The 61530-nt window shown below is 41.6% G+C and overlaps 4 protein-coding genes and 1 long non-coding RNA gene across 5 annotated transcripts; 2 read left to right on the top strand and 3 right to left on the bottom strand.

Moving 5' to 3' along the window:
- Window positions 1-15171: 15171 nt before the first annotated feature.
- Window positions 15172-23116, top strand: LOC144524751 (integral membrane protein 2A-like). The gene is made up of 6 exons (XM_078261213.1): window positions 15172-15517; window positions 15935-16072; window positions 18149-18334; window positions 19782-19892; window positions 20515-20659; window positions 21732-23116. The coding sequence occupies exons 1-6, from the start codon at window positions 15446-15448 to the stop codon at window positions 21824-21826; spliced, it is 747 nt and encodes a 248-aa protein (XP_078117339.1). The 5' UTR covers window positions 15172-15445; the 3' UTR covers window positions 21827-23116.
- A 201-nt stretch (window positions 23117-23317) lies between these two features.
- On the bottom strand, window positions 23318-32517 carry gpr174 (G protein-coupled receptor 174). Its single transcript, XM_078261212.1, has 3 exons — window positions 32433-32517; window positions 25304-25726; window positions 23318-24328 (listed from the first exon to the last, which is right to left on the bottom strand). The coding sequence occupies exons 2-3, from the start codon at window positions 25505-25507 to the stop codon at window positions 23522-23524; spliced, it is 1011 nt and encodes a 336-aa protein (XP_078117338.1). The 5' UTR covers window positions 25508-25726; window positions 32433-32517; the 3' UTR covers window positions 23318-23521.
- An 833-nt stretch (window positions 32518-33350) lies between these two features.
- Window positions 33351-39864, bottom strand: p2ry10 (P2Y receptor family member 10). Its single transcript, XM_078261211.1, has 4 exons — window positions 39775-39864; window positions 35200-35473; window positions 34848-35028; window positions 33351-34636 (listed from the first exon to the last, which is right to left on the bottom strand). The coding sequence occupies exons 2-4, from the start codon at window positions 35382-35384 to the stop codon at window positions 33689-33691; spliced, it is 1314 nt and encodes a 437-aa protein (XP_078117337.1). The 5' UTR covers window positions 35385-35473; window positions 39775-39864; the 3' UTR covers window positions 33351-33688.
- Window positions 39865-39915: 51 nt separating this feature from the next.
- On the top strand, window positions 39916-44775 carry LOC144524752 (uncharacterized). Its single transcript, XR_013502639.1, has 2 exons — window positions 39916-40001; window positions 44379-44775. It is a non-coding gene; the product is annotated as an uncharacterized LOC144524752 (long non-coding RNA).
- Window positions 44776-45524: 749 nt separating this feature from the next.
- On the bottom strand, window positions 45525-52872 carry lpar4 (lysophosphatidic acid receptor 4). Its single transcript, XM_078259946.1, has 3 exons — window positions 52577-52872; window positions 46992-47777; window positions 45525-46469 (listed from the first exon to the last, which is right to left on the bottom strand). The coding sequence occupies exons 2-3, from the start codon at window positions 47565-47567 to the stop codon at window positions 45981-45983; spliced, it is 1065 nt and encodes a 354-aa protein (XP_078116072.1). The 5' UTR covers window positions 47568-47777; window positions 52577-52872; the 3' UTR covers window positions 45525-45980.
- Window positions 52873-61530: the final 8658 nt, after the last annotated feature.

Genomic DNA, 61530 nt, shown 5'->3' with positions numbered 1-61530 from the left:
GGGTCTGTGGAGTCCCTGCAGGGATCCTCTCTCTCTGTGCAGAAGCAAAGTCTCCTCATGACTTCTGCTTGTGCAACAGCTTTAATGGGAGAGTCAGCGAGACGCTGATCACAACCTTCTCCAATAGCAGTTAATTGACTGTGTCTGCCTACACAGTTGCATCTTTCCCCTTGATTTGCTGTTGAAAAGCATCCAAATTCTCTCCTCCAATCAGCTACTACTGAGATAAATTTGATTTGGCTGCTGATGACGAGAGACGAGAGTTTAGGATGGTTGCTGCAGCATTCTTATGATATAATCAGTTTCACTTAAATATTTCTTGCCGCCTTTCACAGCTTCTGCAAATCTGCTTTATCCACACCCTCCTCTATCAAGTAATCAATCAAACTACTTGTATAGCAGCTTTAATGCAGGTTAGTACAGTTGCATATGAGACAGTAAAATAAGAACATGATAGAGACTAATGTGCATTAACAAGAATGTAAAGATCTAAGATTAAAATGTGAATCAAAACAAGTGACACATTCCTCTAATGGGCATTGCAGTTTATCTTCATGCAATCCCACATACACCTACTGCTGCCATAGATATTAGAGTAACAAACCTGAGGCTGAAAAACATACCCAACCAAAACACAATTTACTCTTTTATAGCCCTAACCCTAACCCTAACATTTGCTAAAAAAAAAAAAAACTAGCAGCCCTGCTGTGATTAATGTGATTGGGACTGCAGAATCTCTTTAAAGATATCAACACTCAGCTGCTCTCGGATTCTCCTATATTGGGTGTCATTTCGAAATTAATTGCAGCCATCGTAGTCAAGCCTGAAAGAGGTAAAATGTTGTTAGTTTTTCTAGTGTTGCTACCCGGCACCTCTCCTTTCCCATCTGTGCAGCGCCTCTGCACTCTGCTCTCTGGGTCTCTGGGCTGGCAGTGTTTGAGGAGCCTGGGCACGAGGCCTGGTACTATCGTCCCCCCCACCCTGCCCACAGTGTAGGAAGATTTAATGGCTCATGTGCCACGGCATCCAGCCTTTACTGGCTCCTTCTGCCTCAGCCTGGCCCGGGTGGGTAACGAGGGATGAGGGCAGGAGGAAAACAGGAGAAGAGAGTAACATCTCTGCCAAGACACAGCCTCCTCCTCTCACCACAAGTGTGTTGTGAATTATCTTCGCTCCCCTCCCTCTTTCTTTCTCTCTATCCCTTCCTAAGCCTTTAGTTATCCCTTGCTACTCACCCTCTTCCTATTAAACACATATAGATCTTCATCTGTCCGCAGCGCTTTCATGAGGCCCGCTGTGAATCCGCCTCTATGGCACATTCATCTCACTTGTTTGGATAGCTAATTCTTTTTGATGAAAATTGCCTTTTTCTCTCTCTCTCTCTCTCTCTCTCTGCCTCTCTCTTCCTCTCTCTCTCTCTCTCCCTGACTGCCAGTAACTGTGTGGTTAATGGCTGCGGTAAAAAGAAACAAAAACAGCCGTAATTGATAATGAGAATCAGACTCTGCATGTGAGGCTCTCAGTCCAGCGCCTATTCTCTCCTCCCCGTCTTGTCAGCTCCTGGGAGTGATGGCCCAGACGGGCAGCTCTGCCAAGCAGGACCCTTCCCAGACAGATGTCAAGGGGTGGAAAACTAATCTTCAGGGTGTTAGAGTGTAATTTCCTAATACCATAATGTGTAACTAGCACATTATGTTGGACTGTTGGGATAAAATAAGCATAAAGGTGAACAATGCCAGCACTCAAGCACAACACACACTTTCAGACTGTTAGCTGACTTAAGCGAGAGTTTGAAATGTGTTGAGGGCTTCTTTTGGTGTTGTTAACATGCATGGTGAGGGCATGTAGTAATTATTAGGGGGAAACCATCGTTTTGAGGAACCCCACAGTCGCACACGTCTTTATCGGTTTCTGTCCAAGTGAGCGCAATCATTCTGAACACAAATATTTTTTTTTATCAAAGCCTCGCCGCAGTGGAGGGGAATTATTTTTAGATTGCCCTGATAAATGAGGGGTTTCATATATCTAGATGTGGTCGTGGGGGGAGAGAAGAGTGAAAATTTTGGAGAAAAGAGAGAAAGGGCTGGAAAAAAAAACTGGCAGAGCAACAAAAGCTTTTAAAACAACGTGAAAAATCTGCAGTTCTTTAACAGTTAGCTTGTCATTTTTATTTGCCTCTTCAGATGGTGGCAGCGGTTGTCTTTCAGGCTGTGCCAGCTGGGATTGGCTGCTGGCTGGAAGGCGCAGGCCTGGCCCCGGGTAGCACTCTTATTATCATCACCACACACTGTAATTCACATGTCAATCACAGCTCAGAGCAGCGCAGGGCCGATGGGAGAGGGGCTGGTTAGAAGGGGCCGCCGACTGGGGTGATGGTCCGGGGCGGGGGCTGCACACTGAATACTTCCAGCAGGCCCTAATCGGACCTTTCATTCCCTCATCTCTGCAGAATGGGCTTGGATAGGTGTATGATTGGTTATACAAGGCTGGCTGAAGCAAGAGGCTGTGCTGGACTGGCTGCTGTAAGAATCCATGTGACCTCTGAGGAAGGCTAAACTGTCACAGTTTGGCCCGTCTGGCCTGGCCCGAGCTAGACTCTAGCTGGGGAAGACAGGATGAACCGAGCAAATAAGAACAGAGGAAAATGTGTTAATCTAGCAAGAATTCCATGTTTTTAAGCCAACAGTCACAAAGATGTAAAAATGTCTGTTTACGCTGAAGAGTAGTTGGTCAGACTGTAGTTATGGGACAAAGAGTTATAGGAAAAAAGCTGTGTATCTACTTGAAATTATTTGGTAAGAATGAGAACTGTTGATTTTGCATTAGATGTCTCTTAATTCCAGTGTTTTGTCTCCTGCGACCTACTTCAGGTGGTTGCACCAGCTCTTCGTTAATTCAAATTTAGCCTATAGTTATAATAAGTGAAGTTTATGCGTTATTTAATCAAAACAGGTTGCACCACAAACTTATTATGAAGAGATTGGTTGTTACCTACTAACGGTAGCTAACTTTCGTAGCTAACTGAAGTAATGCTGGCTAACTGACAGGGCTAACGCTATAGACCCTTTGCAAACACATCACCACGACCACGTGACGACGCCATGGCGGACGGCGGAAGCACAGGCTCAACAGTAGTAGACGAGCGGAAAGTTTCATAGTTTCAATCAGTTTGAAATACATAACACTAAATGAACTGTATTTATGGCTTTATATGGCTTCTTCTATTGAACAACAAGTTGCCGTGCCGTTATCGGTCGAGGTAGGGCATCTGGTAGGTGCTCACAAAGAGCAGTATTTGGAGAAGTTGGAGATAGCAGGATTGGATACCGACCCTTAATTCTTTCTCCCTCCATTTTCACGGACCTCATTAAATCACCGAATCTGCCCGACTTCAGTCCACACGATCTGTACCACTATGTGGTAAACGGGGTACACCGATATACTGGTGCTGATCTGTACCACTATGTGGTAAACGGGGTATACCCATATACTGGTGCTGATCTGTACCACTATGTGGTAAACGGGGTATACCCATATACTGGTGCTGATCTGTACCACTATGTGGTAAACGGGGTATACCCATATACTGGTGCTGATCTGTACCACTATGTGGTAAACGGGGTACCCCCATATACTGGTGCTGATCTGTACCACTATGTGGTAAACGGGGTACCCCCATATACTGGTGCTGATCTGTACCACTATGTGGTAAACGGGGTACCCCCATATACTGGTGCTGATCTGTACCACTATGTGGTAAACGGGGTACCCCCATATACTGGTGCTGATCTGTACCACTATGTGGTAAAGCAGGGGTACCCCCATATACTGGTGCTGATCTGTACCACTATGTGGTAAAGCAGGGGTACCCCCATATACTGGTGCTGATCTGTACCACTATGTGGTAAACGGGGTATACCCCATATACTGGTGCTGATCTGTACCACTATGTGGTAAACGGGGTACCCCCATATACTGGTGCTGATCTGTACCACTATGTGGTAAACAGGGGTACCCCCATATACTGGTGCTGATCTGTACCACTATGTGGTAAACGGGGTACACCCCATATACTGGTGCTGATCTGTACCACTATGTGGTAAAGCAGGGGTACACCCATATACTGGTGCTGATCTGTACCACTATGTGGTAAAGCGGGGTACACCCATATACTGGTGCTGATCTGTACCACTATGTGGTAAACGGGGTACACCCGATATACTGGTGCTGATCTGTACCACTATGTGGTAAAGCGGGAGTACACCCATATACTGGTGCTGATGTGTACCACTATGTGGTAAACGGGGTACTCCCCATATACTGGTGCTGATCTGTACCACTATGTGGTAAAGCGGGGTATCCCCATATACTGGTGCTGATCTGTACCACTATGTGGTAAAGCAGGGTACCCCCATATACTGGTGCTGATGTGTACCACTATGTGGTAAACGGGGTACACCGATATACTGGTGCTGATCTGTACCACTATGTGGTAAACGGGGTACCCCCATATACTGGTGCTGATCTGTACCACTATGTGGTAAACGGGGTACCCCCATATACTGGTGCTGATCTGTACCACTGTGTGGTGAACGGGGTACCCCCATATACTGGTGCTGATCTGTACCACTATGTGGTAAACGGGGTACCCCCATATACTGGTGCTGATCTGTACCACTGTGTGGTAAACGGGGTATCCCCATATACTGGTGCTGGTCTGTACCACTATGTGGTGAACGGGGTACCCCCATATACTGGTGCTGGTCTGTACCACTATGTGGTAAACGGGGTACCCCCATATACTGGTGCTGATCTGTACCACTATGTGGTAAACGGGGTATCCCCATATACTGGTGCTGATCTGTACCACTATGTGGTAAACGGGGTATCCCCATATACTGGCGCTGATCTGTACCACTATGTGGTAAATGGGGTACCCCCATATACTGGTGCTGCTCTCAAAGCTTTTAAAAGTCTGGATGCTTCCCAGTTCTTTGTAGCTGGCTGGGTTACAGGTACGCGATGCTACGCTAACGGCGGGGGGAGGTACCTCATATTGCTAAAGATAAGACATCAATCTAGGGTTTATTTTGTTTTAACATCTATTCTTTACTTAAGTAAAGATTTATATAACACGTAGCCCATGGTTTTAGAGGACATGGTCGGTCGTGGCTACCCACTTACCGTTGTTCGCTGGGTGTGCCAATGCAACTTCCTAGCTAATGGATGCCTGAACGCATCCCAACTCTGTGAAGTGCAGTCATTAATTATCTATCACACCAATGGTTAATCCATGCAGTAAATCACGGAGTGTATATGATATATAGTAGTAGCCACATATAATTGTAACATCTAGCCATCTTCTTATCTGTGATTATATTCGCTGTGTAGCCTATGTTAAGATTTGACCGGTGGATATTACGATGCGATGGGCAGCAGCTAGCTAGCAGTCCAAAGCTAGCTGCAGCTAGCTCGTCAGCTAGCCGGGGTAGGAGCTCCGCAGACGCGCATTTAACTCGTTTTTTTTGGCCTTTTTGAAGCTAGTTTCCGTGCCATGTCATCTTTAATTTAACCGATATTTTTTGTATGTGTTAAGTTAAATGATCAAGGGAACGGCTTTCTTTTTTGGATATGTAGCTAGGTCAGTGAATAACCGATGTTAGCTAGTTATGTGGGTCATCATCCGGTTGGTCCTGTTAGCAGGAACAGCTGGTTAGCACGGCAGCTAGCTGGTTGAGGATCATTTAAAACAGAAAGGCAATACATACACATGCTTGTGTTGGTGAGGATTACTCTGCAGATTGTGAATGTGAGAACACAAACACGAACGAAAACGTACGCGTTTAGCTTGCCGTCCGTCTACAGCACACGTGTCAAACTCAAGGCCCGCGGGCCAAATCCGGCCCCTCACAGATTTTGATCGGCCCGTATATCAATTTTGGTTTACAATACATTTTGGCCCACCTAGTTTTTTTTTTCGCTTTTTCTTCGTTTTTGTTGCTTTTTTCAAAGTTTTTGGGCGCTTTCTTCTATGATGGCTAAGAACATTTTTGCTGACTTTTTTAGGACTTTATGTGGACCAAACTGTGAGTGAAAAGACTATACGATAATGCAATAATACAGTCAAAGATATTTAACTTTTTGGATTGAATAAAAGCATGTCAATAAACCCGTACATGTCTGGCCCTTAATGTGATTCTCATTTTCCAGTGTGGCCATTAGTGAAATTGAGTTTGACACCCCTGGTCTACACAGCATAGCTCTTCCGCCGTCCGTCATGGCGTTCATAATTTGCGCGAGTGGAGCGTGACGTCACGTGCAAAGGGTCTATAGGCTAATGTTAGCTTGCGTCATTACAATTATTTTAGTAATGGGTAAGACTTTACAATAAGGTACACAAAAAATAGGTAGTGAATGATTAGTTACTGTTTTTGAAAGAATAACGAATGATTAGTTACTGTTTTTGAAAGAGTAACGAATGATTAGTTACTGTTTTTGAAAGAGTAACGAATGATTAGTTACTGTTTTTGAAAGAGTAACGAATGATTAGTTACTGTTTTTGAAAGAGTAACGAATGATTAGTTACTGTTTTTGAAAGAGTAACGAATGATTAGTTACTGTTTTTCAGAAGGGTAGTTACTGTTTCTTGAAAAGGGTAGTTACTGTTTTTTAAAAGGGTAACAAATGATTAGTTATTGTTTTTCAGAAGGGTATTTACTGTTTTTCAGAAGGTTAGTGTTTTTCAGAAGAAAAACAATAACTAATCATTCGTTACCCTTTCAAAAAACAGTAACTACCCTTCTGAAAAACAGTAACTAATCATTAACTTAGTGTTACCTAGTAATGTTAAACTGGGAAGACTTTATGTTACATTTCACAAAAATAACACACATAACTGAAATTTCAAAACATTTTGCTACATGACTTGGCTAATAATGCCAGTTAGATTTACCCCATCTGATATTTTATATTCTGCTTGACTAGCCCACTACTAACTCTGAAACACATATTTCCAATTTTAAAACTGAAAAAAATGTTTGGAACTTGGATAGGGCTTAGATGAACGGATTTAGCGATAACAAGTCTTTACTAGCTAAAACATTCCTTACGTTTTCATGGTGCAACACAGTTTAGTAAATCCCTAGTTTGAAAACTGTAAAGTAACTTACCAAGAACTTAGGAAGGACTTTACACACAAACCCACACATCTTTCAATTCTTCTGAAAGCCATCACCAGTGATGCACTGTGACACAACACCTGTGGACATGAAAATCCACATACATGTTAATAGTTCTGACACTGATATCTGTAGAAACTAATTAATCCTGCTACTGCAGCACTGAAGTCAACCGTCAGCAGAAAAATCGGAGTCATTCAACATCTCTTTAGTCCTATCCAGATTGTCCTCATATGTATACAAAAACAATTTCACTTTTCTGACTTTATTCCCACCCCAAGAGACTTTCTGCAGACCTGCAGAGACACTATAATTTAAACGCTGCCGAAATGGGAACTCAAAGACAACATGCTATTTCAATCAAAAGCCTAGTTCTAGCCCCATGATCCTGCCTGCCAAAGCAAAGTGTAACTCTCACGCACGCACGCACGCACGCACACACACACACACACACACACACACACACACACACACACACACACACACACAGCACAGAGCTTGTCTGCCAACGTGTGGCTTGCATTCACGATGCCTTAATGCCTTGTGGTTAGTGCTCTATCGGGGCCATGAGAAATGATTTATTAGTGGCTCCTGCCTGTATTTATAGATAATGAGCCTCCGTCAGTGTTAATAAAGACATCCATTCTCAGCCGGGAAACACAGTACCTCTTTAAGGGATTACTGTCACTGCTAAACAATAGCTCGTCCTCCAAAGATAGCCTCGTAGCGTGTGTATTTAGCAGTTTGTAAAAGTGTATTCATGTATGTGGTGGGAGGGGGGGTTACGATAGTGACAGGCTGGAGCCGGAGAAACAATCCCACTGTCTTTCTTAACACAGGCTCATTCATTAAAGATACACATTGATCTTCACTCCGAACTTTCCCATTATTGTTGTCGTCAAGCTTTTCAGTTGCTCCTTCTCTTCAGGCTCTCCATTGATCCATTTTTATAGAAGCTGGTGTCGGCAATAGCCATTCCTCATTCGTTGTGGCTTAGATGTTGGAGAAGAGTGTAGCAGAATTGAATAAGAGTTTCCCTTGTAGGCCTACGTTTGCACTTTTATCTGTCTATATGTCAGTCACATGTACAAGTGTGTGTGTGTGTGTGTGTGTGTGTGTGTGTGTGTGTGTGTGTGTGTGTGTGTGTGTGTGTGTGTGTGTGTGTGTGTGTGTGTGTGTGTGTGTGTGTGTGTGTGTGGTGATGATGAGGATGAAAGGTAGACGTGGAGACACATGAGCACTCTGGCAGTGAAGTGTGTTTGTGTGACATCATTCTGTCTCCCTCTGGTTCCAATCAGCCCATCCTCCCCTGTTAATGACACCTGATAGATTAATGACTGATAAAGAGTGTGTGTGTGTGTGTGTGTGTGTGTGTGTGTGTGTGTGTGTGTGTGTGTGTGTGTGTGTGTGTGTTTTGTAGGGGCCCACAGAAAGCCCGCAATCAGACAGCTCTCAAATTAGCGCTCCATAACTACATCCTGAGCAGGGCTTAGACTTCTGAAGCGCAGGAAAGTCCTTCCAGACAATCAGACACACACACACACACACACACACACACACACACACACACACACACACACACACACACACACACACACACACACAAACACACACACACACAGTATATCACATCACATTTGTCTTCTTTCTAGCATGGTGAACTTTGACATGGTGAGAAGCAGGGGTGGTGTTGGGGATGTCATCAATTTTAGCAGCTTACTCTCATATCCTCCAACCCTCCCCCTCCGAAAAGCATGCATGCATGCATGCACGCACACACGCGCACGCACACACACACACGCACACAGCATGACTACACTAATAAGCGATGATGCTTTTAGGTATCATGGGTCATATCAAATCATCCAACCTCGTAAAGGACCACACATTCATTTTAATGACCATACACAGAGTAGCACAACTTTTAGTTTGACCCACCTCAAATGAGTTTACTTTGAAGTACTAGTAATGTTTATTTACATAGAATTCATGAAAGGCAAGTATTACAACATGCTTTAAAAAAATGGAAAAAGTAAATTATCAAACCATATGTTAAAAATACATAAACATTAAAAATTAGATCAATTAGCAAGAAGAAAAACAAAAAAATGACTATAAACAACGATCAAAAAAACAAATATATATTTATACACGTTAGAAAAGAAAGCCTTTGCAAGATATATGCATATCTTTTCCAATAAGTCATCCTAATATATAACCAATTATCTGCAATTATAGTTAAAGATCTTTTATAAGGCTTTTTTAGATTTAATAAGCCATTGAGCTTTTGGTTTGTGAAAAAAGTCCCTTTGGCCTGTGTATATTCTCCTCAACCGTGAATAAAACCAATAGTTTCTAGTAGTAGAAATTAGACGGTCTTTGGCCAATACATTTTTTTTTCCCATTTAGAATCAAGTTGAAGTGAGAAGAATGAAGATTTGCTATTGCTATTTTACAATTTTTTTACAACTGCTTTCACACAAAATCTTTTCATGTCACACAAAGAGCAAAGCTACACACCAAATCTCCAAAACCTTAAGATGATTCTCAGCCTTTCACTCAGTTTTCAATTGCATAAAACACTACACACAATTCTCTACCTAAGACACAAAACTCTAACAGGAAGGTGACTTGCTTTCCTTTTCCAAACACAACCAATCAAAATGCTACACTTATTCACCAGGTCACACTCCTCCTGAACACTAACCAATCACTGCTTTAGTATAGGCCTATACATAGGTCAAAGGTCAGATTACCTGTGAACAATGGATGCTAACAATGAACAGATAGCAAGGGGAGGAGGAGAGAGAGGCAGGGGACGACAACAAGGAGGAGGAGGAGGAAGAGGAGGAGGAGGAGGAGAAAGAAGGAGAGCCATCTCTGATGAGATCAGGGCCACACATACTACACTTACTTATCCAGTGATCCCCCCGACCTATACAAATACACACACACACACACACACACACACATTGGTGTGTGAATATGTGTGTATGTTTATCTGATGAACAGGTGCACCTTGTATGACAGCTTCGACCACAGTGCATGAATGTGTGTGAATGGTGCCTGTAATTATGTAAAAGCGCTTAGTCGTTAAAACTAGAAAAGTGCATTTACACACACACACACACACACACACACACACACACACACACACACACGTGACACACACACACACACACACGTGTTCTTTATTCTAAAATGATACCTTTGGTTTACATATATTTGTAGTTTTGTTTTCTTGTATGCTACTATATACAACACTGTGCTACTGTTACAACAGTAATGTTATGCCAAATAAATATTTTCTGTTTCAACATTGCATTGTTGTTTACACTGTACTTCTCAACCCCTCTCAGCAAATTACCTTTACTGTAGAACATTGTATGGAAATGTAGATATAAGGCTATGAAAGACCAAAGACCTTTACATTTAGAACAACAGTGTGTACATGGTATATCCAAAAATGTACTATTATGAAAAAACGTGTTTGCCTTTTGATGCAAATGCTTCATTTTGAGATGTGTTTATGGCATTTTGAATGCAGTTTTTCATTTTGAAGGCGATGTGAGACATTTTGCATTTTGTTTGTGCAGTTTTGGGAATTGTGTGTAGTAAGGAGTAAGAAGTAAACGGGAGGGTCGGTTTTTCCATATTTTCCAGGATATGAACCAACGGCCTCTTCCCTAAACTCTGCAAGCTAAAACCATATTATAGGTCTTTTTGAATCCAGGTGGGACTCTAGTATTATGGCTTTCAGCCATAAGAGTTTTGCTTTGTCAGTCCTCTGCAGTGCCCACTGTATGATGTGAGGACAATTTCTCTCTGAGTTCAATAAAGAAGCTGGAATAAAAAGCCTTGAAACAACCTCTGTGTCATAATTGAAAAAAAAATGAAGATCAGCGTATCATCCTCGATGGTGTGTGTGTGTGTGTGTGTGTGTGTGTGTGTGTGTGTGTGTGTGTGTGTATTTTCTGCTCCTCCTGTGAACCTGACAGAGGTGACGTCATTGAATCTGGAAGTGATTCGACCAGGCTATGATGCTATTGGCCACGATTCAGAAGAGGGTGTGTGTGTGTGTGTGTGTGTGTGTGTGTGTGTGTGCGTGCAAAGTCAACATGGCTGAAGCGTACATGTAGCGCTCTGGAGCAGTCTCATGATGATGAGGTAATTTCCCCAGAGTTTAACCCTCAGGAACATAACAGACATGCGTCCATTTCCATCCCTCCATTCTTCTCTGTACCCTTTCATCCCTTTTCATCCTATTTAATTCTTCCACTTTTCCCTTTCTACCCACGCCAGTTGCTTACCTGGAGTTGTCTTTCATCACATACATGTGTCAGCCACCTTTTTTTCTTTCTTCCAGTCATACCTTTTGTCGTCTCCTTCCCACCAATGCTTCAAAAATCCTTCTTCCATTGCCATCTTCTTCTTTTTGGCTTTTACCCCCTCTTTGATACTTCAACAGCCATACCTTTTGAATATAATATAATATAATATATATAAATATATATATATATATATATATATATATATATATATATATATATATATATATATATATGTGTGTGTGTAACCATTTACTAGCTAACTACTGACAAAGCTAACGTTAGCTTGTGGATATATGACCCTTTCAGAGTGAGGAGTAAAAGAGGTAAGCTAATATGAATGGTGATGAATCGGAACCAGCACTTGATAAAATGTAGTGTAATGGCAATGTAAACTGGAAATATTTTAAATTAATAAATAACTTAATAAAAAACTAAATAATAAACTTTTCACACAAAAAAACACAACATACATCAAATTACAAAAAGCCATGATAGTAACCTTTTGCTACTAACATCAGCTAACAATAAGTTGGCATAAACAGATGTTTCTGAACTGGAATACACATCTGTACTGACTGTTAAGTTTAATATAGCTATAAACTTATTTTTGGAAGGAATACTACAGCTAGTGATACTTTAGTGACTTTTTGTTTACATAAGCCTGGTTGATTGCTTTTTTCTAAAAAAAAAGAGTAGTTAGTTACAAAGAACTTAGTGCTTTACACACAAACTTACGAATAGCTGGCACAACCCAACCCTGATATATATACTTTTATCCCCCCCCCCCCCCCAACTACCCCACCAGAGCTCCTTCAGCATGAAATTATTACATTTCCCTGAGGTGAGCCAAGCTGAGAGGATGAAGACAGGGGGACAGGCAGTGCTATGGGAGAGCGAAGGTAGCTTTAGAAGCTGATACTCACAGGAAAGACTCATTTGTCACCCTTGTCTCAAAGCCATATGTGATTGCCAAAAGTGTGTGTGTGGCGGGGCAAGGATCATGAGAGTGTGATGCACGCTGACTTTTAGGGGGGAATCTGAAAGGGGCTTTGAAGCAGCATCACTGCTCTCCGCCACATGTAGGGCCTATACCCATGAGATCTGCTTTGCTGTTTCTCTCTTACATTTTCTCCATATCTGTCTGCGCTCTCTCTCTCTCTCTCTCTCTCTCTCTCTCTCTCTCTCTCTCTCTCTCTCTCTCTCTCTCTCTCTGACCACTAAATGTTCTCCCACTCAAGGCACGTGGTGATTATGGTGGGTCCACATGAATACATGTCAGTGACGTTATGAAGCACTGAGCAGTGTCTAACTTTTTGGTTCAACGCAACTCTGTGGCCAGCTGTTACCATTGCAGTTTTGGGTCTATATATGTGTGTGTGTGTGTGTGTGTGTGTGTGTGTGTGTGTGTGTGTGTGTGTGTGTGTGTGTGTGTGTGTGTATGTGTGCCTGTACTGCCTTACAGTACAGTAAGGCTTGGGAGCAGTGAAAGGGACAAAGTCATTTGTCACTTGCGGCTTCACATGTCTGGTATTGAAATTAATGACAAATCTATGAGTGTGTGTGTTCATATTTGTTGGCTTATGTGCGGGTGATGTCATGCATGAGAGCTTCTTTTTCTCACACTTTGTGAAGCCAGCTATGCCCCTGCAGACTTTCTCAATTTGCTGACATTGCAGGCAAGAAGTGTGTGCGTGTTTGTGTCTACATGTGTGTGTGTGTATTTTTATTGCTTTTATTGGACGTTTGCTGCAGACCACAGGGAAACACTGGCATTCAAACTCCATCATACACGCCTGCCATCCACCATTATGACGCTCGCTGCCTCTGTGTGCCTGTGCACAAAAACATGGGTGTCCACTTGTGTATGTTTTGCTTTTTTCAGTCTGAGAGGTACAGAAATTCTACCTAGCAGGCTTGTTAGAAAGTTTGAGATGTAAACTGGATGGACGGCGAGTTTAATCTGCCGTTAATCAGCTCCTCGGAAAACTCACTCAAGCATCAGACACTGCAGATTGCTCTGCCTCTCCTTGTAACTCCTTCTCTGTGTTTTCCCAGTCATCACTTTACTCTCCCCAAGAATCACTCCATGTCACCCCCACCTGCCTCCACACTTCTCCCCCCAATCATCCCTGGTTTCCCTATGGAACGAGAGTGCGGTCGCCTCCTGGCTCCCTCTTCCTCTGTTGTGTGTGATGCTGAGAAGCCCTCAGGATTAAATCTAAGTCTTTTGTTTATCATCTCAGCTATTACTCCTAATGCTGGCTCTCTCTCTCTCATGCTGCGTGTGTGTGAGTGTGTTTTCCACGCATGCATGTGTGGGCAAGCTCTCAGATCAAACACAGCGTAAGACGAGCCCATAAACAAGCCTTCAGGACCACTTAGGGTTTTCAGGGAGAGTCAGTTTGGGTGGGGGGGGCTGCACGGAGGGGGAGTTAGGTACAGAAATCAGCTGCTCTGTTTATGTACCTTTCAGTGGTGATTACCGGTCCAATCTGTCTGTTTAACAGAGGAAATATCATAGCCTTGCAGAGTGCGTGTGTGCTTATATGTGTGTGTTTGTGAGACTGGGAGATGCATTATGGTACAGTTGCAGTGCAGAGGGCTGGAGAGATGCCATGGAGTTGCGTGGAATTAGAGCGCTGGTGCGGCAGTAGGCTAAGTGTTTATTTACTCATACATACAACCTTAACTGAGTCAGGAGAGTGAAAGCAGAGGAAGCAGAGGACCACCACAGACCAGAGGGTTGAGGATATGTGTCAAACATACTGTACAGTATAGCCTTGGCACTGGCCTGTGTTTCCACACAGTGCAGTGAAGGCGGTGTACTGTGTGTGTCAGTGTGAGTGGGCAGACACACTGGCAGGTAGTACCCAGCCTGAAGGAGGGGATGTATTTACAGACTCAGTTTACAGAGTGGAATATTCACAGAGATGAATGGACTACTCTATACACTCAAAATATTATTTGCATTACATTACACTGCAGTCTGCGCAGAATTGAGTCATCTTTGTGTCATGTGCTGTACAGAATATAGCATGTAAAAGGAGAGAAGCTTAACTGAAAGTGTAAATAGTTCAAGTCGTGTGGGATTAGGTTCACTCTAATGCAGTTGTGTAGTGTACATGATACGCAGGTATACAAATTCTGGGCCCTTTCTATACGCACCTCCCCACATCCACAACTATTCATTCTAGCATCTTTTTGTGCCCTCCTCACATGAGGGCCCTAGTACTCAGTCCCCCCCCCCCCAGTCCGACGCCCCTGCGCAGGTATACGCAGTATATCCACTAAGAAAGCTCCAGGATTTCCATATACCCACTTAAAAATGCCCAATGACACGCATCAACATAATTTCCATTACATGTTTGATATATTTGGCATTGTCATCTGTGTTTTTCTTCTTCACATAGGCTAAATAAAGGTATTTTCACCGTAAATTGGTGCATAAAAGTCTATCAGAATACAGGAAATGAAGTCGTTGATGCTCAAAACTTCCCTGGGGGTGGACACCCAGACCCCTGACATTTTTCCTGATGGGGAACATCTAAAAACTAAAATATAGGTCATTTCCAGTTGTGACCACTAGATAGCGCCAAAGCTACACATAAGAACTCTCAGGAGAAGGATACTGCAGGCAATAAATGAGGCAATAAATGGTTTCAGTGGTCACTGTCAGACCAGCAATAACAGTCGTCTAAATTCTCCCAGACGTACACTGTTTATATATTTTATGTAGCTTGAAGTTTAAGTCGTTTTTCCTAGCTTCCGCTTCGGATGTCTTCTTTATCCCCTCCAGCCACCGGAAGCTCTACATAAAGCCGAGGTTGCAAAGTGCGTCACTGCGCAGATCTGCTGACAACGAGCCTGAAGTCCAGCACCGACACTCTCCCTTCTTCTGTTTGTACAAGAAACCCGAGCTGACGTTTCCACTCAAGCATGGTGAAGATTGCTTTTAACTCCGCTCTGGCGCAGAAGGCGCTGGGCAAAGAGGTGCCAGCCGCTGAGAAGGTGAGCTAACGGGCTGTAGTGCGTCGTCTGAGCCCGGTGTCCGTTTTTAGCCTGGTAGCAGGCCTGCACTAGCAAGAAAGCAGTCAGATGTGACCGTGGACTTCATCTGCGTGTGTTTTACATAGCAACGTTAGTTGTGTATTCTTTTGCATTTTTGCCAAATTTGATATTAAGGGTTTTGCGGTGTTTTTCGCAAAATGCACAGAGAGCCATATTGCACCTGATGCAGCACACAGCGTGAGACCGCCCATCTTCTGAACATCAACACAGCTGTTCTGCAGAGGCCGAACATTCAATGGGATTAGGATGCTGAGTCAAAGCTGTACATGCGTTGAATGTTGATATTAAATGCATGCAATATTATGACTTACAGATTTATTTGCTGACCGTATTGGGTATGTGTATGTTTGTGTTTAGGATCCTGAGCTGGCCTCTGCTACAGCGGGCAGCGAGGGCTCCACAGGTCGCTGTCTGCTCACCCTGCTGGGTATCGCCTTCATCCTCAGCGGGCTCATCGTTGGAGGAGCCTGTCTCTATCGATATTTCACCCCAAAGGTAAAAATGTATGCTTGTGGATGTTGTTAGTGGTACATTTACCAATATATATTAGTTTTACCATTGCTAATGGCGTTTTCAATGTTTTTATTCGTGTGTTATTAATTGTTAAAAGTCGCCGCAGTCTACTTGACATGTGCCACACTCCATGTGACGCAGGTTATGTGATGTGATCCATAAAATGTTACAAGTAGCCTATGTAAGATACAAACAATCAGAGAGCATCTATACAGGCTGCATCTTGGTTTTAAATTAGATATATTAACATTACAAAAATGTGTTAAAATGTTTAATCTGCATTTGAATCATCAGCAGAATACACCAAGATGGACAATCATAGGACATATGTACCCATTTTATGTAATTGATGGAATAGCAGCCAGTCAGGAAATTTGGGTTAGGATATTGTATACAGGTACTGCAATGTTCAGGGTTTGATTCCAGCTGGGGACCTCATCCTGCGTTTCCTGCCTGTATCTACACTAGTTAGTCGTTGTCTATTAAAGGCAAAATGCTAAAGCATAATCTTTAAAAAAAAGAAGAGCCCTGTCAATGTGAAGAAATACTTTAAAACTGATGTTAGTCTACCTGCACTTCTTCTGGCTGCATATATCTAAACATAGCACAATTTAAAGTATTCAGTTCCATTGACAATATTGAGAGTATTTGATAAGCTGCCTTTTATCATAATTTTTATTACTATTAAGATAGAAGAGCAAAGCATGGAATGGAAGCAAATCTTTCACAAGTCATTCTCCCAAATCTTTTATTTTCTTTCATAGCACTATCTCTTACTGTACTGTGGGGGAGTGTTATTTGAGATTGGGAAGTGTAATTAAAGCTGCTTGCACTCTTGCCTTGGTGACTTCTGTTTTCAGAGAAAATGCAGACATATCCTTTTTAAATATTGCTGTGTTGTCAGGGAGGCTCTCGCTATATACTGTATTATTTCTGTACCCCCAGGGGTTATGCAAATGAAGCATTGCCTAAAATAGCTTATTAAACTATTAATACAATGCAGAAACACTTCTTAGTTCACGTTTAAATTCAACTTTGATTAGGAGATTCATCCCACTTACAAATTCTGATGTCACACATGCACACCTGACAATGGCCTATTGCACAACTAATAAAAAAATAAAACCACATAAGACTGCAGCACGAGTCTGGGTCGCACACACACGCAGAAGTGATAGATTGGTTTGGTTGACTTGAACAAGCTAGTTTATTTCTGTCATGAAATAATATGCATAAAATACCTACAAAAAGATACACAGTAACTAAATAAAAACTACAGATATCTACAAAAATTCAATGGAATATTGAGGGTATTTTCTGCCCCCTAGTGATTGAAAAATCATTTAAAGCAACTTTAAGCTTTGTCAGCACTTCTTTTCAGACCAAATCCGGCCTCTTTGATGTAGATACACTGAACTGTTGCCACTGATGAGCAAACTGTACTGCTGCAGTATGTGATTCCTGAGGTAAGAAGACTGGCACAGTGTGTTTGCAGAGAAACCACTGGGTGTGTACAGTAGAGCCATAGCGTGAGGCAAAGACCCACCCCACCACGTGTCAACAACAACGCCGTACCATGGTGGCATGGGTTGTATTGGTTCCTCAGGTTTTTTTTCCCCCAAGGTTGAAATACAAGTAAAGTGACGAAAGTGGGAACTTTTAAAGCTTTAGTGCGTAACTTTTGATATTAATGAACCTCCGTTACATTCAAGCCATTACCAAATGAGTTGATATAAAGCTAATTAAGACTATCAGCTCCACACAACTCTCTCTGGATTTCTCAGTAGGGCTATGCTTACAAAATGAGTGCCCCCATCGCTGAGAAAGGCCAACAGCAGCGTGGGGGGGTGCACAACCACCAAAGGCTTGCGTCATGTGGACGCGTCGACAGTGTTGTTGTCAATACTAAAAATTCTTCATGGGGGCGACAGAAACTACGCATTATAGCTTTAAATTAAAGCATTTTATCACAAAATAATAATACATTTGTTAACCATAAAGTCATGATGTCAAAACACGTGCAAGTGATTAATTGAGCTTGTTGCATGTGTCTTCCAGAGGCTGTATCACGGTGCGATGCAGTTCAGTGACGTGTCGACCGGAGCTGGAGGAGAGAGCCAGCCGTACTACCTGCCACGGGTGGAGGAGGAGGTGGAGATCTCTGACAGCATGGCCGTCATCAGCGTCCCACCTCCCCGCTTCAGACCTGGGGACCCTGCCTACATCCTCCATGACTTCAACAAGGTAACACTCGCACTGAATCATTCTCAAAACGAGATTTGAAAGAATGTGATTAGCTAATTGTGGAGGCCGCTATTAATCCACTGTGCAATATTTATCTGTAATGTGTGGTTTCGGTTGAACTTTTTTTTTTTTTTTTTTTCCTCTTTTTATTATATTTACTCTTTTTTTTTTTTACATAAGATAAGTGCTGGAATAATGTTACATATCACAGATTCTTTACATCATTTTTTTTCTTTTCATTACTTTATTTAAGGTGATGGTAGACTGTGCAATATGTAGATGCTGCCACTGAGCTGAGGCATATCAGACATGTCAGTTTACAGGAAAGTACTGATATTTAGGGCCCGAGTGCCGACAGCTGCAAAGGGCCTATTGAAACTGAATGAATTATTTTCCCGGCAAATTTTTGGCTTTTTGAGGGGCTTAACATACTCAAAAACTCACCAAAATTGCCGGTCGCATCAAGTCTGGTGAAAATTTACATATTTTAAGGGTTTCGGGAATAGGCGCACAAAAATGGCTCGCTAGCGCCCCTACAAATAAAAAATAAATACAAAAATGAGCCCCTGCAGTACGTTTAACGTAGACTAACGGAACTTGGTACACATGTAGCATGTCAAGACGTACAAAAAAGCTTATTAGAGCCATACCCTAAACCCAACAGGAAGTACGCCATTTTGAATTGAAAGTTTGAAATTAGTGCGATTTTGGCCATTTCCACGTGTCGTACTTTAACAAACTCCTCCTAGAGATTTCATCTGATCAACTTCAAATTTGGGCTGTGCCATCTTAAGACCTTAAAGATGAAAAGTGATTAAAAGAGAAACTTTTCGTCATACGATGAGTCCATGCCTGAGGACATTTTAGGCCCAAATTGACTTTTGGCCATAGCGCCCCCCGCTGGCAACAGGAAATCAGCCTTATATGACAAACATCATCCGATTTTACATAAAACTTGTGATACTGAGCCGACCCTATACTTTAACCACACCCACTTACTCAGGCCACTCCCCTTTTCCATAACTGGTGACCCATTTAAGGTAGAGTCTTGGGTGCGGTATCAGAGTTCTTTTTGATTGGTGATGGTTTGACCCGCCCCCTATGCTGTAGCCACGCCCCCTTTTAATAACTTCTGGCCCGTGGTAGAGTCTTGTGTGAGGTATCGTTGAACTCAGCAGGGAGTTCGCTTTTCATTGGTGACGGTTTGCGGTGTCTGAGTGCCGCGCAAATGCACGCTCACAAGGAGCGGCGTCTGCCAATAACCCTGACTCGCGCAGAGGCGCAAGGACCCGTCCAACGCTGCTTGCTAGCTTTAATTTTTATTGCAATTATTTTTTTGTTATTATAACTTTAGCTTTTGTGATAAATGTTCTGTGTTTGACTGTTCAACACTTATTGCTCGCAATTCATATCGTGTGTGTGTGTCTTTTTCTCTGTGTGTGTGTAGAAGCTGACGGCGTATCTGGACCTGACTCTGAGGACCTGCTTTGTGATTCCTCTGAACACCTCTGTGGTGCTCCCCCCTCAGGACCTCATCGACCTCTTCTCCCAGCTGATGGTGAGTCAGGATCAGCCTGTGTCTGCCGGATCTCTGCACGCAGCTGCACTAACATGCTGATGTTTAGCAGGTATAATGTTAACCATGTTCACCATCTCACGTTTAGCATGTTAGCAGGAATGTCATTAGTTTTGCAAGTTGTTAGTCATGAACTGTAAAAGTATTTTATTAAGTCAATATGACTTTATGATGGCGCTAGATGAAAATGTTGATGCTAGCGTGGCTGGCATGATCCCATTTCATCATGCAGTTATTTCTTGGTATCAGAAAAAAGTACTTACTTAAAACGACTACTGATGTTGTTCATTTACCAGTCCAAATGATACGTGTTTTTGATGTTGAAAATGTTGTGCTGGTTCAGATTATTCCATGTACATGATCACGTTCATGTAGGACATTTTGTTTCTTGAGTTTTAGCGAGAGTTGAACATTGAGTCAGACAGTTCTCAACCATGACATGTACAGCATGTTGTCTCGTGGTGCAATTATCGAATGTGGAAGTGGTTCATAAAATGCAGAAGGTCATCGTCATTCGTCACTCAGTTTCCCACATGGCTGCAGTTCGCTGAGCTGCTTTTCTTTTTGAAATCATTTTGTTCACAATCTCTAATTCTTGTCCCAGTCCGGCTCTTACCGCAGCTACTTGGTGCACGAGGACCTGGTGGTGACGGAGCGCATTGAAGATGTCAAGCCTCTGGGCTTCTACATCCGCCGGCTGTGTGATGGAAAGGAAACCTACAGAATGCAACGCCGCTCCAGCCTGCCAGGTCTGGATGTACTGTACAGCTTTGTTAAGCTTCACTCACTCATTCAAGTACCAGCATTTGTCTTCAGTTGCTTTCTCTCTCTGTCTCTGTCTCTCTCTGTCTCTGTGTGTGTGACTATATTCGTGGGGTCCAAAAACCGGGAGTCCAGTATACTTGTGGGGTCCCGACAGCTTTGTGTGGCCAAAATTCTGGACCCCACAACTTTAAAGGGCTGTTTGAGGGTTAAGACTTGGTTGTAGGATTAGGGTTAGAATGAGGTTCTGGTTAGGGTGAGGGTAAGGGTTAAGGTTAGGCATTTAGTGGTGATGGTTAAGGTTAGGGTAAGGGGCTAGGGAATGCATTATGTCAATGACGGGTCCCCACAAAGATAGTGACACAAACCTGTGTGTGTGAAATGAGGATGAAACCATTTTTGTGGCTGTGGTGTCACAGCGTCAAGCCTCTGGGCGGGCTTTTCCCATGGCAACGATCAACTCCTATTTAAGAGCAGACATTGCAAGGTTACATCTAAATAAAACCCATTAACAACTAGTTTCATTTGTTCAGGTACCGCTTCCTCTATGTAACGCCACAAAAGTAGCTAATTTAGGTTTTAAATTTATAAGACTATTTTGTTATTGGTGCCTGCGGTGTAATGATACACGGAAGTCACTGTTTCGGTCGGGGACATTTCAGACATTTGTGTCACACTGGAAAAACACTTTCCCGAAAGGAAACGGTCACAATAGGCTATTAAACTGAAAAGCATCTTTTATGCTCGGACACTGAAAATACAAAACAGATGGAATAATAAAAAAAATAACTTTTGCATTAGGAGGAGTGTTTGTTAGTTCCTATATGCCAAATGCTTGAGTGATTGTTTTATCCTGTGATGCGGGATAAGGAGTTGGGCTCCAGTTTGCTTTTTCCCTTCCAGTTCCTTTGTCCCAGGGCCGTCGACTGTGTGTCACCATGTTGGATGTGTTTCCATAAGTTGGACTTGAAAAGGAAATGTATCGAACATGCAGTCACTTTAATATTCGGGACTAATTTGTTTGTTTGTTTGTTTGTTTGTTGTCTTTGTGGCTGTCAGGTGGAGGCATCCAGAAGCGCTCTGCGGACGAATGTTTCACCGTCCGCCACTTTGAGAACAAGTTTGTGACGGAGACCAGGATCTGCAAGGCTTGATGGGAAAGCACGTGCATAGGTCAGGAAGCGAGAGAGAGAGAGTGTGTGTGAGAGAGAGAGAGAGTGATAGGGATAGCCAGAGTGACAGAGGTAGAGAAGGAGGGAGTAGGCAAAAGAGGGAACAGCTTTCAGCAGAAAGTTACTTTTGTATTAAACTCTTAACTCCAGTTTTTGCCTCCCCTGCTTTAACCCCAGTGAAAAGTGAATTTAAGTTACAGCGTTACATAGCCTAAACCCCCCCCCCCCCGTACCTGTATAAGTCGTAGCACTCTCGCTCAGTTATTCACTAGTTAGTCTTGTACTACTATTCAGCTTTCTTACTAAGAATACACTAAGTTTCATTTGTTCTGTTGGTTTCTGTTCTGTTGCCGTAGCTTCCTACTGAATTATTATCTTATCGTTGTTACTGTATTATAACATCTACTCATGTCTAGACGAGAGTTGTTAGTCCTTCTACTGAATATCCTAGTGATACTGAGAAGTCATTCATATCAGACCTGTCTTGTGTGTCCGCCTACTGTTCCCTTTCTTAACGGGGTTTATAGATCAGCCTTGATAAGATGTACTATATGTTATAGTGTGATATAACACAAGTCACCCAGGAAATGTATGGTACAGTTACAATACGCATGTAACATGGTTGTCCGTGTCTGTTATGGATGGTGCCAGAGATGTCGGTCACCCCTTGTTGTAGATATTTCCCAGAGGCCTCTGCCGTCCTGCTGTGTGATGACTTTATGTTATTAATTAAGGGGAGCAGTCCGACACCCTATATGACTTGTGTTTGTGTAGAAATATCATTTGTGACAATAAACTTGAAGGATGGTTGATGAGCTAAAGGGGAATTTCACCAAATCAGTTTTTAAATTCTTATTTATGAATTTGTAGTCCCATAATGTGAGATCACCTTTACTGAGGTAGCTGTAATACGCAGCTAGGCGGCTCAAAGTTTTGCAGAACTCTATATATTTAAAAATCGTCACAGGAACAATAGGTTTGTAAAAAATCCTTCAAATGAATCTGCATAAAGCAATTGTCCTTTTTTATTTTGAAAAACCCTAAAGGAAACGCTATGGGGGGAAAAAAGGCCTTTTGCCAAATAACTTCAAGTCATTTTTCAGTGATTTCCTGCACAGAGAGACAATCAGACAGAAGTGTGTGTGTCAAAATGTGTTTCTGTCTCGGCTTTTTAACACTACTAGAAGATTAGATAAAAGCCAATGTTGTGTGCAGCTACTGAAATGAATTCACTTTGTTGCTGAATAAAGTTGCATTTCTTTACCTACTGAATATTTTGGCTTGTTTGCTTCTTCTTATTATTATTATTATTACTACGACAATTAAAGCAGCACCAACACATCCTGAGTCATAAAAATAAAGGATTTTGATCTGGTTTAGGGATTTTCCTGTATTCTGTATTTCCTGATTCTTATTAAAGATGACATGTTCATCCTTCATAACAGGAACAACTCACTCTTCACCAGGCTCATACAAATTTAGAAAGAACATACGCAGCTTTTATTGAAATATAAATAGAAAACAAATTCACATTTTGAAACCTCGTTTTCACGTACTAATTAGCATGTAAATTATATTCCCCTAGTTTTAAGGAATGCATAGTATATTTCAGGGTTTAGTGGATGAGATCAAACTGTTGGTCTTTTAACAAGAGTGCTCCGAGAGCCTGACAGTAGTCTAGTCCTCCTCTGTGTCCTCTCCTGCTGTTATACAGGACAGGCGCCTGCTGAAAGTCATGCTCTCTGGTATCTCTGGCTTGCTCAGGCGCCTCCTGAACTCATCAGTGGTGAAATAATACATGAGGGGGTCCAGGCTGCAGTTCAGGCTGGCCAGGCACAGTGTGATGGGGTGACATCGCAGAATCAGGTCTGTGAGGGTGCAGCTGCTCAAGGCTTTGGATTTAACCAGGAAGTCCAGGGGCATGGTGACATGGTAAGGAGCAAAGCACACTAGGAAGACCACAGCGCAGCTTAGCACCATCCTTAACGCCTTCCGCTTCTCCCCTCGGTCAGGAATTGCCTCCGCTGTGGGCTCCCGAAGGCTCCCGGCAGTCAGACAGGTGCAGGCTAACACCAGGATAAGGGGGATGATGAAGCCAAACAGCTCGGCTAGGATCAGGAGGGCCCAGGCTGCTGGAATACTGACGTCCCTCATGGGCAGCTCTGAGAAACACACCAAGGCCGGTCCGCTGGAAGTGGGGTCTGGTTCCTTGCTGACATTCCTCAGCAGAGGGAAGGGCAGGCAGCACAGGCAGACAAACAGCCAGCCGAGGGCACACACAAACGAGTCCCCTTTACGCCGGGGCGAGTTGTACCTCAGCGGGCACATGATGAGTTCACAGCGACGCACGCTGACACACACCAGAAAGTAGATGGAGGCGTACATGTTGACGTACTTCAGATAGAAGCAGAACATGCAGAGAGTATGACCGAAGGGCCAGATGTTGTTCAGGTAATAGTAGATCCGCAGAGGCAGAGAGAGCACCTGAGGAGAGCAGAGAGTGTCAGGAATATTTTGGCTTGTTTGCTTATTATTATTATTATTACTATGACAATTAAAGCAGCACCAACACATCCTGAATCATAAAAATAAAGGAAAGTTTAGCTGGTTTAGGGATTTTCCTGTATTCTGTATTTCCTGATTCTTATTAAAGATGATGACATGTTCATCCTTCAACAGGAACAACTCACTCTTCACCAGGCTCATACAAATTTAGAAAGAACAGACGCAGCTTTTATTGAAATATAATTGGAAAACAAATCCTTATTTTGAAACCAAGTTTTTTTCACGTATTAGTTAGCATGTAAATTATATTCCCCTAGTTTTAAGGAATGCATAGTATATTTCAGGGTTTAGTGGAGATCAAACTGTTGGTCTTTTAACAAGAGCGCTCCGAGAGCCTGAGGATAGTCTAGTCCTCCTCTGCGTCCTCTCCTCCTGTTATACTGGACAGGCGCAACACTGGCCAATCAGAGCACACTGGGCTTTTTCGGGAGGGGGGGCTTAAAGAGACAGGCGCTCCTACAGAGTGTCTCATACAGCAGGTGAATACAGGTGCAGCAGCCATGGGCAGTATGAGAAAAAAAGTGTTTTTTGAACATTAAAGCATGTCAGCATGTTCTAGTACAAACACAAAATACAAGCATTATCCTGAAAATGCTATACTGTATAATAGTTGCCCTTTAAAAACTTAGAGGGGTTAAAGGGAAATGTTATCGGTTAAAACTGCTGGTTGAAAGAATAATTCATACATTAGTCAGTGATGAAAATCAGTTAGTAGCAGCCCTACCATCACCCACAAAAGAGAATTCATGTGAACAGCAAATACCAATGATAACAAGTTATTTTAGTCTTATTAGATTAGATGACTTAACCAGAAACATACGTATACAATTAATTAGATGACTGAGCACCTAATAAAACAATCCAATAGGAAATACAAAAGACATGGAAGTTTACCTGCAGCAGGTCAGCCACAGCCAGGTTCATCATGAACACCACGGCCTTCTTGGTTTCTCTGACATAAACCTTGAACACCCAGATCGCCAGCACATTACCCAGCAGGCCCGGTGCTAGGATCACACTGTACACCACCGCATACAGATAGTGCTGGTACGTCTTGAGATCTTCTGTGCTTGTACAGTTGTTGTTGGAAAAGTTCATCTTAAGCCAGTGGCTGTTTACTGTTAACTGTCAAGACAAGCTGCCAACAGGAAGCTTGAATCAGGAAAGCTGCTCGTAGTCTGGTGACGGGTGTATTTGAGCGTCCGTGCTGTCCATTATGGCGAGGAGGAGTTCAGTCTTCTTTGAGTGAAGTTAAAGTGTCCAGCCGAATAAACTGTTGATGTTTCAGAGCGCATTCAACCCCAGGTACATGGCATCCTGGTACAGGAGAAGAGAAATGGTCAGCAGGATGATATTAGTGTCACTATAAATCAGCATTTATAGCAGTGTGGTTTGCATGTTTTGCACAGATACAGATAGCTACTGGATAAAACCCTTCTCCATGAGACACACATCACATTGTACCGCATTCAGTCCCACACACACACACACACACACACACACACACACGCAAATACACTCACACCTGTCAACCAGGGCTTCAGCTTGTTATACCATCTGTTTGAAGAGTGCATAACATAAAAAGGTTGTTTGTGTGTTATGCAGCTTTTGCAGTGGCATTTACAGTAAATATGCAAACCCACAGAGACAGTCTCCCACACAGTGTTCACTGTTTAGCGTCTCTACCTGCAGGGCCGCCAATAATAAGCGCGCGTGCATGTGTGTGTGTGTGTGTGTGTGTGTGTGTGTGTGTGTGTGTGTGTGTGTGTGTCTCTCACGCTCTCTCTCTCAGTGCACATAGATATAAAGAACAATGTTTGTGGTGAATTCACAGTTCCAAAATAAGTGACACTTACATATACTGCTTGCTTTTTGACATTCCCAACAGCACAAAACAAAAGCAATGTAACCCTTGTGTTGTCTTCCAGTCGACCATGTAACTTTTAGTTTGTGAACATTTTTGTCACTTTTGCCGATATTTTTGAAGCTTTTTCCTGACAGTTTTTGTCACTTTTTCAGATGTTTTTGTCGATTTTTTCTGCGCTTTTTTTTTAAAAGACTTTTTAATTTTTTTTTAATTTTTTTGACATTTTCCATCACTTTTTTTTCAATTTTCTTTCATCATTTTTTTTTTTTTTCAAATGCTATAAAATTAAATAAAACACCCAAATTCAATGAATGTACTGAACTAATGATTTCTTTTACTTGTGAAAAGCGTTGTATGGAACCATCCACATTATTTTCTTTTTGACAAACTCCTGATATAGAAACTTTTTGAAAATGGGTGAAATTTGACCCGAGGACAACAGGGAGGGTCAAGAAGATTTTAAAAACAAAACTCTGAGGTAGAAGTCAACACTGATATACTTCACATAATGATTTTAACTTCAAATGGAAACACACAGTAATGTCTGGAACTGAGCTTGCAGCTTGTAGGTGTCATCCACCCACTGCTGTAAACATCAGTAAGTGTACGCTGGTTAGGCATGGGTTTTCCTTTTTGCTTTAACCCATATAAACTGTTTATGAACTCACATGTGAGCAGTGAAGATTCATCCTTGTTTTATGTAGTTTTGTCTCTTTTTATGATCTGATTTGACTCAGACTGAACCGATCCCTAAGCTAAGTATGGGACAGGAAAAAGAGAACTAGTTTGGATTTTCATTGTTCTGGTCTTTCAGTATTTTTACAGATGAAACTTTTGTTTTGCTTTTATCATATGTTTTAAAAAAAAAAATCATGTTACTTTAACATGATAACTATTTAGAACATGATTATGTTTGATGAGCAGAAAGGGAATAATGTGACATAAATAGGTAGTACTGATGATCCACATCATCAACAGTTGCCTTAACATTTTTAGGACGTATTCTAAACAGTCAGTATGTTACTGTTTTAGTAGTGTATGGGAAATAACACTAACTACACAAAGGTGTTTTCTGAATAACACTGATTATTATTTATCATGTACTTTGTCAGACACGCTCCGTCCTCTTCACAAGCCTAGTACACAGATCTTTCAAAGTAAAAGTACCAGTACAACAATGTAAAAGTACAAGTAAAAGTCCTGCATTAAAAATCTTCCGAAGTAAAAGTACAGAACTGTTATCAGCACAATGTACTTAGAATGTCAAAGTAAAAGTAGTCGTTCTGCAGAGTGATGTAGTGTTCTATATGCATTAATATGTAAGTAGCATTTTACTATTGTGGCTGGTGATCTAACCGCCTTATATACTGTTAGGTAGTTGAGTCCAGTGGTTCCCAACCTGCGGGTCAGGCCCCTCTGAAGGGTCACAAGATAGGAAAGAAGGAAAAAACATAAATTTATGTTAACTTTTTGAACTTTTGACATGACAAGGAGCCCCAACTAGACACTTTTTTTTGTAAAAGGTCACAAAACAAATAAGTGGCAAACCACTGGTTTAATCTTTAACAAATCGTTTTGTTTTATAGCGCATCATGTGTCTTCAATGTAAAATCTTAATCTGGTAAGTAACTAATAAGTCGCTGTAACATAAATGTAGTCGCATAAAAAGTACAATAATAACTTCTGGAGTGGATCAGAAGTATAAAGTAGCATAAAATGGAATACTCCAACGTATCATCATACAACATTCATATGAAATGTTCATATGATATCTTGCCAAAAGTCATGCACAATTTTCCGCACAGTTATTCTACAAATTTCATGAGAAATCAGTGCGCATGCGAAAGGCCCTGCAGTGCAGAACCTGCTTAGGCAAAACTACTTGGTTAGGTTCAGGAAAAGATCCTGGTATGGGTTGAAATAAGAATGTTTTTTATGTAACTTATGTACATTAAGCATTCATGACACAGAAGTCATACGCCCGCTGATTGAATTCATCATTTCTATCAGTCACACACCAATCACAGCCATTTTCACATCAAGGCGGTTCATTTACAGTGTTTGCCCATTGCTTACACACTTTTTGCAGAATTTGGCTCATTAAGTCAAAACTCTCCACACAAGCCAATCAGACAGCACTTGGAGATTAACAACTCACATCTATGACAAAATGAAACACTGCAATCAAAACTTAACACTCCTTTCTAAAAATGAAATTCTTGCAACAAAATCATACACACAAGCACCATTTGAGTTACTCTGTGTGTGTGTGTGTGCGTGTGTGTGTGTGTGTGTGTGTGTGTGTGTGGTGGGGATCTGGACACAAGACCTCGTCAACATCAGAGGAGATGTCTCTTCCACGTCCGACTCCTCTCTGTCTCTTTGTCCTCCTCTTACTCTGACTCTCATTGCCTTCATGCCGCCAAGTCCTCAAAATGGTTTACCTGAGGCCTGTCTGTAGTGCTAAGACCGATTGGTCTTCTGTTTTCTGTGCAAGTGTTTTCAGGTCTGTATCTAAGTTCCTACAATTGCCAGATGACTTCTGCATTTTGTGTGAGTGTGAGTGTTTTCCCAATGACAACAGGAGATTTCGTTTTTGAACAAAGTGTCTAATGTAAGAAAACGTGTGTAGTGTTTCGCAACAAGTGTGTTAAAGAATTGCAAACAAAGTGCAAATTTGACAATGTGTTTAAGCTATGGTTACACTGTGTTTAAGGAATGCTACAAGAAGTTTAGGTATTGAGGCTTTGGTCTAAGCATTCGTTTTTAGTGTGTAAGCAATGGGCAAAAACTGTAAGAGCGGAGCACCCATGTGTGACAGACTGCCAGTAGGCTACATTCATTTAAAATTAAGCATTGCAGTTGGTGCTAAGTCACAGTCACAGCGCAGAGACACGTTCCTCCTGAACAATTAACCGCAATGGTGAGTCAACAAATCTAATTCAACATGTGGTAGCTTTGTTGGCCTACTACTACTACTAATACTACTACTACTACTACTACTGTGTGCTGCTGTATCTTCATGTAACATCAATAGCCAGGCCCAGGCCTACTAATTCATGTTTAGGCTACTAGACAGGTGGCATTAATTCTTAATTTCCCATGAAGCTGATTGCGGTTACTTGTCAGTTAAACTTTTCATCTCCAATCCTATCTGTATTTGTGAGAAGTGGCGCTGTCCTGAGTTGACAGATAGCCTACTTTATTATCGAGTTAATAGGCGTGTGTGTTCGTGTCGGCCGCTGTCCATTTCCTAAGGTTCTGAAATGCAAACATTTTTTGACTACTTTTTTTTTTAAGCGCCCATATTATGCTCATTTTCAGGTTCATAATTTTGAGGTTGTACCAGAATAGGTTTACATGGTTTCATTTTCAAAAAACACCATATTTTTGTTGTACTACACATTCCTGCAGCTCCTCTTTTCACCCTGTGTGTTGAGCTCTCTGTTTTAGCTACAGAGTGAGATCTCTCACTTCTGTTCCATCTTTGTTGGGAGTCGCACATGCTCAGTAGCTAGGTAAGGACTACTAGCTAGAAGCTAGCACTGCTAGCGGTTAGCCACCTTGTTCTCAATGGCAAAACACTGCTACAACGCTATAGAACTACTTCCATGTCCCTGTTCCACAGGTATTTCACGCAAAGTTGGAAGTGCGCCTTCGTTTAGAAGAAGTCTCCCAGCTAATCCTGCCTTGTACTGACCGAAGTTGGAGAAACAGCTAGCTGATGTGGTATTAGCTAAAGTGGTTAGCACATACCAAATGTTTCAGCCAATGACGTAGATGTTTTTTTTCCAAGTTTGTATGTGTGTGGAAGCACCAGAGACACAAAATAACACCCCAAATTCCATCTCATAATATGGGCACTTTAAAGCACCCACGGAGGAAAACATAAATCGGCGCTTATGATCAGCGCCAAGCATAACTGTGACTTGCAATAAATGGTTCAATCTGTGACGAGATTGTTCCTGACTAAAGTGGCGTTGGTTAAGTAAATGTAAGTTGCGTAACAAAAGTATGTTTGATTAAGTTGACTTTTGCTTTCACACTGGACACGAACAGCAGTCTCCTGGGTAAAAAACAACAACCTGTGTTTGTTTGACCCATCCAGCCCAACCTCCTCTCTACACACACTTTGTCTCACAGCACATCCTGGCTCATGATTATGTGGGTTATGTACAAATGAAATAGTGCATTACTTATCGTAGGTATAACTACAAACAGTCAATGAGAACAGCCAGAATACTCAAGTAAAGTACATTTACCTCATAATTGTACTTAAAGTGCTCATAATATGCTTTCCCTTTCCTTTATTGTGTTAAATATTTTTTTTGCGCATGTTATAGGTTTACAAAGTGAAAAAGCCCAAAGTCCCCCCCAAAGGGACTTACCATCTCCAACAGAAAACACTGTTCACAAACTGCTCCAAACAGCTCTATTGTAGTCCAGCCTTTACTTCAGAGACAAACGTGGTCACTTTGGAACACACGTTATAATGCTCGCCTAGCTGCTAGCATGGCACGCCCTCATACTCTGCTCCTGACTGGCTAGTAGTCCTTACCTAGGTACTGTCAGGGCACGCCCTCATACTCTGCTTCTGACTGGCTAGTAGTCCTTACCTAGGTACTGTCAGGGCACGCCCTCATACTCTGCTTCTGACTGGCTAGTAGTCCTTACCTAACTACTGAGCATGTGCGACTCCCAACAAAGATGGAACAGAAGTGAGATTCAAGATTCAAAATCCTTTATTAATCCCACAATGGGGAAATTCACACTGTTGCAGCAGCAAGGGATAAGAGGAAAGTAGAGGACACACGTTAACACACAACAATAATAAATATTAAATAGAGTAAATATTAAAATAGTAAAATGTATTTACATTAATTGCACAGTAAATAGTAAAATGTAAAAGTACAAGTAAAATGTATTTACAGTAACTGCAAAGTCACATGTTTTATTGTATGTCTTATGTTTTATCAGTCCTGGTGTGTATATTTTGTCCATGTGGTCTACTGAGAGCAGTGCTGATTGTAGAGCCTCACTCTGTAGCAAAAACAGAGAGCTCAACACACAGGGGGAAAAGAGGAGCTGCAGCAATGTGCAGTACAACAAAAATATGGTGCTTTTTGAAAATTAAACCATGTAAACCTATTCTGATATAACCTCTAAATACAATTATGAACCTGAAAATGAGCATAATATGAGCACTTTAAGAACAGTACTTCCCAGGGGGAGGTTAATGAGCAGAGGGACTTTGTATAAGTAAAGAGGGGATTTTATAGAGATATCCACAGCGCTCTGGCCTCTGCTCGCCGACTGCCTTTTGTCCTACTTCAAGATCTCCCAGTGGACCCTCAGTCCCCAGTCTTCCTTTTAGCCTCACTAACCTTTGACCTATGTGCAACTGTTTCAGTGTGATTCTTCTCTCATTACTCTCACTGAGGCACGTACGGTATGCTTCCCTCAGAGGCTTATAGATAGCATATAGTCTTATATGATCTCAAAGGACTTTTGAGTGATGACCAATTACTGTTCTTTCGTTTCCTCCTTGCGGCTTATGGCAGCAGTGTTATGTGCACAATGATGACCTATCAATGCCAACCTTGTCAGTATGAAATGGCCGGTAACAACACAACATCTTATCAAGACAGGGACATCATTGTATGGATTGGATCTTGTTGATATTAAAGTTATATGAAATATCTGTGTTTCGAAAAAGAGGTGCACCCCTACCTTAGGATTGAGCACTTTTAGTTATCATATCTTGCCAATGGAAACACATTATTTAATCCACTGTGATTCATCCCTCTCTGGGTTTTTGGCGCCTATTAGCTTTTCCGCTCAGACACGACATCTTGCCTCATGTATCAGCACCCAAAATGTTAGGGGCCAGCACTCAGCTCCCTCCACATGTGCTGTTCCAACACACAAAACATGTCAAGATCCCCATCCCCAGATACACAGACAGAGACAAGAAACACCCTGACACTGGCCTGCAGACACACATTCACACCCTCAACATAACAGACATTCCTCAGGTTGGAGAAACATGCGAGATCCCCCATGAGGCATGACTCCACACTGAAGGCATCCAGCTGATACAGCCTCTCACACAAAAGACACAACTTCTTTTAAAGGAATCGACAATTAATATCTCACCTCTGTCTTCAAGCTGGAGGCTGTGTCGCATCAAAAAGCAGGAGGGTGAAGCATCAGCCAACACACGTACTACCACCGACCCCCCTTTCTTCCCCTATAACACTATTTACTCTCTTCTATGTCCCGCCCTCTCCCTTCCTCATTCTTTTCTCTCACTCTCCCATCCAGTTTATACTGTCTGTGTTTTCTATAATCTAAAGTTATTTGCTGTTCAATTTCTCATCTTGTTCTCTCTCTATGTCTGTCTGTCTTTCTCTCAGTGCCTCTGCTGTACTGGGGATTTCAGCACACACAGGGCTTCCTGTGAGTGTGGGGGTGTGGTTTACAAAAATTTTTTGACACCATAACTTCTGCTATTATGTCTGCTTTTTCCCTTATAAGCCACGTGTGTGCTTTTAATGGCAGATGAAATCATTGTATATCAATATATCAGGACTGAGAATCAATACTTTTTTATTTTGGCCTTTTTTAAGTCTCTTTCTCTCACATATTTCTCAACACAATATTTTCAGTAACTGAATAGCAGATGAAATTGGATGCAATGCTGGAGTATGGCAGTGGAAAAGATCAGAAGTGGGTACAGTTTGGTGGGTGAATCAGACAACTGGTGGTTCTTCCTAAGGTGGGCTGCAGACATCTGCCCGGGGGCGGGGGTAGTCTCAGTGTTGGCACAGACTTGGGTTTAGCAGATGCAAGAGGAGGTGGGTGGGTGGTTGGGGGGGATGACTTTTCAGTTTAAAAACCGACATCAGAGCCTGGCAGTTACCGGTTTTCAAAGCTGCTTCAACTGCTGCCAACTGTCTTCACCATTTTGCATTGTGAGAGGAAGTATAGCTCAAATAAGCTGGCTCCTGTATTCACTTGCTGTCACTTAGAGGAAACCTTGTTATAGAGCAACACAGACATCACAGCACTGGATACAGGCAGACAGCGCTTTTATTTACAAGACATTTACATACAGCTTTTGACATTAATGACATAGCTTATTTAAAGTTGTTGAAACAACTAGCTGTAGCTTATGTACATGAGGCGACTGTGATGATATTAACATAGATATTGTGTGCACACTCATTCTGAAGCACAGACATCATTACAGTTGCCGAATGAAGATTTGTTTGTTCTAAAGCGATGTCCTCTTGTTTACATTTAAGGTCAAAGCTTTTCTGGTCAGTTTGTATTCAGACAGCTGTGACATTTGAAATCATCTCGTTTTCCAAGTTGGACTGCATCTGTCATGTTCAGCTGTGTCATTTAAACTATTTTGCCTCTGAATATTGGTAGTCCTTTCCTGAGCAGCTACTCTCCATGCTCATCAGTCGGCCCGGGGCAGGCCGCTCTCTTGGCGAGCTGATCGGGGAGGAGAGCAGCGAGGTGGTGAAGGAGGAGGTGCGCCTGGTCAGGTGCTGTCTGAACTCGGCTGTCAGAAAGTAATAAAGCAGAGGGTTGAGGCAGCAGCTCAGGCTTGCCAGACACAGAGACATCGGGTGGAACTGATGCACGGCCAACCTGGTCGCGCAGTCGTACACTATGTCCTGCGACACCATCAGGTAGAGCAGGAAGTTGAGGTGGTAGGGGGCAAAGCAGATCAGGAAGAGGGCAAAGCAGCTCAGCACCATCCGTAGAGCACGCCTCTTCTCAGCGTGCATCTGCTTTTCGTGATATTTATCCGTCTGACTGTTGGAGGTGACGGACTGGAGTCGGCTGCGTGCTGACAAGTTGAGATCATCTGTGTTTGACTGATCCTGGGTCTGTCTCTGGATGAGAGAGCGGGCGATGCGGATGGAGCTGAAACTGATGCAGGCCAAAGGAATTAAGAAACCAAACAGTTCACCGAAAGCCATCATGGTGACTGCCACAGAGAGCCGCAGACGACGCATGGGCAAGTGCCTGAAACAGGTGTCTTTGGAAGAGCTATGAATGGAGCTGCTGGGGCTCAGAGACGAGGGTGAAGTGATGTAACCTAAGGGATGCTGGGTAGGAGTGGCTTCCAGAGGATAGGACATGTTGTAGACGGTCTGTGTGCTGACACCAGGGCTGGTGGTGCTGGTGGAGCTGCTGCTGCTCCGCATCAAGATGAAAGGCGAGCAGGCCAGACCGACCACCACCCACACTACGACACTGATCAACAGGTCATAGCGCCGCCTCCAGCGGCGGGCAGAGAACGGGTTGAGCAGGAAGACGCACCTCTGCATGCTGATACACACCTGGAAACAAGAAAAAAAAATTGTCAGAAAAACAAGATTTAAAGCAAAGGAAAGTACATTTGTTTCGTCAAGGAGAAGAGAGGCTTAGACTCGAATGACCTACTGTTATGCATTGACATTTAACTCCTTATAAATAATTAGAAATGGCAGGTGTCATGTTCAAGTATCCTCACAGTGTTCCGGGATTATTTCCACTTTACTGCCTGCTTACCAGGAACACTATGGCGGCGTACATGTTGAGGTATTTGAGGTAGAAGCAGAACAGGCAGACGCTTCGTCCAAAGGGCCAGGTGTGTGTGAAGTAATAATAAATCCTGAGGGGCAGAGACAGGATGTGGGCCAGGTCTGCTAATGCCAGGTTTATCATGAAGATCACCGCCTTGGTCTTCTTACTGTGGAGCAACATGCAGAGTTAGTCATGTCCAGAACGTGTGTGAGGCTTTATATGTGTGTGTGTGTGTGTGTGTGTGCGTGCGTGTGTGTGTGTGTGTGCGTGTGTGTGTGTGTGTGTGTGTGTGTGTGTGTGTGTGCGAGTGCACGCGTGTGCATGTGTGTGTGTGTACCTAATGTGTCTGCAGAGGACCCAGAGAGCAGTGGTGTTGAGCAGCAGCCCGGGGATGAAGAGCAGCAGGTAGAAGTAGGTGTACATCTTGTCCATGCGCTGATCCCAGCTGGTCATGTTGTGTCCACATTGTAAGGAGGAGTTGGCCTGGGACTCGTCCCACACTCCAGATGTATTCACAATCATTTCCTCTCCAACACAGACACTGGTGGCATAACTCAACAACCCTTTCCCCTGATCAATCCTGCATCTTGTAACCCACAATCACTGAACACCTAAAAGAGAAAAATGAGAGGTGACAGCTAATGGAATTGATACTATAAACATTATTTTCTTTTTTTTTAAAGATTATTTCTTTTTGGCATTATAGGCCTTTATTTGATAGGACAGCTTAGACATGAAAGGGGAGCGAGAGGGGGAATGACATGCAAAGGGAAGCAGGTCGGAACCAAACCTGCAGCCGCTGTGGTAAGGACCAGCCTCTGTATATGGGCGCACGCTCTACCAGGTGAGCTACACAGAAGCATTATTTTCTAACATATAATTTCTAAAAAATACCAAATAATAACTAACATTTTTTAATACGACATCCTTTATAAAGACTTCATAGGGTATAACTAATTGATTTTTACCATAATTTACTAACGCTTCATGGATCTGTTATAATAAGTTATTAATAAGGAAAACACTTGGGTTGCCAGGTTGTGAAGAAAAAAAACATCTCACTACAATACAAGGACCATGATCCTCCTCAGTAGAGAACGTTTGTGAGTATTTTGAAGACTTCTTGAAAGTAGAAGTTGACAGTTTATTTTTTGACATTGGAAACAGCAGTTGGCTGTTGAGATTGTTTCGCTAACTGCAGTTTGCAGTTTCTTTCAGTTTCATGCTTATCTTTAGTTCATCAGGAAGACTCCAAAGGACTTTCAGACATCTTACCTTCTGGAGAAAGGCTGTTGTTAACAATTACAAATGCAGACAATGTTTGTGGGTTCCTGTCTTTATCAAACGCTATCATGTCAGCAGTTTCAAATGTTGGGAAGCTATTAATAAAGTTGTCATGAGTTTCACATTCTAATAGGCCATCAAGTCCACTGCTACGGATATAGTTACAGTCATATACAGCATTGATAGAAATGGTGTAAGATTGCAGAAATTATGCAATGTAAGCAATCATAAATGTCTCTCTTGCAATTAACTGTAAAAAAAAATTACATTATTCATTTAATATGTAATTAAAGCAGCACTACTTAGCCTTAAGTAAACAGAGTTTCCACAACAACCGGGTATAAATATTAATAAGTAGTTCATAAATGTAATTCGCCCCACATGCAGCTTTTTTCCCCCCCAGAAGGTAAGTGCTGCAAGAGTCCATTGGAATGGTCCTCCTGATGAGCTAAAGAGCTAGTTAACAGCTAAAAGCAGGAGTAGTACATGCATTTTGTGAGAGAAAAGGGGTGAATCTCCCACAAATCTGACAAATGTTTATTACTCATAAAAGTCTCCTCTATAATATATAAAAAAGTCCCAAGAAATCCAAGTGGTGGAAAGTATACATTGCACAGAAAAAAAGAATCATTTGCATACCTTAAGAAAGCCAAGTCATGATTTAACTAGATGATTCATACTAGAACGATGTGAAATCCTTTCGTGGCAGGCCAGCTTAGGGCACTGTTACATTTGTGAACTACAGGAATTTGATGTTTAATGTTTTCTGTAATATATTTAATGTCATATTTGCACAACACTTTGTAAAAGTTACAACTAATGGCTTTATTATTATTTTGACAAATCATCAATCAACAACTTTTGGGGGTGCCAGGTCGAGAAAAATCGTGTTGGCTGCTGTTTATCATCCACCAGCATGACTACTAATATAGTACAGGCATTGTGCAACATGACCCCACACAAATTGCAACAGAAACTCTTTCAACTGATCTAGTCTCATAAAAGTCTCCTCTGTAACATACAAAAAGTCCTAAGAGATCCAAGTGGTGGAAAGGTTTGAAAAATACTGTAATCGGTGATGCCACAATTTCCCATTGCAGCCCATGTTAAAGGGAGATACTACAGGTGAATAGGGAAAATATTTTAACTAACAGATATCACTCCCCAGTTGATTATTTACATTAAGACAATATTTTTTGTATTACAAATTTTCTGAACTTTTATGTTTATTTATGCAAATGAGACATTATCTTCCTAAATATGTGCTAATGTGCATGAATAAAGGTGTTTCTTAAACGGACCCTTTTTTCACTTTTTGGCTTCGTAAAATAATATTTATTTATAAATATTATAAATTATTATATAATATAAGGGTAACTTAGGTTTTTTTTTTCAACCTGGACCCTTATTTTTCCATGTTTTTGTGTCTAAGTGAATGATAAATGGAGTCTGGTGGGTTTGGTGATGGTGTTTTCGGGGCCTTTTTCATGTTAAACTAAATGGATCTTATTCTTTAACAAAAAGGTCTATCTCTGTAAGGATCCTTTCCATAATGTTGTCAGACACTTATATAATAATATGTTATATAATAATAATCTGAGCCTGTCAGTGGCAAAAACAGCACTTTCAGTGGACAGACATTGACAGTGTGCATTTTCCATTGCTGCCTGGTTCGGAGCTGCCAGTTCCAGCATTCTCACTCAATACTGGACCAAAGATTTCGAAAGATTTCAAAGATTTGTATTCACATTAGTCACTTAGACACTATAGTCTCGCATTGCCAGACCTTCCTCCACAGCGCTGCGGAGGAGGGTCTGGCTAGTCCACACAGCATTCCTGGATGGGAGAAAAATGTGCTCTGGTTTATTGACATTTCTTTAAACCAGTCACAATCGTCATGGGCGGTGCTGAGCGCCGGACGGAGCCACGGTGCCTCTGCTAAATAGCCTCAGGAAGGAACTTGTTTTGGTGGAACGTGTACGTTCAAAAGTAGTTTTAGTCGTGCAACAGAAAACTGAGATTGGACAGATAGTCTAGCTAGCTGTCTGGATTTACCCTGCAGAGATCTGAGGAGCAGTTAACCACAGTCCTCACAAATCCACCAGAGGTTAGAACACCAACACAAAGAAAGAGGAAGGAAACGGGCAACCGGCCAAAAAGAGTGAAATTCTGCTCACCGGAGCAATCCTGGAAGTGGAACATCGTGGATATAAACTATTTAAACACCAATTCATTGAAAAATAGGGTCCAAGTTGAAAAATATCAAATACTTTTATTTGTGCAAATCAGCACATATTTAATTAGATGATGTCTCATTTGCATAAATAAACATAAAAGTCCATTACAAAAAAATATTGTCTTAATGTAAATAATCACTGGGGAGTGATATCTGTTAGTTAAAATAGTAGTAGTGGTATCTCCCCTTAACATGGGCTGCAATGGGAAATTGTGGCATCACCGATTACAGTATTTTTCAAACCTTTCCACCACTTGGATCTCTTAGGACTTTTTGTATGTTACAGAGGAGACTTTTATGAGACTAGATCAGTTGAAAGAGTTTCTGTTGCAATTTGTGTGGGGTCATGTTGCACAATGCCTGTACTATATTAGTAGTCATGCTGGTGGATGATAAACAGCAGCCAACACGATTTTTCTCGACCTGGCACCCCCAAAAGTTGTTGATTGATGATTTGTCAAAATAATAATAAAGCCATTAGTTGTAACTTTTACAAAGTGTTGTGCAAATATGACATTACATATATTACAGAAAACATTAAACATCAAATTCCTGTAGTTCACAAATGTAACAGTGCCCTAAGCTGGCCTGCCACGAAAGGATTTCACATCGTTCTAGTATGAATCATCTAGTTAAATCATGACTTGGCTTTCTTAAGGTATGCAAATGATTCTTTTTTTCTGTGCAATGTATTTGCTGGATGCCAAATTAAACAGACTTGTGAAAAATACTGAAAAATGTGTAATAAATCAGAGTTGTCTCTGTCTGTCAAACATTGCAGCAGGAAATGTGTGGAAGCAAGACAAAGCATTTGTTCTGCTTATCACTGAGGCATCGCTTTTCCTTCTGCCATCAAGATGACACCACACCCTTCCTCTGCCGACCCCAGAGGGGAAGGAAGAAACTGCTTTTTTTTTATCTGCTTGGATGTAGTTTTCACCAGTTTTGACTCTTGGACTGCTATGGCCGCGGGCTATCAGTCAACGGATTCCCGCGCGTCACCTATACAGTTAAGTTTAAGCAACCACGTTGGCAGACTTGAATTTAAGGAAGTAATACGTAGGCAGGTTCGAGGTGAAATTGTCCATTTTTAAACTCATTTGAACAGTTTCTCAAATTAGCAGGCAAATAATTTAGCCTGCATGACAACAACAGAGACATTTGACAATAATACCATTAACACCTAATTTACCTTGAATAATGCCTGTAAAATACATCTAGTAATACATACATACTGATACATTTTGACATACATTATACAGTAAACATTTTGAATGCTAAGTGAAAGAGGATTTAATAATAAACGTGACTTTCACCACAAAATGTTCAGACAAAGCACAGCAGTGTGACCGCCTCACACATTATTTCTCTCAACCCAAACTGTAAGATTACCTTGTGCTTCTCTGTCGTCTCCCGTAATGATCAGAATGGACAGAGGGGTGTGTTCAGAGCCAAGAGTGACCACCAGCAACCACATATTCTAGTAGCTTCATACTTGTCTGATAACAGCAGGCTGATGCCCAGACACTCTCTCCTCCTCGCGCGGCACAGTGGCAAACGGGGTCAACAGCAAACCTTCCTGTCGCACAAAAGCAGCAGAGAGCTGTCAGTGTGTGCATGTGAGTGAGTCTATATTAACCCGCCAAAGATGTGGTTTCTGTTTGCTTGTTTTTGCATGGGGTGGTGCTGTCTGGTGTGGGCTGTGTGATCAGGCGAAGGGGAAGCTCTGTCCTCGTGCATGCAAGTGTTTTTCTACCGTTTGTAACATCACTGAGCCAACAACTCAGCCAAAACTTAAGACTAGAGTTGTGGTATCAGCTCCGTTACCGCCTAAAACTCTAGAATCGGTATCAGGAAGTACTGGAGTTAATGCACCGATCCGATACCACGTAATAAAGCCCTAAAGAAAATCTACGTTAAAGTAGTTTATTTATGTTCTTTTTCCGTTATAACTAACTGTCAAACTGCAGAATAAAAGAACGTTCTGTGGCATTCATGTTTCACAAAGAGTTAAACCTGAGCCAGACAGACAACAAAGATAGAAATCATATCACATCCATACAGGGATAGTAGTATACAGCTGTTAAAACCTAATAAAATATATGACACACTGGTATCGGATCAGTACTCGGTATCGGACGATACGCAAGTTCAGGTATCAGAATCGGGAAGCAAAAAATGGTATCGGACCATCTCTAGTTAAGATGCATGCAGTATTGGGCACAAGCAGAGTGTGAGTGTGTGGTTAAGAATACAACAAACCAGCACTTCCTGGTAAAGACATTGATCTAAAAGAAAACACATGGGGAGACAGATGTTAGTTTTCTCTTACCTCTGTAAATGTCTAATGCAGTGGTTCTGGTGGGTGGACACAGCAGAATCTGAGGGCATGCAGTTTGTGTCTACACTACTTTACTGTATTGCAGATTACTATCTGTCTCTGTTTGGCATCCTGCAATGTTTGGAGATAGCTTCCCCTATCAGATACTACACTTCCTTTTTTAAAACTGTTGTTTATCACAGCATTAATTGTGCATAGAGGCGTATATGTGTGCTTTATTAGCAGCAGTACTGAATCTAAGTACTTAAGTAAAAGAACGATTTATTCTCTTAATCTTATTTGCATATTACCAAAAAAGAAATTGGTTAGTTGGTTAGTTTGCACCTTGGTCAGTGAGGGCACTGTGTCTAGCGACCCGTAATTTACAAAGGGTGTCATGATTGTGAAGTCCGTCTTGTCTCCCTCGTCTTGTCTAGTTTACTTCCGGTCTTTAGTTTTCCCTCCTTTGTGATTGCCCTAATGTGTTTCACCTGTCTTCCCAGCCTAGTGTCACCCGTCCCTTGTTAGTCCTCATTACCTGGTTTATTTAGTCTCTGTGTTGTCTTTGTCTGGGGTCGGATCATGGTTCATTCTGTTTGCCGTGTATTCTGTTGCTGTGTTTCCTGTTGGATGTTTCTGCGGTTGGTTTTATTCATGAATGTGTTTTAAGACGTTTATTTATATTTTTTCACTTGAAATAAAGTGTGTGAAGCAGCGGAAATTTGGGAGGCGGATGTGAAGAGGTTCATATATAGATATGAACGCCCAGACAGCCAGACGTCAGCAGTGTGACTGATCAGTCTCCCCGAGTTGGTCAAAAATATGCCTCGGAACACAACAAAGCGACGTGACGTAATACGTCTCCATAACAGCAGGCGGCGCTGATCTGTATTGTCGCCCAAAAATGAAAACCGGCAGCTGATTGGACGAATGCGTCACGTGGGTCTGGCTTCTCCGGAAATTCAGAGCCAGACTGTCATGGCGGCTTGTTCAGAATACGATCTCATATTGGACTAAAATAGTTCACCGAAACGTGTTTCTGAAAACATTTTAAGAAAAATAAGCCATACAGGTCAGTTTGAAAGCTTTTCGTCAGATTTTGAGAGACGCTCATTCCGCTCCCTGTTTCCGGGTTAGCTCTCCACCAATCAGATGGGTCATTTGAGTCCGACTGCCGGCAGTGCCCGCCTTCCGATTCAACATGTCAAATCGGCCCAAATGAAGGCCTCGGACTGGCGACGGCATGGAACACACCGAACAGACTCGAGTCACTGACCTCGCCAGACTGTCCAACGGCCGATTATCAGCGCTGTGTGTCTGGGCCTTTACGCAGCCTGGTGGAGAAGTAAACGATGCTGTGGACAGAAATAGATTGCAACTATGATTTAAAAACAGGAATAATAAAAAAAACATTTTCACTTTTACCGGCGGCTGTATGACCGAGGGTCAGCGGCGCTGCGCCCGGGCTCTGGAGCACCGGACCCGGCTTGGAAGCAGATGAAGGATCGGCGGTGCCCCATATATACAGTATCTATGGCAACCAAACTTCACTGGTGAGACAAACGTGTGACGGTCAGGAAGACGTTTTGGCAGGGGGAAAACTGATCCGAAAATGTAACGGAACGTTGTAGAAATGTAGTGGAGTAGAAAGTATAGATAATTGCTGCAAAATGTAACAAAGTAAATGTATTCTACTTAAGTAAAGTACAGATATGTGAAAAACATACTTAAGTACAGTAAAGAAGTGTAAATACTTAGTTACTGTTACGAAATACAAATACTTCGTTGCTGTTTATTAGTTTATTAGTCCTCTGAAACTTCTCTCCTGAGGTTACTGATAGCAAGGAGTAGCTATTTGTCCTTTCGTAATACAGTTATGGTTTCAGATGTGTAGCATCTTTTTTTTACCTGACTATGAAATGCAAAACTAGTTAGACGAAATGGCTGCAGTTTTATCTAATCTTTTAGTTTCACATCACACTGCACGTGAAGTCACACCCAAAGAAAACGACTGCTGGCAGTTTCCCAGGCTGTGACAGGCACATGCATTGCCTGTGCAGCTTCCGGGGCTGCTTCTGTGTGGTTTCACCTCAACACACATGGTTTCATTTAGAGCCAGTACAGGCTGATAACAAATCCTCTTTGACATTTTATGTCATTTATCTCTTTGTGTGGATTCTGTAGAGCACTTTGTGTTACATTTTATATGTATGAAAAGTGCTATACAAATAAAGTTTAATTTAATTAATTGATAATCAAGAACTGAGAAGTGAGAACTGAGTGCGACTGAAGTCGCACAAACAGTGACTTCAGACTTGACTCGGACTCGAGCTTCGAGACTCGTCAACAACCTGTTTTCATGCAATTATTGCTTTTTAAATCTAAATGTATTCATGTATTTCTATTTTCTTGGGGAAACGTATGACGAGCTGCGTGTCCCCTGTCCTTTGCCATAATGTGCAACGTAACGCATGCGCTATGCCTTATGTGCGCGCACTCATATATCAAAAAATGCATTGATGATGGCGACACCAAGTCCTCCCAGAGTTGTGCCTTTTGTCATTAGTTTTGCTTTCAATAACTTGGTAAACAGTGACAGTAAGAGAACAGCTACATACAAGGTGTGTGGCACCAACATAAATGATGCCGGAACGTCGAACTTCATCAGGCATCTCAAAACGCTCCCAGATAGGTCAGTCACTTGCTAATGTGAAAGAGACGTTACATTTAGCATATATCGTCACAGGTAACAAGCTAACCATCGCAAAGTCTTGTGCTAATGCTGGGAACAGGCACATTGTATATTTATAGTTGTATCCATATGATGTGACAGCCTTAGGTTAATATTTCATCAGGTTGTTGTTAAATAGCAATACAGAAAGTATCAGTTCTCACGTTTGCACCATGGTTGGTGTATTAACTTTCAATACAGATGTTTCCCTCACACTTTGAACACTGAAAAGTGTAATGCATGATGAGGTTGGGCTTTACAGCCAGTTAGTAACACAGACAAACATGCATTCTTTGGTGCAGATACCAAAATGTTGAAAAATACAGTTATGAAATTGAAACAGAGTTCTTAATTTGTGTTTCTTCAGATTTTATTGCAGTAGACCCCATAAAGTTATCCTACACCTGATTTTGATGCTGTACTGTATGGATGGAGCTACAGGACATGCTCTGAATTCATAAGATTTAACAATACAGTGTTAGGGACAGATCAGATGGCCAGAGACTGGAGACTTGACTTGGACTCGAGCTCAAAGACTTGAGACTCAACTTGGACTTCCAAAAAATGACTTGTGAACATCTCTGATACAGAAACACGTTGAAAGCAAATGAACACATGATAGTCTGTGGAGTCTATTCTGGTGTTTTCACTAAAATGTTTGTTTTAACTTATGGCCACTAGAGGTCAGGACAGGCCAATTCGCTCAGTATACTGAGCCACAGTGTGCAGTTTTTTCTGCTACAGGAAGAAGGGCAGATTGCTCCATTAAAAGATACATTCTAAGGGTTGTTGCAATATTTCTCTCCACTCCAGTGTATTAGTCTTCCTCTCTGCTACCCTTGACCCTAATTCCAGAAGAGTCCGTTTACTGTTGTCTGTCTGTCTCTGCTGCTGCATGGTCATATCAGTCATCATCACTAGATTTTCTCTCTCTCTCTCTTTCAGTGTACATACTGCTGCTGCAGGTATAGAGGCATATGGCATTCCCAAGTAAGGCCACAGATCTCTCACTCTGCATGGCTCTGTGAAAGAATGGATAAACAACTTGTACTAACATCATGTATAATGTCCCCCTCTCCAGCAGGAGCCTGTTGTATACATACAGTACAAACAGAAACATATAGACGACCCTGCTGCTGGTCCTTACAGTGACTCAGCACACCGTCACTGTTAAAGGCCAACACACAAGCAAGCCGGGAACATGCTAGCATCACAATAGCTCTCTGAGAATCTTTCCATTTTCTCTGTACTGTGCTGTTTACTCCATGGCATTTTGTTTTTAAGACTGTACATGAGTTCATTCAATAAAGAGTTGAAGAGCGAATGAAAGCTCTGCAACCTAGCTAGCCTACTGTCAGTTAGTTATATCCCATGTGATAGAAATGTATGTTCTGATGGCATACCCGATGCCTTTTGGATAAAACTATTTACCAAATGCACCGCAAAATCATACAGGCAAACCCCTGGATCTGCTGACATTACTGTTTTGCTCTACGTGCGGTGTAACACGATGATTTGAGGTTTTTAGTCAACTGTACTTTGGAGTGTGTGTGCATTGCTGTGTGTAAGAGACTTTAAGCAGTCTAAGGCCAGATTAAGACAGAGAGCTCATTCAGAAGCAAACAATGGACCGTTGCTCCAGTCATAATAAGCATTTGGCCTGTGACACAGCACACAGGCCAAGGTCCTCGACTGGATCAGAGCTGCATTCTGCTCGCACAACAAGATTGCTCTGTCCGCTTGATGTAAATGAAGAGCCGGAGTAAAAAAAAACTCCTCCTTGAGTTCAAACAGCCATGCTGACAAAGGCTGGTTCAGAATGTTTGACCAAAGCAACAGGCACGATGTGGGGGACAGAAATAATAAATTCAGTCAAGAATGCAATTTGAAACAGACATTTAATGGCCTCAAAATGTCAACATGAGACACATTTAACTCAGTAGGTCAGCGCGCTGCTGTGTTATAACAACAATGGGTCTCACCACACTAAAGAGTGTCAGAACATTAATGTCTAAAATGATATATATATATATATATATATATATATATATATATATATATATATATATATATATATATATATATGCTGTGAAAGCTTCAACTTCATAACAATAAAACTTAAGGGCTCAGTGTGTTACTAAAGTACTAAACAGCATATTTCAACAATGTGGATGGAAATCTCCATTCTATCCACAATCCAGTGCATTTGTGAGTGTTTGTGTGTGTTAAGCCTGAGTGATGATGTGTTGCAGTCTCTTTTAGAGGCTCTGCGTGTCACTGGACAATAGTCCTGGTTTGGCTGGGTCTCTGATCCCTGTAGTGTTCTCTCATAATAAACACACACAGATACATTCCTATGCGCTCCAGCGGTGGATTAATCCGTAAAGCCCAGGCCATACCTCAGGACTTACCTCAGGACTTAACTAATCTGCTGAGTTATGTGTTTTGTCACTTCCAGGACCAAACAGCTGATTGCTTTATTTGTCAAATTCAGTGCTCCTGTCAAACCCACACTGTCCTTCTTTACTGTCTTTTGTCCCTGCTGAGTCAGAACTGACTCTCAGACACCTTTGACTCTTTTCCATTGCTGGCCAGAGTGTGTGTGTCTCTGGGGAGAGTGTTTTCTGTGTCCTGGGTCTCAGTGTCGCTGCGGGGGATACTCTCGGGCCGGGAGCCCGACCCTTTGCCTCCCATGGTCAAGCTTTTCTGGAAGCTCTCTGAGGTGAAGTAGTAGACCACAGGGTCCAGGCAGCAGTTGAGGCTGGCGAGGCACAGAGTGATGGGGTAAAGAGTTCGGGCAAAGCGCTCCACCGCGCAGTTAGCCAGGGCCTGGGTCCGCACCAGGGCGTACAGGAAGAGGATAGAGTTGTAAGGGACAAAGCAGATGATGAAGATGCCCAGATGGACCAAAATCATTCGTAGGACACGTTTCTTGCTGTCACAGCCATGACCAACAGTCATCGGACGCCGCAGCGTCCGCAGAACAAGCAACGAGCATACCAAGTTGGCCAGGAGGGGGAGAAGGAAGCCCACAACCTGGAAATCAATAAGAAGCATAACAAAATTAAAAAGTAGAACGTCACTGCTATGTCTCTGGTTGGTTTAATTTAAAAAAAAGAAGTGTATTTTTATGTTTATTAGTGCTGGGTACCGAATTCAATACTTTTTAGGCACCGACCGAATTGCCTTTAAAGTATTGATCTTTGAGCCTCATCATTCAATACCCAATTTCAATACCTAAGGAGTAAATCTCATCAGCGTCAGTGAGCCAATAAGCATGCAGCATGCATCCAAGATCTAATAATGTCTGTGATTGGCTGTCTAATGTTACACGTCGCAGAGGCACGCAGGAAAAACTCTACATTACACGGAGACGCCTCACGTAGTCGGAGCTGAAACATGAATAAAAAGATTTGTGCCGTAATGTGTAATTTCTTTTTGTTTTATGAAGTTGGTATAGAAGAAAGTAAAGGAACTATTGAATATTTTTGAACGATACACAGCCCTTATGTTAATATGTGTCCATGTGACTATCAGAGCCTGTCTCTCCTCACTCACCTCGATGAAAATGGTGATTTTGGACAGGTAGGTCCTCCAGGTGCTCTTGGAGAAGCCCTCAAAGCAAGTGGTGGCTCTGTTTGTGCTGTTAATGGTGGAGAAGAAGGTGACTGATATCCCTCCTCCTACGATGGTCAGCCACACGGCGGCACACACCAGCGCCGCGTTTCTGCGCGTGCGGATGGAGCGGGAGCGGAACGGGTAGACTATCGCCAGGAAGCGGTCCACGCTGATGCAGGTGAGGAAGAGCATGCTGCCGTAGATGTTGGTGATGAAGGCTGTTCCTGAGACCTTACACAGTCCATCTCCAAATGGCCAATGGCGGTTAACATTGTAGAAGACCTTGAACGGCAGCGTAAAAACAAACACTAGATCGGATAGCGCTAAATTAGTCATAAACATTGTGGTCTCGTTGCGCATCTTCATCCGGAAGCAGAACACAAAGAGGGCGGCGCAGTTGGTGGTCAGGCCTAAGACAAAGACCACACTATAAACCACCGAGTACAAGTTGTACTTGAAGGAGTCGTCAATGCCGCAGTCCTCCATTCCGGTCTCGTTGAGCACCAGACTAGCCATAGTGGCAGCTTTAAGAGGGAGGACACTCCACAGAAACAGGGTACACCAAAGCCGTCAGGAAAGGGGGGAGTCGGGGCGGATATCTGGGGACCGGAGGTGTCAGCAGGGGATCCACCCGTCAAGTCTCCTCCAAGTCATCGTGGACATTCAGACACACAAATGGAGGCAGGGGACAGTCAGGATGCACGGCTGCGGGGATGGTCAGTCATCCTGTGGAGAGAGAAGGAAAAGCACACGGTCACTTCCTCGCTATAAAAGTTACAGCCCGAGAAGCAAACAACTCCAGTTCTCCATAAGACGAAGCATATTGTAAAACGTGTATCCCTTTAGCCATTACATCATGCACATTTGTACGTTTAATGTATTTAAACGTACAGAAGGCAGACATTTATTCCATGTTACACTAGTGGGAGTTATAAACAACTGAATCTCGAATGTACAGCAAACGATATCATATCGATAGGAATGTTTCTGATAAGACATCTGGCCAACATGCAAACACCTCCATTTTTTCTTTCTTACAAATAATACTACCGTCACATATTTTTTATAACATTTATCAATGTGTCTGACAGCCTTCACAGTGAAGCAATGTAAAGCAGTGTACATTTAAAATCATTCGCAGAGAAGGAAAACACATTTTAAATGCTTAAAAATCAACTTTCTAACTTGCATTTAGTCAATTTTGCCATGGCTGTAACATTCAGTTTGTCAGCATGTGTATGCCTTTATGCAGTTCCTGTCTTATCTGTGAGTATAAATAAAGTCTCATCTGTCCACAGTGTTTCAGTTCACATGGCAGTGTGGCATGCGGCACTCAGGCCGTCATCAGGACTGTGAGAGGTGAATGGCTGCCAGAGACAGAAACGTGTACTGTAGATTAGGTGATTAAACATACTTCCTTTCAGTCCATGTAAAAGAGACCAGTGTCAAATCCCCTTTCCAACTGCAAAAGTAGAGAAAGTATCTAAGGCTGAGCTGCAACTGAAGGAAGTAAATAACTCATTGAACAATTCAAATGATTTGACATTGTAAAAGACAATGTGTTTTATAGTCTTTTACTCAAAGCAAAATATTTGTTTCAGAACAGGAACTAGATTGTTGGGAATATGTTGAGTTGGAGTTATCTCTATCATAGTGTGCTGTGTTCTATTAACACACTTGATCTTCTACATCTACAATCAACTTGTTTTGTATCGTGGAAGTGATGACCAAAGAGTTATTGATCATGTCAGAAAATTGTACATTGTATGTTTTGTTTTGTAAGACATTTAACACAATGTAATAACAAATAACACAATATGTATCACATCAACTAAGTGATGGCAGATTTGTGTTTTTGTTCAAACCTTCCACGTACAGAGGCATTAATCAGCACAACAAACGACACTGTTTCAGTGTAGAAGCCACACATTATCTCATTGCACCTACTGTGCATTTTCACAAACACTCTTAGTAGTTCTTTGCTGGCAAATAAATGTTGGGAGCTGAACCACAAAGACATGTGCCAAACAATTGGTGTGGAGTATTTGGACTGAATCGCTGAACATTTAAGTGACTCAGCCAAAACAAAAGCGGAGGTAACTTCACGTCTCTCTCAATCTAAAAAGGAAACTCCACCACATCTATTTCACTTCACTAGTCAGGACAAGTACTGCGCAGCACGTAAAACTGTTGTATAATGTTTTCTGCAGCTCTGAATTAGCCTCGTGAGACCGTCCTGATCTTGCGAGCTCCAGTTTTCCACTCGCAGATCAGTCTGGCATCTTGACATAGAGAACATTTGGAGCCGTTCGCCAAACGACCGACCAATCAGCGTTGGTTTTGAGGCGGGTTTATGTGTGACGCAACGAGAAGCGACTGTTCAGCCTAAACAACATGGCTGCTTCCACGGATGAGATGAGCGTAGCTATCGCGCAAGTTTTATCCAAATTCAAAAGTATTCCTTCGTTGAAAGAAGAGCAAAGAACGGCACTGGAGGCTTTTCTCGGAGGAAAAGATGTTTTTGCTCTTTTCCCGACTGGTTTCGGCAAGAGTTTGATATATCGTTGATCTGATTGGTTGATTTGGCCCATCTATCACCAACATACAGTAGGTGTTGATAGACAGATGGTTTATCCAATCAGCTAACCAGGATTTTTGCCCCTTCCCAAAAGTTCTCCAACGAAAAGTTCCCAGATGGATATGCCGAGCAAATGCGAAGCAATCCATCTGGCGGAGTCAGGTTAGCTCTGAATAGAGGTTTCCAAAATCTGAAAAAAAATAACCCTCATAATGTTATGTCTCGCCTTGGAATAAGGGGCTACAAATTGGGTCTTAAAAACTAAAGATGTCGAGTTTGAAAGATTGGCTATTCAGCCGGCAGGGAGACGGTCGGATGAAAGTCTATCAAGGAAATCCAACATTTGTGGAGCTTAACCTCTGTTATGGACTAAAAAACTCAGGACATCTCAGCCTGTGCTGTGTTGATTGTGACACTCCTTCTTTATCTTTCTTTCAAAATATCTCTCCCAAGTCCTCTAACTTTATGGGAGTGCAAATCTAAATGGCTACAACACCCAATTTAACAAGCCAAACTGGCATCATCTTGTGTTATGCAACAGTGAGGTGGTCAGCCTATAGGCCTATTGGCATCCAGGATCCAAAAATCCTGAGTGTCTCTGGAAAGATCGGTCTTTTCACCACACATACAACACACACAACACACACACACACAAAGGCAACTCTGTGAGTGTAAGCAGTCCATCAGTCCTGTCCTGTGCCAGCTGCAATGTGACATCTTTACTGCGTTTTCACACGACTCCCAGAAAGCCTCCACTGGCCCTCACAATACCCTCACTGTACCCATCTGCACCAAACACACACTTACATATGCACAAGTCTCCACACAAGCAGGCAAACACTTACAAACTACATGTGCCAGTCCTCACACACACACGCACACACACACACACACACACACACACACACACACACACACACACACACACACACACACACTGTAGAGTTCTGTGTACTGTGGCTCAGTCCCAGGACCTCTGACAGTGCCGGCTTCATATTCAGCTGATGTTGTTTCTGAAGGAAGCCAACTCTATAGAACATTGCATTTGGCTGCTACACAGTTTATGTGTAAGAGACAAGAACCACCTCTACTTCAGATCTGTAGCAGAGACACATTTAAAGCATGTTGATTGCATGATTTCTAGGAGTCCTGCTGAGGGATTTCAGACCTGTGTGCGTGTGTGTGTGTGTGTGTGTGTGTGCGCTTGTGTGGATTTCATGTACAGGTCGTGGACAGCTGCACAGTTAAAGGGTTTCCCCCCGCAGTCGGCCGCGGCAGTGACAAAAACGGGCCTCTGGGACCCGCTGATCTGAACAGATCGAGTTCAGGCTCAGCTCAGATCCAGCTGTTCCTTTCTCTCACATGCCGGGAGGAAGAAGGCAGGGAGAGTTGAAGGTGGAGGACAACCAGGCGTGCAGTGTTCGAGAGAACATCTTCAATGCTTACAGCCAGTAGAGCTAATGAAGTTAGTTTCTAGGTTTATGTGTTTTAATCAGAAAAGTCTCAAGTTACATCACATTCCACCATCATGAATACATGAATATGCAGTCCTTCAAACGCTTCTATGTTTATACGTTTATATGTTCAATTTACATCGGTGCTGAAACTGTTGGTCCATTAACCCAATAGTTTTTGATGAGACTGTGGAGAAAAATGAGGCGCTGTCAAGATTGGGATTCAATCAACACCTAAGTGTTGAGGCTAACTGCAATTCAGTGGTGGAATGTAACTAAGTACATTAACTCAAGTACTGTACTTTAGTACAATTTTGAGATACATGTACGTTTGAGTATTTCCCTTTTATGCTACTCTATACTTCTACACCACTACAATTTGGAAGCCAATATTGAACTTTTAACTCACCTTCATTCATTTGACATTAGTTACTTTGCAGATTCAGATGATTAATGCAAAATATAAACCAACTAATAAATTAATATGGAATAAGCTACCCAGCAGTATATAAAATAACTGAAATTAGCCCCACCTATACCAGCTGCAACATTGTTGATGCTTACACAATACTGCATCACTAATCATTATCCAGTGATGTAATATATTATTCTGAAATGGTTCATTCTGCATAATGAGTACTTTTACTTTTAGTACTCTAAGCATATTTTGATGCTAATATTATGTTCTTTTACTTAAGTAACAGTTTGAATGACTTCTATTTAATTTTTACATTGTCTTTCACTTAAAGAAAGTAACATTTCTTCCACCACTGCTGCAATTTAGAGTGATGTTGTAGTTTGCATGAGCCTACTGAAAATTGGGTAACACTTTACTTGAAGGTATCTACATAAGAGTGACATGACACTGTCATAAACACACATGAACCCTAACCATAACCATAACTTGTCATGACAAAAACCGAATGACACTTACTAAAAGAAGCGTTATGTCATAAACGTTTATGGCTTGTTTATGTTGTTTATGACACGTTCAGGGCAGTGTCATGTCACTCTTATGTAGCTACCGTCAAGTAAAGTGTAACCGAAAAATGTTCTGTGCCCCTAAACACATGAGTTAAGCCTTGTGATGCATATTCAATCTACCATATATCCCTTATAATCAATCCTTGGGTACAAAAAAGTTCAGTTCTTGAAGGGGCTGTGTAGAGGTCACATCATTTGTGTAGATGCAAAGCCTTGTCCTACAAAGTAACGTAAAATCTAAGCTAGCTGCATTTCGTCACCTCGGATTTTGTGGCTAAACCAGTAGCCTAACGTTACATTAAATGTCTTATGTGCAAAGCAGCTACTCAAAGTTTATTCTCAGCTAATGAAAAAAAAGAAATAAATAAAAATAAAAATAAATAATAAAATATATATATATATATATATATATATATATATGTTTTTGTCAACTCTACACAAAAAGAGTTATTGTCTGAAGACAAAGCAGACTAAAATTAGTGGCAGCTGAATGGATGGTGACAGCTCACCTCTGGTCACTGATGTTTGTCTGGCAGCAGTGCAGCGACGCAGCTGTCAGAAGAAAAACTCCATACTTCTTCTCCCAAATGTGTTGGTGCTGCTCAGTCTCTTTGGCTCGTAGTTTTCAGCTGTCCCGAGTCAAATTGGACCAGACAAGCACGAAGAAGTCATGGAAGCGCTTTTAAGCTAATTAGCGACAACAAACACTGCGGGTGAGAGTTCTTCAATTAATCCCGACGACTCGCTCTGTCCGTCCGCTAGGAATTGGACCACATCACGTCCACCGCGCCTGCTCACCCGGCTGGAGGGGGTTGTGCGCGAGGCGTGATGCGCCGTGTACATGGAGAGCTGCTTGCACGGCCACAGGAAACGAGACAATAGCCCCTCGCATGGGCAGTAGGGAGGGGGAGAAGGGGAGTGTGAAGATGGAGGGAAGGACAGGGGGGGGACACAGGCTGGTGTCATCAACTCGAGAACTCACAGTTTAACCAGAAATACACTTACATTTTTTTAAAGATAATTTTTTCCCCCTTTATTTCAGAGTGACAGTGGATAGACAGGAAAGGTGACACGCAGCAAAGGGCCGCAGGTCGGATTCGAACCCGGGCGGGGGAACCCCAGGGGTTCTTGAGGGGGTTCCAGGGGGTCCGCAGCACAAATCATTTATTTACATTATTATTCCATCCAAAAGTAACACAATGACAGAATGCATGACTATTTTGGTCACAGGTTTCATACACTTTCTGTAGTTAATAAAACATCTATAATCAAAAATCCTATCAGATGGGGGCCCCTGGGATGAAATCTTATCAAATGTGGGTCTGTGGTATAATTTGTGTCAGTTTAGGGGTCCTTGACGTAAAAAAAGGTTTGGGAACCACGGATATAGGCTAATATACATAGCTGTTTTTTTTTATTAACCTCACTGTAGTAGATTAATGTGATAGACATTTCTGCTGTGTCATTGACCAGTGGTCAAAAGTAACTTTATTCATGTATTGCGCTATAGGCTACTTGAGTATTTTCATTATATTACCTTCTACAGCTTTAGTTACTAGTTTCTTTCAGATTTTACATGATCAACAAATACAATATGATGTATTGCTATAGATTATGTTACAATGCAGTGTATTCTTTATACAATGCAAGTAGTTCCACCTCCACCAGTTTTTTTTTTTAAAGATTATTTTTTGGGCTTTTCCTCCTTTAATGGACAGGACAGCTAGGTGAGAAAGGGAAGACATGCAGGAAATCATCACAGGTCGGACTCGAACCCTAAACCTCTATGTATATGTGCGCCTGCTCTAACAAATGAGCAAACCCGGCCACCACCTCCACCAGTTTCAACATTAAAAATGATGCTTATATAATATTATTTAAAAAAATGCAAAAGTGAGCATACTATTGTGGTATTTCTATTTTAGGATATTGTACTTTTTCTAGTCTAGAGGGTTCCTAAACTCCATTTGATAAATTAAAGTAGATTAAACTGAGATTCAGTGCTTGTTTACATCAGAGAATAACGGGATAGAGGCTGTCCTAATACCAACAAGTGACTTGCATTAGACCATAATGTATGTATAAACATTAAAAATATTTATAATTTTGTATACTTGCAGTGAATTAAAGGAGAAGGCAGTATAATTAAAGGTCAAAGTGGGTGTGACATCTTCTGAGTCTCACACCAACCACTGTGAATTGTGTAATGCCTCAGAATAACAGCACAATGCTATTTTGGCTGCTATTTTGGCTGATCAAAGTCCTGCCACACCATTGTTACACTACAATCTTCATGTCTGAGGCTACCAAAGGAGTTATTTTTGGCCAGGTGACAGGGCGGTGTTGGACCGATTCCCATTGTGTTCAGGCTGGCATGGAGTTGTGTGTGTGGGGGGGTATGTGTGCGTGGGTGAGCCCAAGAGAGACAGAGGCACTTGACAGAGGGGAAGTGGTCTCTGGGGGTAGCGTCTGGCAGGCTGAGCACTGCACAATAGCAACAGGGAGGACAGGACATCCTGCTTACTGCATAAGCTGCCAGAAAAAACACACACACACACACACACACACACACACACACACACACACACCACCAGATGTCTTTGACCTCTGGATTGTTGGTGTTGGAAGTATGAGTCACACATTGTGATAAAAACATGTTTCCTTAATGATGTTTCATAACATGATTACAGTACTTTCCTTGATTTACTCAGCTCAAATATGGTATTGCTTCATAATCATTTTTAAATATTTTGAAAGAGTTTCCTGTTAATTTGGAAAAGACATACTTTTGGCAGCAGTGACCCACTAGAGAGGGGTCACTGCGGCTCTTAAGCCAGTGGCTCCCTTTGGCTTTGACAAGAAGTTATATGGAAGTGAATTTTTTGTTAACATTCTGAATTTCATTTAATATTTTGTAGGCCTAAAGTGATTCTTACAGTCTTCATATAACATTTTAGTCAAGTAAAATGTGCATCATAGCCTACGTAGCCTACGTCTACAGCCCGGCACATTAGCCATGCCCTTTAAAGTTTGCTGAACCTTAATAGCTTAGTCTTGAGTTTCCATAGACGCACCCCCACCCACCCACGCAGTTGCTTGTAGCCAAGGAGGACACCGAGGATTAAAAGAACATGATGGACTCTTCAGAAGAGGTCATTATCTTCACTCGAGTTTCTTAATATCAAAAAGTTACGCACTAAAGCTTTAACAAACAAAATTGGTATTATTCAGAAAATTAAAGATATGCCCTTCTTCGCAAAGACAGGGCTATAAAAATGGCAATAAACATCACCATACTAATGGATGTTCATTTAGATCTTTAAGTAATGTTTATAGGCTAATTTAGACTTAAATATACTGTGTTATGTTCATTATAAGGCTGACTTTAAAGATGTTTTCTGGCTCCAGACAAATTATTTAAAAAAATATCAAGTAACCTTGATAGTAAAGGTTACTGACCCCTGCACTATCAGCTATCAGAAAATCCATCATCTTATGTTCGATTATTATTTATGGACTTCAGCTCTGCATTTAATTGTATTCTCCCTCAGACGCTGTTATGTAAATTACAACAGATGGAGGTGAACCCCTTCATTATTAGATGGTATGGTTCTTTTCTGACAGACAGGAAGCAGCAGGTAAGAGTCAACTCTACTCTTTCTGATACTCTGAACATAAGTACAGGTGCCCCTCAAGGCTGTGTAAGCTCTCCTTTACTTTTTATAAATATACACAAATGATTGCAGAAAAATCTATTACATTTTCAGATGATACAGCCTTATGTAGTCTACTTACAAAAGACTCAGACATTGCTATCTATAAACAGGAGATAGAGGAGGTAGTGAAGTGGTGCAATTCTGCCGCTTACTGCAAATAAAACCAAAGAAATGATTTTTGACCCCAGGTCTAATAGGAGATCACAGCACACTCCAAATTGAAGGTGTACTTGTTGAGCAGGTAACAACATATAAGTATTTAGGCATACAATTAGATTGTCAGTTGCAGTGGTCCCATCAAGTTGAGTATTTTGCTCAAAGATAAGTCAGCGTCTATATTTTTTAAGACGACTTAGAGTTCATGGAGTGCACAAAGATATCATGCTACTGTTTTACCAGGCAGCCATTGAATCTATTGTTTGTTATTGCATTATGGCTTGTTTTGGTAACCTGTCCATTACATTTAAATCACAGATCCAAAACTTGATAAAAAGGGCTGGAAAAATAATTGGCCAAACTCCTCTTCAGGAGCTCTTCGAGGAGGCGGTGAGAAAACAGGGTCTCAAAATCACCAACGACCCAAATCACGTCCTGTAGAGTGAGGATGAGCTGATGTCTTCAGGCAGAAGGTACAGGTTACCAAACTGCAAGCTTAACAGGTATAAATTCTCATTTGTGTCGCTTTCAATCAAATTAATGAATAATAAGAGATAAGATGTGTGTGTGTGTATTGGCTGCAGTGATGTATGTGTGACTAATACTACTAAATAATATTTGTGGTACTTACCATTATGGTTATAGGATGTGCAATGATAGGGTACTGGTGCAATATGTATATATATATATATATATATACATATATATATACATACATACATACATATATTTATATATACATATATATATATATATATATATATATATATATATATATATATATATATATATATATATGCTATGTTAAATTTGATATGGCATTATGCAATTGGGCCTTGTGCAATACAGAAGTCATTGACCACAGCATGAGTTAACGTGAAATGTTAATTAAGTTAATTAATTACGTGCAATACGAGGGGGAGGATGTGTTGTGGGTTCTCTTCTGTTCTTCTGTGATTGTGAGGAAAGGTAGGGGGCATTGTGTATGGTTATTAGATGTTCATTTAAGCATTGTATGAGATAATGTATGATTATGTTTCTATGTAGGTTAACTGTATGTTTATTGTGTGTTTATGCGCGATGTGTTGACATTCATTTCTCTCGAATGCCCAAGACAAATTTCTTCCATAGGAGACAATAAAGGCTTATCTTATCTTATCTTATCTTATTATGGTGGTTATGTCAATGGGGTAGAGGGTAAAAAACTATATTTATATTAATATGTTCTCCAGTCATAGTATTTCCTAAGATAAAAACAATATTTTCATTTCATACCCCATGAAAATAATAGTTATCATCATTTTCTATGGAACTATTATTTTTAGTATTAGTAGATTTTTTGTAAAAATGTGTACACATTTTTTGTGAGTTTTTGATGTCTCCTGCCAATAACAAATTCCTGGACTGAGAGTCTACAGCCATGCTAGCGGTTCATTGAGGCATAGCCTACTTAATACACAGTGATACTTTTAGCTAAATGCTAACATCTGAATGCTAGCTTGCTCACAGTGACAATGCTAACATGTCAATTAGTACTGCCTTCAAATGGGGTTGCCTTAACCAATGTCCAGGAGAACAGTCCATATGAACGCCACACTCTTGTGATATTCATGACATTGAAAGTGAACATTTTCTGAATGCTCCAACTAGTTGTGACATGTTTACTGACATTTTAGGAAATGGCAGAGGAAGTGGAAGTTATTTTTTTATATATTGTAATTGTGGTCCTATAGAGTTCTTCTTTGTAATTTTATGTCTAAGGAAAATGTTGATATTCCCGACAGCCTCATCTTTTTCCTCTGTCATCAAGTGTTTGCATTTCTTGCATTATGTTACCCACTCGCTAGCTAGCTAAATTGTTAGCCTTGGTGGCTTCAATGCTATCGGTAATGGTAATGTTGCCGTTGCCTAGCATTTACTAGTTGGCACTAAACACGAGTGTTGCCAATTTAGCGACTTTGTCGCTAGATTTAGCGACTTTTCAGACCCCCTTAGCGACTTATTTTTCTCGAAAAAGCGACTAGCGACAAATCTGGCGAATTTCTGTAGAAAAGTCGTCAATATTGTCCAACGAGCACGCAAGGTATTTCTCTCCTGTAGCCGCCAAAACACGTCTTCTGTTCTGTGACTGAAGAGCAGCGCAGCAGCCTCTCCCCTCTCTCCTCATGTGCAGCAGCACTGCGCACAGCGTGCAGGTAGTTAGAAGGGGAGGGGGACAGGGTGTGCGGCCGGTGTAGGTACGAGAGACAGCGGGACGCGACGGGAGAAAGACGCCGCTGAGCTGGCCTGGACCTGGGCAAGCCAGCCTTCTTTGAGAATTCTTTATCGATCTTTTTCCCTCCCTTTGTAGAATTTTATTTATTTTTTTACTTCAAAGATAGGCTACCTAGTAATTGAAGAATTTGTGATTATTTGGCTAAAGAGTTCTATTTCTTTCTATCTACCTTGCTGACACAACCACTAATGACGTCAAAAATATGCAAATGACCGTATGACGTCATCTAGCGACTTTTAGCGACTTTTGGAGCTGGTGCTAGCGACTTTCATTGGAAAAGAGTTGGCAACACTGCTAAACACAAAGTACAGCTGAGGCTGATGGGAATGTCATTAGTTTGCAGGTATTTGGTATTGGACAAACTAGAATTTTGACCTGATAATGGAGCTAGATGAGAAGTTAAGGGAAGTTCTAACAATGGTAATTCATTCGATAGTTATACAAATATTTCAGTCTTGATTAACAGTTTTCCACTATCGTGTCTAAAACTCCACTATGTGGAACAAAGCATTCTCATGTCCATTTGTACAGTGGAGGACACCTTATTAAAGGTGACGGGTCTACTTATGGTTGGTTGCCTGTGATGTACTGACAGTCAAAGCAGCCAACTGTGGCAGAAAAACACATCTAAAAGCGAAGGCAGAGGAGCTAAAGCTGTGTTGCAATTTCATGATTGGATGAACCAGAATAAATGTAAGGTTTGATTGGGTTGCAGAAACACACACACGCACGCACACACACACACACACACACACACACACACACACACACACACACACACACACACACACACACACACACACACTCCTCCCTCCTTATTCTTGGTAACGGTAACTAAGCTGTGCTGCCCCGGCCAAGGCTTTGTGAGTCACACCAACCAGAACAAAGAGGCCATTACTGCACTCCCCCCTTCTCCCTCTCTCTCTCTCGCTCTCTCTCTTCTTCGAACCCCTCTGTCCTGCTCTCCTTTAATGTGATGATGAGTGTATATCCTTTGCTCTCCTCCCTTTGCCTTTGTCCATCCTCTCATTCATTGGCTCCAGAAGGGTTAGGGGCAGCCCCTTTGTGCCATACATACCTCTGCCCTAACAACAGAGTCGGACAAAGGCAAGGCAGTACAACACAGGAGTCTTGAGCTGTATGGCCTTTATGGACTAATATTAACATGACTGCAGTAGGGGGTCCTAATTGTGTATGTGTTTATGTCTCTAGCTGACCTTAGCCCCTGTGACCCAGCGTTCAGCTCTGACCTGATAAGACACCAGCTCATCCACAGCAGAGCGGAGCCCAGATCAATGCTGCCGCAGAGGGAGACCAGAGACACTGGGCAGCTCCAGCCAGAGATCGAGCGGCGGTTGTTTACCCCACAGCACTGATAGGTGCAGCATGAGCAGCCATGGGTGAGCACTCGTTCTCCAGACTGAGAGACGAGACAGACAGGCTGACCAGACTGACCCGACCTGTGCAGACAGAGCCGCTGTTTGTCTCTATGATATAACGGGCTGACGTACCTTGCCTCAGTGTATATATGGCAAAGAGTCAGCTGTAGGTTTGATGAGTCATTTCCACACATGGTTTTCTTGGCAAGGCCAGTTTATTTGTATTGCACCTTTCAACAACAATTGCTTTAGATAATATATAATATAATATAAAAGAACAATTTAAATAGGATTTCAGTAAATAAGAGAGAACAATAGAGATAAAACAGAACAATAAAAATCATTCAACAGAAAGCAGACCTGTCCCAAATCCAAATTGGATTCAGAGATGTCCTTTGGCACTAAACTATTTAGTGGTTTATAAACCAACAGCCGTATGTTGAAGTTATTTTTGACAAACAGGAAGGCAGTGTAAATATCTGAGAGCTGGAGTGATGTTATTCACTCTCCGGGTCTTAAGGAGGACACTAAACAGCAGCGTTCTGAATCAGCTGCAGCTGAGACCCGTAAAGACAGCGTTGCAAGCATACTGAAGATAATCACAAGTTTTTCTTAAGATGATAGTAGGCTGATTTTGTAATTGCTTTTTTAAATTGAAATTTAGGTCTGGCTTGGTATGTGGTCTTTAACATTACCAATTGAAGCTGAGCACCACAATGCCAATTTTGTACACTTAGATGTGTAATTGCCCATCGACACAAAGTAGTACCAGTGTATCACTGTGCCAGAGTACCACACAGTTTTCCAGCCAGTAATATGTTGTTGTTGAATGTGTTGAATGCAGCACTGAGATCTAATAATACTAAAATGATACTAAGACCAAAACCTTTCCACAGTCTGTGTTTAAGTGGATGTCTTTCACTTTACAGATTTCTTATTAACTCTGATTGAACATTTGTGTGCACTGAGACAGTCATCTTAAAGAAAACACAAGAAGGGCAATATTCAAAAGAAGCAAAATGTCCATAAGACATCTGCTTGCACTGGAAATATTTATTAAACAAAATGGCAACTCCACCTCCTTTCTCATGTAGATTTGCTCATAAAACTGAAGTTGGGAGGCGTTGAATCCATAAGAACTACACGGTTGTCTTGGTCTGACCAAGATTCAGTTATAAACTTAAAATCAAGATTGTGCTGATAATTTAATCATTACTTAGAACTTATTTGCCTGCCAAAGATCTGATTTTTAATGAAGCTAAATTCCTTTAAAGCTTTCTTTACAGATATTACGTTTTATGTAACAGGGCTGAAGACAGACTGTGGTTGACAAGGAATGAAAACAAAATGTGATCAATTTGAGGAATCAGTCTATAATGCATCCTGTTTCCTAACAGATTAACTAGATTTGATGATTGAATAAAGTGCACCCTCTTCTTTCTCTATTACCTATCAAGACAGAAATAGAGAAAGCTGGGGGGGTAATTGAATTGAGTTTAATTCCAAACTGCTTTATTGACAGCAGCGGTCTTAAGTCAAAGTCATTCGCTTTATTTAAGTATTACAGCAGTTCAATTATATTTCTAGTTTCTAGTTTTAATTAAATCAAGCAGTTTGTCTGGAAATCACCTTCTGCTTATATATAATATATAATCTAACTTTTTTAGGACTTTGTCCTAATTTTCCCTATATTTAGTGCCATTTTTTAAAGTTTTTAAAGCCTTCTTAAAATTCTGTTAGTATATATATATATATATATATATATATATATATATATATATATATATATATATATATATATATATATATATATATATATATATATATATATGTATTCATTTTCAATTATTTGTTCATTTTGTTGACCTAAAAATTGCCAGAAAAAAATATTCATCACTTCAGTCTCCACAATGAAATCAACAAAGAAGAAATCAACT

This window comes from Sander vitreus, chromosome 10 (assembly GCF_031162955.1).
Source record: "Sander vitreus isolate 19-12246 chromosome 10, sanVit1, whole genome shotgun sequence".
In the NCBI taxonomy this organism is placed as follows: domain Eukaryota; kingdom Metazoa; phylum Chordata; class Actinopteri; order Perciformes; family Percidae; genus Sander; species Sander vitreus.
Note: the sequence above shows the minus strand (reverse complement) of the source record. Positions and strands in the feature narration are given on the sequence as shown.

What these genes read in the sequence shown, in the direction of transcription:
- LOC144524751 (XM_078261213.1), top strand. Translation starts at nt 15,446, where the DNA reads ATGGTGAAGATTGCTTTTAACTCCGCTCTGGCGCAGAAGGCGCTGGGC. An exon ending in ATCGATATTTCACCCCAAAG is followed by an intron (nt 16,073 to 18,148) that starts GTAAAAATGTAT and finishes TGTGTCTTCCAG; the next exon opens with AGGCTGTATCACGGTGCGAT. An exon ending in ACCTCTTCTCCCAGCTGATG is followed by an intron (nt 19,893 to 20,514) that starts GTGAGTCAGGAT and finishes TTCTTGTCCCAG; the next exon opens with TCCGGCTCTTACCGCAGCTA.
- gpr174 (XM_078261212.1), bottom strand. Translation starts at nt 25,507, where the DNA reads ATGAACTTTTCCAACAACAACTGTACAAGCACAGAAGATCTCAAGACG. An exon ending in CTGTGGCTGACCTGCTGCAG is followed by an intron (nt 24,329 to 25,303) that starts GTAAACTTCCAT and finishes TGCTCTCCTCAG; the next exon opens with GTGCTCTCTCTGCCTCTGCG.
- lpar4 (XM_078259946.1), bottom strand. Translation starts at nt 47,567, where the DNA reads ATGGCTAGTCTGGTGCTCAACGAGACCGGAATGGAGGACTGCGGCATT. An exon ending in AAATCACCATTTTCATCGAG is followed by an intron (nt 46,470 to 46,991) that starts GTGAGTGAGGAG and finishes ATTGATTTCCAG; the next exon opens with GTTGTGGGCTTCCTTCTCCC.
- p2ry10 (XM_078261211.1), bottom strand. Translation starts at nt 35,384, where the DNA reads ATGATTGTGAATACATCTGGAGTGTGGGACGAGTCCCAGGCCAACTCC. An exon ending in GTCCTCTGCAGACACATTAG is followed by an intron (nt 35,029 to 35,199) that starts GTACACACACAC and finishes GTTGCTCCACAG; the next exon opens with TAAGAAGACCAAGGCGGTGA. An exon ending in ACGCCGCCATAGTGTTCCTG is followed by an intron (nt 34,637 to 34,847) that starts GTAAGCAGGCAG and finishes TCTTGTTTCCAG; the next exon opens with GTGTGTATCAGCATGCAGAG.